This window comes from Camellia sinensis, chromosome 4 (assembly GCF_055761805.1).
Source record: "Camellia sinensis isolate YWXY chromosome 4, ASM5576180v1, whole genome shotgun sequence".
Lineage (NCBI taxonomy): Eukaryota > Viridiplantae > Streptophyta > Magnoliopsida > Ericales > Theaceae > Camellia > Camellia sinensis.
In genome coordinates this window covers 211545335-211617423 of record NC_138964.1, presented here as the reverse complement: position 1 = coordinate 211617423, position 72089 = coordinate 211545335, and the positions used below count along the sequence as shown (strand labels likewise).

Below are 72089 nucleotides of genomic sequence, written 5' to 3'. Positions count from 1 at the left end.
GCTTTGCCCTTCATGATTATTTCCTTCCCAGAATTGTCATCAATCTATTCTCAACATTTTAAACTCAGAGAATTCTCTAGACCAGAAGTTCTCTCGACAGAATTTCTCTAGACCAGAATTTCTCTGGACAGAATTTCTCTAGATCAAATTGAGGGACTTAGACATTATGAAAATATTAGATGTCCTTTATACTATAAAATCTTAATACCAGGGACCCTAAAAAAAAAGAACCTTTATATTTTTGGTATTTAGTAAATTATTTAAATATTTTTTCATAAATATTATACTTTTTAGTGTATTTATGTTAAGTGTATTTAAAATTTTTTTAAAAAATTACTTAAAATATTAAAAAAATTAATAAAAACTAAAAAACATGAAAAATTAAAAAATTCAATTTTTATGAAAAGTGAATATTGAATTATGAAACTAAACAAGCTGATTAGTTCTTTCTGTTTTAATCAATGTAAAGTTAGGGCAGCATAGGAATTTGCTAAGTGAAATCTTTTGGTGATCCTAGGGCATGCTTAGGGGATCCTAGCCTAGGGCATCATTTGGTGATCCAACCTATAATTTAGGTGTTGAGTGATAAGAAAATAACGGAATACCTAATAATTTTCCGATTTGGTTATTGATAGGAATATTGTCATGTGGTGTCCTGAACCACTTAGCCCTCGTTTTGAATTGGCTTTTCTGGCCGGACTCTTTAGTTATTTTAGCATGATTAAAAAAGTTGTGATGAAATGATAATTGACTTTTTTTTTTTAGTTAATTTGATAATTGTAAGAGAAAAAATATAAAAAAAAAATTTGAATATGATATTTTATCTTATTAATTATTTTTACATTTTTTTTTAAATCTTTATTGATTATTTTAGCCAATAAATTTTATTCCATACAAGGCCTTGATAATTTTCTATTTTATGCTAAAACAATTTCTTACAAAATATCTTTTGTAAATTAAAAAGTAATAATAGCATTGGCGAAGGTAATAGTTACATGGCAATAGTGCCGATACTCTCAGATCATTGAATGTGAATTTAAGGACTCATATATTTTTTTAAATATAAAATATGAAGCAAATGCAATTATCATAATATATTTATTTATTTATTTATTTAAGTTTAGGGAAATATTTCTTTTGGTAAGTAATTAAATTTTATTGGAGATCTATAGGGGTCATGTAACCGGTGTGTGGTGAGAATTGAACTAATGGAGCAATAACGAACTTCTTTTACACTTTTTTTTTTTTTTTGTAACTTAACTTTCACATTAAAATCTAATATTCAAACCCCCAACAAAATCAAATTTATTACAAAACAAAATGATTCGTAGGGAAGGTGGACACAAAATCAAGCCCAAATACGAAGCCCTTTTCCTAAGAAGAAACACAAAACTAGTCTAACGAAACTAAAACCAAGGGAGCTAGCCCAAATGCAGCCCAATAGATTACTAATATATATTTTGAGAATGTGGTTAAAAGTTTTTTTTTGATTTTTAATTTTGAATCATATTATCTCTTTATTTTTTTAGATGTTTATTCAAAAAACAAAAAACTAAAAAAGAAACTAGCTTTTAACATACTTCCCAAAACAAGCCACACGTGATGGGTGTACAAGTTAAATAATAAAAATAAAATAAAATAAAATATTTAATATATATTGGTTGCAACTTCAAGTGGTAAGAGTCTTCTTAAAATTTGTACTCTTAAGTGTTCAAGTCTTGTCCCATCCTTTTTCTATTTTTTTTTTTAATAGATAATTGGACACTTAGCATAAGGAGAGACAAAGTTTCAGGATACCAATGTAAGTCCTTACACATATAATAATATATATATATATATATATATATGGTAAATTACATTGACCTTTTTTGAGGTTTAAAGAAAATACAATAAATCTCACAATTTTGACATAATTATATTGATCTTCATTTTAGTAAAGTTAAAGAGATTAACTAATATAGATGATATGAATACATAAAGATACATAAGATAAAATATATTTCAACGTACAAGATATTACAATATAATTTCTTCATTTATACGACTAACAAATTTCTGATGAAAAGAAAGCTAAGTGTTATATGAATTAAAATCTTAGAGAAACCCAGTGTGATGATGCCAAATTTGTAAAATTTACTGTATTTTATCCAAATTTCTTTAAAGATTCGTATAATTTATCCTTCTTTTATTTTTGTGAATATTTCTCTTCAAATTTCATTCAATTTTCATTTTGCCAGGGAAGTCTATCAATGTTCCCATTATCTTCGAAAATTGTTAGATTTTCTCAGAGTATTATATAACATTGTCAAACTACAATACACTCTAAGATTGTATTTGAATCATGAATTTGAGTAGAAATTTAGAAAGAGAAAGAGAAAGAAAAATTGTAAGTAAAATGTAAATGAATTATAATTATATTTCACCTACATTTAACATACATTTTTCCTTTTTCTTTTTAAATCGCTATTCAAATCCCTAATCCAAATGCAATATAATTGATTTATCATCTGTCTTTTAACTATTTATATAATTAGTTTAAATACAACATAAATAATGACATATAAGTTATTTTGGGAAGTGTAAAAAAGTGGTTTTTTTTGCTTATTTTTTAAAAAAAAAATGTGCAAAAAATAGAAATAATATAACTCAAATAAATTGACTTGTTTGACACTTTCCAAAAGAGATAATACTCTGAGAATCAAACAATGCAACATGGGAGGATTGTATCATAAGCTCATTTGTTTCAACAAAAAGCTCATTTGTTTGATTGTATATATAATGGCTTTTCTATTTGTTTGAAATTACTTATATATAACTTTTTCTCTATGGATTTGCAAATAGAAATTAAAACTTTATATTTGAATTGGGTTCTATAGAGCTTATGGATTAGACTAAGCTCAGCAGACACATTAAACCGTAGATAGTTTTTTTGGATAGAATAATTTCTCTAAAGACTAAACAGAAGGAATCTCTAATGAGTTGCACGTGCGAGATATCTTCAAAGCTGTGTGCCACGTATTGTTGCTTTGTGGGAGAATCACAACTGAGATGATCATGTGCATATCATGTGTCCCATGATTATATTTGCACGTGCTCTTATGTGATCATATTCTCAAATCCACATACATATAAATGCCCTAGTAGTGATCGATAGAAGATCAGACCACATGATTTGATATGATACCTAGCCAGCTAATATGCTTCCTTTTATCTGGTAGCTAAATAACTAAAAGTGGTCCTATCCCTAGCTCCATACATATACTTGAGATTTATACACATTGGTGTGTATTCTAGTTGTTTGTTTTTAATTTACAAAAATGCTAGAGGCCCCAAAAATTCTACCAAAAGTTTTACCAAATGTCTCACATGGGTGTGGGACCCACATGGGACCCACATTGTGTGGGTCCCACACCCATATGAGACATTTGGTAAAATTTTTGGTAGAATATTTGGGGTCTCTAGCATTACTCTTTAATTTATAACAATAACATAAATCTATGCTGATCATTTGTCTCGCACAACTAACTGTTTGTCATGTCATTGCTGCGCTGCACTGACACATCAATGCCATATGAATTTAGGACAAGTGTTGGAAATACTATCTTTCAGATAATCTTCAATGCATTCATTGGCCTCCTCCAACTTCACACAAGCTGGGTTAGCCTAGTGGCTGGTTGATTTATTTCTATTAGTTACTTGCACAATCTATATGTGCACGGAACTATCTAACTTTTTTGTTTTTCTGTAATAGAGTAAAAGAAACAAATATTCAGTACAATGGTAGCTCCATGTAGGGCTCACTAATCAATAAAATATTACAAATGAAATTAGGTAGACATTCTCAACTTTACACTCCCTCTTTTATTGTAATGATTCTTTTTTTTTTGAATTTGAAATAATGATTAGTTTATGTGGGGATATATTTTTTAGTACCGACACGTGGCAAGATGACGCCGACGTGTAAGCCGAGGTGCCACGTGTCAGGGTCATGATGCCGAGGTCATCTTGGATAGTCGAGGTTACCTCCGAAGATATCGGAATCTGAGATAAGCGGATGATGGGCAAGAGTCCTAGAATGAGAGAAGATTTCAGTTTGTATTAAGATAAGACTCTTGGAGAATTTATCCTAATCTTACTAGGAGTCCAAGATTAGCAGTAATCCTGAGTCCATAGAAGTTAGGTTTCTATTGGGACTAGGTTTATGTTGGCTATAAAAGAGAGGCACCTCCATAGGTCTAAGGTATGCTTTTGATACTCAAGCTTGTGAGTTTAGCACTTGATTTATCTTTGAGGGATGTACTGACTTGATCGTCGGAGTGCCCCCGGGTGGACGAACCACCGCCGGAATCTTCTCTTTCTGTTGCAGGTCAACCAGGTGCCATCTATTCTGCCGGTGCTCTCCAGCCGGTTACTAAGCGGGCATTGTGGTCAGAAAATCACACACACAATTTGTCGCCGTCTGTGGAAATGAAAGTAGAATAGATGGCCAACAACGGTCAGAAGGAAAAGATTGGGGACGACACTCCTACTGGGAGTGGGAGACCTATTGACCTTGATGGCAAAGGAGAAAGGTCGAACACAGAGACACATGAACAAAATCACAGAGCGAAAGACGTCGGCTAGACTGGCGACGCACCAAAGAAAGCTGATCAAAACAGGCACTACAACGAAGACGACCTCCAGGTTTGGAAGGATAGGTGCCTACGGAGGGACGAAGAGGTAAAAAAGATGACAAACAAATTGGCAAACCTGTAGTCGGTCGTCAATTTCATGATGCAAAATAACGTCATGCAGCCACCATACCCGCTGCACGACACGCCGATTCCAGCGGCCAATACCTAGAAGGGAGGACAGAAAACAATCCCCGTAGCCCCTCAGCACAACGGAGACGAGAGATACTCTCAACGACCTTCTAGGGAGGACGGACGAAGAGAATCAAGAAGAGAAGGATCACGGAGGACGCATCGCACAAAGGAGGCAGACCCCAAAGGACATTGGCATATTCAGGGGCAGGTACTGTGCTTCGACACAACTCATGGAGAAGGATCGAAAAGGGCTCACCACGAGACCGAGAGTAGTATACCGAAAAGACTGAAGTCAAAAGATAGCCGAGCTCTTGGGCGGAGCAAAGAAGATTTAAGAGATTACCTCAAAAGGAAGCAACAGAATGCCTACGCTGAGGTAGCCTCCCCAGATAAGCCGAGGACACCATTCTCGGTGGAATTAGACAGATTTGAGGCACCAAAGCGGTTCAGTATGCCGAGGTTTCAAATATACGATGGTAAGTTAGACCCCAACTTCCACGTTGGACTCTATTTGAACTCAATGGCATTGTATAGTGGGAACGAGCCGTTGCTCTGCAAAGTGTTCCCCTCATCCTTCTGGGAGATTGCATTAGATTGGTTCCACAAACTACCGAAGGGAAGCGTGAAGACTTGGGAAGGCCTAGTCGAGATGTTTGTGGCCAGGTTTGTGACAAACAAGTTGTAGCCATTAAGAGTGGACGCATTGATGGCTCTGAAGATCAGCAAGGATGAAGGCCTTAGGGCCTATGCAAAAGGATACTATGAGGTGTTCAATTGAATACCCGAATGTAATCAAGAGGTGGCAGTCGTGTCTTCAAGAACGGCTTGAAAGACAACTGTCCACTTCGAAAATCTTTGGCAAAGCTATTGCCGAAAAGTATGGAGGAGCTCATGGCAAGAATCGAGAAGTACGCCAGAGCCGAAGAAGACACATTAGAAACTAGGGAGATAAAATAAGAGAAATGAAATGGCTCGCTAAAGCGAGGTCGAGGCAACAATGGAACGAACAGGCAAGAGGCAGAACTGAGGGCCACACAAGCAGTAACAACTGTGTTCCGAATCCCAATTCTTAAAGTCCTGGATCAGATTCGGAACCAGCCCTATTTTAGAACGCTAGAAAGGACTCCAGGAGAGTTCATGGAAAGAAACATTGGCAGGCATTGTGCCTACCACAATGAAGATGGGCATACAACTCAGGGTTGTAGAGCCCTGAAAACATATTTGGAAGATCTGGTGAGACAAGGACATCTGAGAGACCTTGTCGATGAGACCAGGACAAGGGAAAAACGAGCAAGATTGCCTCAGGCACCAGCAGCTCCACCTCCCCCAGCACAACAGCTGCAGGCAGGAGGACCTTGGATTATCAACGTATTCCACTCGAAGGTCAACGAAAACGAAATTCGAGGAGAGACCCAGAAGGTAAAACACCTACAACATGTCTACCAAGTCGGGGACAAAAGACATTGGGTAGAAGAATGCCAAGGACCAATGATAACCTTTACTGAAGCCGACCTAGAGATAGTCCAGCATCCGTATAATGATGCCTTGGTAGTATCCCTCTATGTTGGGGAGTGTCAAGTGAAACTCATCCTGATTGATCAAGACAGCTCTTGCGACATCATGTACGTCCGATGTTACAAGGAGCTCGGCCTTCACCCAGATGATATGGAACAATCCAATGGAACGCCGACATGGCCTTTTGGAACAGTAAGCTTTGAGGTACAGGCTGGCACCAGGAAGATCAAGACAGAATTTACCATCATCGACACACCCTCTCCATACAACATCATCTTGGGAAGGCCATGGTTACATACAATGGGGGCAGTTCCCTCAACATTGTATCAACTATTACGATTCCCAACAGAGCATGGGATAGAGGAAGTCAGAGGCGATCAGCTGCAGGTAAAGAATTGCTCCATGACAGCAATGAGATCTACCTGCAGCGTACGAGAGCCAGAGAAAGCAGAGATTGAAGATGAGGACGTGGAAGTCCTAGAAGACGTCGGCAAAGAGCCAGCCCAGAAGAGCGAAGAGGCACTGAAGAAAATCCTCGTCCAGGATGGGGATGAAGAACGCTTCTTTCTTCTTGGCTCGGGCTTAGCCGAAGAAGAGGAAAATGAGTTGGAAACTTTTTTTAGAGCAAATATTGAGGTGTTCGCTTGGACACCTTACGAAATGCCTGGCATTGACCCCGAGGTCACGTGCCACAAACTGAATGTTGGCAGGTCGACCAAACCTGTAATTCAACGAGCCAGAAGACCGACGTTGATACACGTCGATACAGTAGAAGAAGAAGTAGACAGACTTCGGGAGGCCAGGGCCATTAGAGAAGTACACTACCCAACATGGCTATCCAATATAGTAGTGGTAAAGAAGAAGAACGGTAAATGGAGGGTCTTTCCTCTGCCCAAGATTGACCAGCTAGTAGATGCCACTTCAGGGCATGAAAGAATGAGTTTTCTAGACGCCTACAGGGGGTACCACTAGATCGCCATGTACCCCCCAGACGAAGAAAAAATCGCATTCATCACCCCAAAAGGCCTGTACTATTACAAAGTAATGCCTTTTGGGTTGAAAAATGCAGGAGCAACTTACCAAAGGCTGGTAACCAAAATGTTCAACACCTGATTGGCTGAACAGTAGAAGTCTACATCGACGACATGGTCGTTAAGACCAAGGAGCCTGAGGGTCATCTCGCTAATCTAAAAACAGTCTTTGAAATCCTTAAAACATATCGGCTCCGACTCAATGCATCAAAGTATGCATTTGGAGTTGGATCTGATAAATTTTTAGGATACCTGGTAACTAGAAGGGGCATCGAGGCCAGCCCAGATCAAATCAAGGTCATCCTAGAGTTGAAAAGCCCGACGTCAGCAAAACAAGTACAGATGCTAACTGGAAGGGCCGCAGCCCTAAATAGATTCATCAGCAGAAACTCAGATAAATGCAGACCTTTCTTCAACTTGGTGAAGAAAGCCACAGACTTCTTGTGGACAGAAAAATGCGAAGCCCGTTTGGCCGACCTGAAGAAGTACTTGACCACAGCTGTAGTTCTTTCAAATCCAGAACTTGAGGAGGAGCTGTTCCTGTACTTATCCGTTTCAGAACATGCGATAAGTGCAATACTAATCTGAGAAGAGAAAGGGGAACAAAGGGCTGTTTACTATGTAAGCAAAACCCTAGCCAATGTAGAAACGAGGTATCTGCCCTTAGAGAAGTTGGCACTAGCTTTAGTAATGGCTTTAAAAAAGTTGAACCATTACTTCCAGGCCCATAAAATTGTGGTGCTAACAGAGCACCCCTTGAAGTCTTTACTACAACAAGGAGACCTGACAGGAAGAATAGCCAGATGGGCAGTCACCCTAGGCCAGTATGACTTGGAGTATAGGCCAAGGACAGTAATCAAAGGCCAGGTTCTGGCCGACTTCATGGCTGAGTTCACACCAGAGTCCATCGAACATCGGGCTCCGTTGACCTAGGATGAACGATGTCCAACCAAGCAAGGAGAAGCACAACCAAAGACAAAGGAACAAAGGAAAGAGGACAAACTCAGACCCTGCAGCATTTACATCGGCGACTCCTTTCAACTGTTTGTCGATGGGAGTTTAAACCGACAAGGAGCAGGGGCAGGAGTACTATTGATATCTCCAGATGGGCAGGTACTAGAACAGTCAATTCGTTTGGGATTCAAGGCCTCAAACAATGAAGCAGAATATGAAGCACTCATTGCAGGACTGAAGTTGGCAACAACAGTGCAAGCAGATGAGGTAATAGTTTTTTGTGATTCACAACTAATAGTTAACCAGACAACATGTGAGTTTGTAGCCCGAGATGAATGAATGTCGGCTTACGCAAAGGAAGTCATCAGACTGTCAGCCTTATTTCAGGACGGTCGACTACTTCAAGTAAGCCGAGATGACAACAGCCACGCCGATGCGTTGGCTAACCTAGCTAGTGCAGTACAACCTGGAAAAACAAGGACAATAATGATTGATTACATGTCGGGCCCAAGCATTGAACCAGTAACCGCAGAGCATGGAGCAATGTGCATAGACATGGGACCAAGCTGGATGGACGCAATTGTTGCGTTCCTAAAAGAAGGAAAGCTGCCAAATGACTGCAAGGAGGCACAAAAGATCAGATTGAAGTCGGCAAGATTCAGTTTAACAGTAGAGGGACACCTCTCCAGAAGATCTTTCACTAGACCCCTTTTAAGGTGTGTATACCCTTCGCAGGTTGAAGATTTTTTATACGAAATCCATGAAGGAATTTGTGGAAGCCACGCTGGGGGCAGATCACTAGCTCACAGGGCCATTACCCAGGGGTATTGGTGGCCTTACATGCAGAAAGACGCAGAAGCCTACGTAAAGAAATGTGAATAATGCCAAAGGTTTGCACCTTTGATACACCAGCCAGCTTCTGACCTGAACCCTATATCCAGTCCTTGGCCATTTGCCCAATGGGGCATGGATCTCGTTGGCCAATTACCCCAAGCAACTGGACAAAGAAAATACTTGCTAGTAGCAACAGATTACTTCACAAAATGGATAGAAGCAGAGCCTCTTGCCAAGATCCGAGATGTGGATGTCAAGAACTTCATATGGAGAAACATCATCACCAGATTTGGAATTTCGAGAGCAATTGTTATAGACAATGGAACTCAATTTGATAGCAAGCTAATCAAGAACTTCTGTGCAAAGTTCAAGATCAATAACTACTTTTCAACCCCAAGCTTTCCACAAAGCAATGGACAAGCAGAAGCATCCAACAAAGTAATTTTGGATGGAATAAAGAAGAGGCTGCAGGCAGCAAAAGGCAAGTGGGTAGACGAATTGCCCAATGTACTTTGGGCATATCGGACTACGCCGAGAAGATCAACAGGAGAATTCCCCTTCGCCATGGCTTATGGCGCAGAAGCAGTCATTCCGCTGGAGATCGGCATCCCAGGAATCAGAACCCAAGGAGTTGAAAATGGGACTAATGATGTACTCTTAGCCCGAGATCTGGATCTTTTAGAAGAAAGAAGAGAGAAAGCTGCTATCCAGCTTGCAGCATACCAGCAACAACTTGCAAAAACTTATAACAAGAAAGTCAATCCAAGAGAGTTTCAAGTCGGCGACCTAGTCCTGAGGAAAGTCGTCGGCAATAAGAAGGATCCCAGAGAGGGCAAGCTTGGCCCAAACTGGGAAGGACCCCACAGAATCATCTCGGTACTGGGTAATGGGGCATATCGACTTGAAGATAATGAAGGCAAAGAGTTGCCAAGACCTTGAAACACTTTTAATTTGAAATTTTTCTATCATTAAAATTTCTTTGTTCTTTTGCCATTCGTCGATGCAAATAAATAAAGATTCTGTTTTCTTTTCAAGAAAACTTGACATTGTCTCTAGAATACATGCATAATGAGAACCCAAGTAGAACTCAGGTTCACATTAGGGGGCAGAGAGAAGAAGAATATGCTTAACACTTGTTGAAATTTGTGGACAATTTACAAGTTGAAGTTAAGCCGAAATCATTGTTTAACACTTGTTGAAATTTGTGGACAATTTACAAGTTAAGTTAAACCGAAATTATTGCTTAACACTTGTTGAAATTTGTGGACAATTTACAAGTTGAAGTTAAGCCAAAATCATTGTTTAACACTTGTTGAAATTTGTGGACAATTTACAAGTTAGGTTAAACCGAAATTATTACTTAACACTTGTTGAAATTTGTGGACAATTTACAAGTTGAAGTTAAGCCGAAATCATTGTTTAACACTTATTGAAATTTGTGGACAATTTACAAGTTAAGTTAAACCAAAATTATTGCTTAACATTTGTTGAAATTTGTGGACAATTTACAAGTTGAAGTTAAGACGAAATCATTGTTTAACACTTGTTGAAATTTGTGGACAATTTACAAGTTAAGTTAAACCGAAATTATTGCTTAACACTTGTTGAAATTTGTGGACAATTTACAAGTTAAAGTTAAGCCGAAATCATTGTTTAACACTTATTGAAATTTGTGGACAATTTACAAGTTAAGTTAAACCAAAATTATTGCTTAACACTTGTTGAAATTTGTGGACAATTTACAAGTTGAAGTTAAGCCGAAATCATTGTTTAACACTTGTTGAAATTTGTAGGCAATTTACAAGTTAAGTTAAACCAAAATTATTGCTTAACACTTGTTGAAATTTGTGGACAATTTACAAGTTGAAGTTAAGCCGAGGTCATTGTTTAACACTTGTTGAAATTTGTGGACAATTTACAAGTTGAGTTAAACCAGTATGATGTTCAACACTTGTTAAAAGTTTACAAGTTAAGATTAAAACCAAGACGTTTGTCTATCCAAGGTGTGTCACGCCGAGAAGATTATACAAAGAAGGAAAAGTATGTGCAAGACATGCAGAATATTCTAAGTATAGAATCATGCAGAAGCAATGAAGAGAAGACAAGAGTGCAAGCACTTAGAAAAAGAAAAGTTACATTAGCATTCACCAAGAAAAGGGCACATCGGCCATACAAAAGGCTTACATTGTTCCAAAAGATAAAGAAGAAACAAAATACAAGTAAGCAAAAGAAAAACATGAAGCTAAGACTCCTCTCCACCTGTTGGTTGAATTTGAAGATCAAATGTTTGTTAAGAAGACATCTCAGTAGCCTTATCCGCCGCGACCTCGGTGTCAATTTCTGTAAAAGTATCATCAAGGTTCTTATCAGCCAGGGTGGCATCGGCTGATTCCTTCACATAAGCAGCATCTTTGTTAACCTCATTGCCTTCTTCATCCTGAGTCAAGTCTAGGACTTGCTTATTCTGAAGAGGGGACTTGGCCCCATCAGTATCTTTGGATTTTCTTACCAAAGCCTCATCCTCTTCCTCATTACCATCCTCAGACTCAGATTCGCCGACATTTTGACTTGGAGGTTGAGTTGGAGGGAATGGAAGAGTAATGGCATCAGCTTTCCTCAGTGGTGAGTCCTCTGGGACATTGAGATTCTTTAGAAGGGACATCCAACCAAGGGTGAAACCCTTGTTGCATGCCTCCTTCACCTGTTGTTCATAGGCATCTGTGACGTCGGCCATGCCTTGGGCATACGCCTTCTCGTCGGCATCTTTTATTTCGGCTTCTTTTGTGGCTAGTGCCTCCTGAAGCTCCTTTTCGGCTTGGACCATTTTTTCCTCGGTTTCTCTCTTCTGAGACTCAGCCACTTTCCTGATAGCCTCAGCAGCCTCAGCCTTCTCTTCGGCATTGGTCTGAACTTTGATCACAGCCTCGGCTTGGTCCTCTAATTTTTTCATCTTTGATTGAAGACCTTTGTTGGTCTTTTGAAGAGAATAGACCTCCTTCTTCATCTCGGCCAATTTCTCCTGATTTTTAAAAGACTGAATTGAAAAGGAATGGGCATGCTGAATGGCCTGAAAGTGAACAGAGAGAAAGATTATTAGAAAATTTTCTAAGTATGAAAAAGAAGAAAATTACCATATAGAAGACATTCACCTGAACTGAGTGCTGAAGCATTAGAGCATAGTTCTCGTACTCACTGTACTGGGCGTTTCGCTCCAGATCGCCTGGAAGAAGCAGAACGGTACTGAGTGCAACGCCGACGTTGATATCATCGGTACTATCACTTGCCATGACAGGCTTGTCTTCCAGAGTAATTGTGGGGGCATCAGGCTTTTTTGATCCCGAAGTTGTTGCAGAAGAAGACCTCGACTTTTTTGGTTTTTGGGATTCTAGTGGTTGAGACTCAGAACGCCTCTTCCCAGCGGAAGGCTGAGATTTATCACTCTCAGCCAACTTTGAGATAGGCAAGGTGTCTTTAGATTCAACCTGAGCTACCTTAGCTTTTGGTTGAGCCTTCTTTATTCTTTTCAGCTTCGGTGGAGGAAGGGTTTGTGCTAGTTGATCGTTAACAGATGATAGAATGCTGGCCAGAAGATCTTTTGCAACTGGTTTTGGATGACCCATCTCGGCAGTAGAAATTGTTCGGCGTCGGCGGCGACGCTGTGATATTGGAACCAAGTATGGAGCTGAAGTTGACGGTTGCTCGGCTGGATCAGAGGTTGACCCCTGGTCTGTTCAAGATGTGGATGCGGTCTGTGGCGTTGTGGCAGATGGGGGAGAAAGGCTTTTTTTCTTCCTCCTAGGGACGTCGGGCAAAGTGGACCTGTATGTTGGAATAAAGTTGAGGAGCAGAAGCGCCTTTCATTTGTGAAGTGGCAAGTTCAGAAGTTTTTTCAAATCCTTGCTAGGATAGAAGCATTGGCGAAAATTCTTTGGTGGTTGAGGAAGAACTGCAAAGATAAAAACAGCACAGACATTAGAACAAGAATATTGAAAACTTTATGCAAGAAAATAAAAAGAAACTTATGAAGGGTGGCCCTTACCAGCTCCTTCCCCCAAAATAGTGCGGCTTAAGGGATAAAGATGGAGGTTGTCGTTTGGCTGAAACTCCCAATTGCCCGAGACAATGAAGTAATCATCTCCAGCTCCCTTGTTGGAGTCTGGAAGGTCGGCTACGATTTTATATTCGGTAGATCTCGGCTTAAGGTAATAAACATAGGCCGTGTCTTTTCTAAGACGACACATGGTATAACAATATTGGAAGTCGGCAAGTGTAATCCTGGCATTCTCTTGTTTAACTAAGGCTATGGTACCAGTAATAACTCTGTAAGAATTGATGGCGAGTTGCATTGGGTTTAACTTATAGAAGTGAAGGATTTGACGGAAAAAAGGGTCAAGTGGAAACCGGAGTCCACACTCGATAAAGGCAACCACAGGGAAGGGCATGGAGTTTTTCTGTAGGCATGATGGAGTCATCATCCCCAGCCAACCTCAGATTGACATCGGATGGGATTTCAAACTCTTGCCTAAAAAAGTCTAGCTTAGAAGGGGTGTCTACCCGATGTTTCCACATACCCATGATATCGGGATAACTAAAGGTATTGGATTTCAAAAAGAAGATGTTTCAAGAAGGGTTATTGGGACCTCAGCAAAAAACCTAGGTTTGAACTGGTACAGAAATTTGTAAGGGATGTTTCAGTTTTTCCTAAAATGTGGGTTCTACAGACAAATCCCAAACCTAAAACTACGGAGATGAAGATCAAAGGCACAGATCTGGAAAAGGCACAAAAAACAGAAAACAAAGGTGAAGTTTCGGGTTATTGGGACCTCGGCAAAAAACCTAGGTTTGAACTGGTACAGAAATTTGTAAGGGATGTTTCAGTTTTTCCTAAAATGTGGGTTCTACAGACAAATCCCAAACCTAAAACTATAGAGATGAAGATCAAAGGCACAGATCTGGAAAAGGCACAAAAAACAGAAAACAAAGGTGAAGTTTTAGAATCAAAAACAGAGATGGATTATCAAAAACATGAAGAATACAAAGGGTTGAAGGCCAAGAACAATGGCAAGACGTGCAAGAAAACTATGGACAGTACATGTATTCAAGGCATAAACAAAAAGTAAAATCAACGCATTCAGATGCACGATTCACAAATAAAATGTTTGAGCAAGGCAGTAATAACAAGAAATTCCAAAAAAGATCAAGAACTGGAATAAGAAGAAAACAGTTGCTTACCAGAAAATATGAAGCCGGTGTAAAGATCGCCGAAGTCAGACGATGGTCGTGGAGGTAACGTAATGGTGCAAAACACGCCGGAAGTAGTGAGCGGAATAAGTTTCAGAGCAAGGAAGCTTGAACAATGGCGGACTCGAGAAGAAAAAGTTAGAGAGAGAAAAAGTTTTCCAGAAATAAGAATAAAGTGAAAGGGAAAAATCGAAGAGGTGTTTTGTTGAAAATAAAAACGGCGGCAAAAGGTAATCAATACGCCTGGAAGAACGTATGCGTCAGACGACGCACGTGAAAAAGGGACAGCTTACGGGCGCGTCATAGGTACGAACCAGTAAGAGTGAAACGCGTGGCTAAAAATGGTTGAATTATGTTGTATGACAGCTCATACGCGTGAAAGGGTTCTTGAAATTCTTGTTCTTCAACAAAGACATGTCGGCCAAAATAATGATCTCGGCTGAGATATTGAAAACCGACGTACTGAGAAAACGGAATGATATAGGTTCCATCACCTCAAAATGCAGAGGTAATAGAACCTAGGGGGCAGTTGTAGGGATATATTTTTGAGTACCGACACGTGGCAAGGTGACGCCGGCGTGTAAGCCGAGGTGCCACGTGTCAGTATCATGATGCCGAGGTCATCTCGGATAGCCGAGGTTACCTCTGAAGATATCGGAATCCGAGATAAGCGGATGATGGGCAAGAGTCCCAGAATGAGAGAAGACTTCAGTTTGTATTAAGATAAGACTCTTAGAGAGCTTATCCTAATCTTACTGGGAGTCCAAGATTAGCAGTAATCCTGAGTCCATAGAAGTTAGGCTTCTATTGGGACTAGATTTATGTTAGCTATAAAAGAGAGACACCCCCATAGGTCTAAGGTATGCTTTTGATACTTAAGCTTATGAGTTTAGCACTTGATTTATCTTTGAGAGATATACTGACTTGATCGTCGGAGTGCCCCCGGGTGGACGAACCATCGCCGGAATCTTCTCTTTCTGTTGCAGGTCAGCCAGGTGCCATCTATTCTGCCGGTGCTCTCCAGCTGGTTACTAAGCGGGCATTGTGGTCAAAAAATCACACACACAGTTTACAAAATTATTTTACAACTATTAGATGATGATGCAATATAAGATTTTTATTGTTTGATAATACTGGCAAACCATCGTATCTAATAATCTATGTTGAGGTTATTTGGTACAATTTTTACAAGGTGATTATATCTTATTTTAATTTAGGAGTTTGTATCAGACTGTTTGGTGTAACTTTTGCTCATAGCTTATTATTAGACAAAAATAGTTTAAATAAACTGAAAAAAACCAATTATTTGAAAGTTGGAGAAGAGATGTTTTTAGCTTCTACTTTCTAATCATCAGCTTTTAATTTAAGAAAAACTCCACCAAACAAGGGTTGTTGAAGGGGATAGAGAAATGCATAAATTAATTTCTGTTTTACTACAAACACAAAGATTAAACACAAAATGAAACATAAAATATACATAAATAAACAATAATTTATATTTTTTTAAGAAAAAATTTATCTAAAAATAAAATCTTATTCATTTATATATATTGTGTATCGGATTTCAATATTTATAGGCCCCGTTTGTTTGGGGTTATAGGGAGAGGATTGGATTGATAGTGAGGTGGGACTACTATATGGGGTGTTTGTTTTGAGAGATGGGGAGGGGACTCCTAATCCCTTGGTATTAGTAAAGGTCTTGGAAGGGGATTGGGAAGGAGGAGGTAGAGATGGTATTAGAAAAATAGTGTGGGGATTAGAAATTTTTTTATTTTTTTTATATTGGAAATTTTTTTTAAAATATTAATGTTTAATTTTTTATATTTTTTTATTTGTTTTATTATTTTATATAAAAATAATTTAACAATTCATATACTAACAACTATCATCAAAACAAACACAATTTTACTTAATCCCCCCACTATCAATCCCCTCACTATTAATCCCCTCACTATCAATCCACTCCATTCTACCTCTGAAAACAAATGGGGCCATAGAGTTATTCATTAACAAGTTCAAAAATGCTAGAGATCCTAAAATTTTTACCAAATGTCTCATATGGATATGGGACCTACATGGGACTCACATTGTGTGAGACCTATACCCATATGAGACATTTGGTAAAATTTTTGATAAAATTTTTGGTATCTCTAGTATTACTTGTTGGGATATATCTCCTTATTGGAGTATGGGACCCAATGGTTTATTAAAAGAGTTTATTTTGGTTTGGTATTAATTATAATATATTTTTATATATTATATTTAATTTGTGGAGACTCAATCCAATTTGATAACAATTAGGGTTTGATTACAAATCCTAAGATTTAATAATATATATATATATATATATATATTGTTTATGTTTTGGCCCAGTGGGAGAAAAAAAAAAAAGAAAAAAACGGCAGTAGCAAAGTTTTTCGGCAACAGTGCTTCAATTTGTGTTGTTTGTTATTCTCGAGTTGACTTGGTCAATCAAGAATTGGTGCTTTGATTTGTGAAGCGGATTGGTTCAATTTCGGTTTTTGAAGCTCGATTTGGGGGCATCTTCGGTTAGTGTTGGTTTGTTATTTTGGGTCTTCTTCATCTCTGATTCTGAAGATTTTGGTTCTTCTATTTGGTGAGGTCTTTCCTCTTATTTATTTGTGATTATTTGAAATTCATCTAAGGGTGGTTTGTGAGACCATTCGTGTCCTGTTTGAAAACTTTTTGGTTTATAGTGGAATTGGATTTCGATTCCGTGGACGTACCTTACATTGAGGGAACCACGTAAAAATTCTTGTGTTGCTTTTGATTTAATTTTTCCGCATTAGTTTTTATTCCCATTAATTGATTTACTTGTGGAGAATTATATATTTTCCCTAACAATTGGTATCAGAGCTTACGGTTAATTTGGATTTATTTATTTGTGTAAATCAATGGAGGGGAATGTGGGTCGTATGTCTAGCTTCAATGGAAGCAATTGGGTAACTTGAAAAACTAAAATGGAGGACCTATTATTTTGTAAAGATTTGTATGGACCCATTGAAGGTGATAGTGGCAAACCCCTGGGTATGAAAGATGATGAATGGAATAGGCTTAATTGAAAAACCGTTGGTGTTATCCGTCAATGGATTGATAACAGTGTGTTTCATCATGTTGCTACTGAAACTTTGGCACATGATATATGAAAAAAATTAAAGAGTCTTTATGATAGAAAATCAGCCACAAATAAAGCCTTTCTGTTTCGTAAGTTAGTTAATTTAAAATATAAAGATGGCAGCCCTATTTCAGAACATTTGAATGAAATAAAGAGTATTGTTAACCAACTTGCTTCTATGAAAATTATTTTTGATGATGAGTTGCAGGCTTTGATGCTACTTAGTTCTTTGCCCGAAAGTTGGGAAACTTTGGTTGTGACAGTTAGTAATTCGGCACCCGATGGAGTTGTCACAATGGGCCAAGTCACTAGTAGCCTGTTGAATGAAGAAACTAGAAGAAAATCAGCGGGTTCCTCTCATTCAGAAGCATTTGTTGTGAGAGGCCGAAGCAAAACAAGGGGGAGGAGTAAGATTCCTCATGGTCGTGATCAAAGCCGTGTCAAATCAAAAGATGATTTTTTTTTTTCAAAGAAAGACATTGAGTGCTATTATTGCCATAAGAAAGGGCACATGAAGCGAGAATGCCGAAAGCTCAAGAACAAGGAGAAAAGGCGTGACAAAAGTGTGGATAAGAAGCAAGAAGACACAACAGCAGTTACTACCGATGATCTCATGGTCATTTGTGAAGATGATTGTATCAATGTTGTGGGCCAAGAGAGCAATTGGGTGATTGATTCCGGTGCTTCTTTTCATGTGACTTCTCGAGTTGATTTCTTCACTACCTACACCAAAGGAGATTATGGTTCTGTTCGAATGGGTAATGAAGGTTTGTCCAAGATTATCGGCATGGGTGATGTTTGCTTGGAAACAAATTTGGGCTGCAAGTTGTTGCTTAAAGATATGAGGCATGTTCTCGACATTCGCCTCAATTTGATCTCTACCGAAAAGCTAGATGATGAAAGCTACAATAACAAATTTGGTGATGGAATATGGAAGCTCACAAAGGGTTCTTTGGTGGTGGCTAAGTGTAAGAAGACTCATACACTTTATTCGATGCAAGGAAAAATTTGTAAAGGTATTGTCAATGCACTTGAAGATGATACTTCTACCGAATTGTGGCACAAGCGACTTGGCCACATGAGTGAAAAGGGGCTGTAAGTTTTTTTCAAGAAAGAGCATCTACCCGGTTTGAAAGGTACACATCTTAAAACTTGTGTTCATTGTTTGACGGGTAAACAACATAGATTTTCTTTTCAGAAAAATGTTGCTTCTAAAAAGGAAAATGTTTTGGAGTTGATTCATTCGGATGTTTGTGGTCCTTTAAAAGTTAGAACACATAGTGGTGCACTTTATTTCGTTACTTTCATTGATGATTATTCAAGAAAAGTTTGGGCTTTTTAACTAAAAACTAAAGATCAAGTTCTATAAGTATTTAAGCATTTTCAGGCCATGGTTGAAAGAGAAATAGGGCAAAAATTGAAGTGCATCCGATCTGACAATGGTGGTGAATACATTGAGCCATTTGATGAGTATTGTCGTAGCCAAGGTATTCGGCACCAAAAGACAGTTAAGAAGACTCCAACAAAATGGCGTTGCCGAGAGGATGAACTACACAATTGTGGAAAGAACAAGGTGTTTGCTTTCACAAGCTAAATTGCCAAGATCCTTTTGGGGTGACGCAATGAAGACAGCGGTTGACGTGATTAATTTGTCTCCTTCCTATCCTTTGAATGGTGATGTTCCAGAAAGAGTTTGGATCGGTAAAGATGTGTCTTATGAATACTTGAGAGTATTTGGTTGCCGAGCTTTTGTTCAAATTCCAAAGGATGAGAGGTCCAAGCTTGATAGTAAGTCAAGACAATGTATTTTTCTTCGCTATGGGCGTGATGAATTCGCGTATAGATTGTGGGATCTGGTCGACAAGAAAGTCATTCGAAGCCGTGATGTTGTGTTTCTTGAAAACCAAGCAATTGAAGACTTTGGCAAAGGTGATCAACCGGAGCCAAAAACTAGTGCTCTCATTGACATAGATACATCTCCTTCATCTTCAGTTGATGATGAAAATAGGGGAGATATGCAGCCACCTATTGAAGATGTAGATGATGATGCTAATCCTAATGAAGTTGAGCCAAAAATTGAGGAAGAGCATCCAACTCAAGAACTGCCACCACAACTTGAGTTGAGGAAATCTACAAGGGACCGGCAACCTTCAAGAAAGTATCCTCCCAATGAATTTGTGTTGATTTCCGATCAAGGGGAGCCCGAGAGCTACCAAGAAGCAATTGAGCATGCAAGGAAAGGTGATTGGAAAAAGGCCATGGAAGAGGAGATGAATTCCTTACTTGAAAATCACACTTATGATTTAGTGATGTTGCCTAAGAGGAGGAAAATTTTGAAAAATAAGTGGGTCTTCAAATTGAAGAATGATAGCAAGAATCTGAGGTACAAAGCACGTCTTGTTGTAAAAGGCTTTGGGCAAAAGAAAGGCATTGACTTTGATGAGATTTTCTCGCCGGTTGTGAAGATGTCTTCTATTCAGGTTGTACTTGGCATGACTGCAAGTATGAATCTTGAAGTTGAGCAACTTGATGTGAAGACCGCATTTCTTCATGGTGATCTTGAAGAAGAAATTTATATGGAGCAACCAGAAGATTTTGTGGAAAAAGAAAAAGAAAAATTTGTTTGCAAATTGGAAAAAAGTTTGTATGGCCTCAAGTAAGTCCCGTGGCAATGGTACAAAAAATTTGACTCTTTCATGATGAATAATGGTTTTTCTAAAACCACTTCGAATCATTGTGTGTTTGTGAAAAATTTTCCGGATGGTAAATTTATTATTCTTTTGCTTTATGTTGATGACATGTTAATTGTGGGTCAAGATTCTACCATGATAAACAAGTTGAAGTTAGAGTTGAGTAAATCTTTTGCTATGAAAGATTTGGGACCGGCAAAGCAAATACTTGGAATGAAAATTGTTCATGATCGCAAAGAGGGGCTGATTTGGTTGTCTCAAGAAAGCTACATTGAAAAAGTTCTTGGGAGGTTCAACATGAATAAAGCAAAGCCGGTTGGTTGTCCACTTGTGGGTCGCTTCAAGCTTAATTCGAATCAATATTCTACAAGTGAGAAAGACAAGGAACAGATGTTGAAAATTCCTTATGCTCCAGCAGTTGGTTCTTTGATGTACGCCATGGTTTGTACAAGGCCGGATATTGCTCACGCCGTTGGTGTGGTGAGTCGGTTTCTCTCTAATCCGGGTAAAGAACATTGGGCAGCGGTAAAATGGATTCTAAGATATCCTCGAGGGACTTCGAAGGTATATTTGTGTTTTGGAGATGGTAAGCTGATATTTGATGGGTTCACAGATTCTGACATGGCCGGTGATGTTGATTCTAGGAAATCTACTTTAGGATATTTGATGACTTTTGCAGGGGGAGCTGTGGCATGACAATCTAAATTACAAAAATGGGTTGCTCTCTCAACTACTGAAGCTGAATTTATTGTCATTACGGAAGCTTGCAAAAAAGAGCTATGGTTGAAGAAATTTTTGCAAGAGTTGGGTTTGAAGCAAGAAAAGTATGTGCTTTATTGTGATAGTCAAAGTGCTATTCACTTGAGTAAAAAATATACTTTTCATTCGAGATCAAAACACATTGATGTGAGATACCACTGGATTCGTGATGTGTTAGATTTGAAATTGTTACAACTCGAAAAGGTTCACACATATGATAATATTTCGGATATGTTGACAAAGACTTTGTCGAGGACAAACATTTAAAGTGTCGAACTTTGGCAGGTATGGTTGATATCTCCACCTAAGTCGATAGGGGGAGAATTGTTGGAATATATCTCCTTATTGGAGTATGTGACCCAATGGTTTATTAAAAGAGTTTATTTTGGATTGATATTAATTATAATATATTTTTATATATTATATTTAATTTGTGGAGACTCAATCCAATTTGATAACAATTAGGGTTTGATTACAAATCCTAAGATTCAATAATATATATATATATATATATATATATTGTTTATGTTTTTGCCCGGTGGGAAAAAAAAAAAGAAAAAAACGGCAGTAGCAATGTTTTTCGGCAACAGTGCTTTAAATGGTGTTGTTTGTTATTCTCGAGTTGACTTGGTCAATCAAGAATTGGTGCTTTGATTTGTGAAGCAGATTGGTTCAATTTCGGTTTTTGAAGCTCGGTTTGGGGGCATCTTCGGTTAGTGTTGGTTTGTTATTTTGGATATTCTTCATCTCTGGTTCTGAAGATTTTGATTCTTATATTTGGTGAGGTCTTTCCTCTTGTTTATTTGTGATTATTTGAAATTCACCTAAGGGTGGTTTGTGAGACCATTCGTGTCTTGTTTGTAATCGTTTGAAAACTTTTTGGTTGATAGTGGAATCAGATTTCGATCCCGTGGACATACCCTATATTGAGGGAATCACGTAAAAATTCTTGTATTGCTTTTGATTTAATTTTTCCATATTAGTTTTTATTCTCATTAATTGATTTACTTGTGGAGAATCATATATTTTTCCTAATATTACTCACTACCATAGAAAATATAAAACACTATAAATACATTTTGTTTGTAGACTAAACTATTCTTTTTTTTCTAATTTCTTATATTTTAACATTTTATACTTTTCAAAATAAAGTTTTTTTTAAACATTTTTTTATCATAAAAGAAAATATCCTTTATTTGTAAATAACAATTTATAGTTTTTTTTTATAAAAAAATAAATATTATTTATTTTCAATCATAATTAAAGTATATGGTAAAAAATGAATTTAAAAATTATAACAAATATAAAAAGAAATTTATAAGATCAATCAACAAAGGAATATAAGTTTATTTAAAAAGAAATGCTACACCATTGTCATTCATTAAGGTTCGAATGATTCAAAATAAAGAATATTAAAAATAAAAAAACTACAAAATATTATTTAAAAATACAAGAAATTTAGCTTTATGATAAAAAAAATATTAAAACAAAAAATTCTATTTTGAAAAGTATAGAATGTTAAAATATATGAAATTGAAAAGGAAAAAAAAAAAAGAAGAAGAAAAAGATGGTTTTGTCTACAAGTAAAATAGTGTTTTATATTTTCTATGATAGTAGAGATTGTTGAGTGAATTTAATGTATCATTAACAAGTATCCTAAGAGAATTAAGTCTCGTTTGGAAACAAGTTTTTTAAATTAATTTTTTAGTTAAAATATGATGTAAAAAAATTATTATGTTTAGGATGATTTTTTAATTTTTTAAGAAAAGATGTGTAAAAAGTAAAAAAAAATAAAAATTTTAACTTTTTAATATATGGGCAAATTACATATACACCCCTCGAGGTTTGGCTAAATTACAGATACCCCTGAGGTTTCGGAAATTACATCCCGCCCCCTGAGGTTTGTATTTTCATAACAATTTGCCCCCTGAGGTTTATATTTCATAACAAATAACCCCCTAATTTCTTATGCAAATATAGTATTCAGGAGGGAATTCGTAATTTCTCAAACCTCAGGGGGCATCTGTAATTTGGCCAAACCTCGAGGGGTGTATATGTAATTTGCCCTTAATATAAGTTGTTAACTTTTTAATTTTTAAATTAAAAAATAATATTGTCAAATGAAACCTTAATATGCCAATTAATACGTATAACTTTATTATGTTAATAAAACCCTTGATTAATTATAGGGCTGCGTAGTTGGGAAGTGCACTCAGAGTGAAGGCATGGGCAAGCACTTAAGGAGAAATTTGGCAGCCACTACTTTCCGTCTCCTTGGGCTTTTGGCTTCAAGAAGCAAAAGGTCAGACCATTAAAGAATGACCTCAAAAATTCAGGATCCAATCAGCTCTTATAGGGTTGGTTTGGAAATAATTTTTTGATTTTTTAATTTTTTTTTTACTAATTTAACCAATTTAAATTAGCTTCGTTTAGAGAGAATTTTTTAAATTCTTACAATTTTTTATAATAAAAAAATAAAATAAATATAATTTAAATATAATATTTTATCTTATTGATTCATTTAACTTATTTTATCTTTTTATATTTTTTTAATCCAACTCATTTCCAAACATGTTGCCAAACGGCAGCCTAGTAACTCGATAGCATTTGCGTTGGGACCATGTTTGACAACCCTGCAATATTCTTAAATCATCTACCAACCAAAAAATTAATTAAATTAACATTTAATAAATTTATAAACACATATTGATCACATAATTAATCTCATAAAATATAAGTAATCGAGTGAATTTGTATTTTTTTTATAGGGTAATGTTTAGAATATTAAATTTTTTATCAAATAAATGATCAAATATCTCATATAGGTGTGAGGTCTGTAATTTTATAAACCCCACACTCATATAAGATATTTAGTCATTTATTTGATAAAAAATTTGAGACCTATAACATTTTTTTTAATAAGCTCCACACTACTAGAAATATAGCTTCTTGCGTTAATTTTTTTGCGACGGATGGTATAGCGATCGCAAAAAATCACTTTTTACATTAAAAAAAAATAAAATGGCCCACGTTGTTAACTAAAACTATCCCCCTTTTCACTCTTATTTTCCGAATCTCTCTGTATGAACTCTCTCTCTCTTTCCCTCTCTCAAAATCTCTCTCGCTCGACTCTCTCTTTTGACTCTCCACTCTCTCTCGCTCGAATCTGACTAGCCACAGTCGAAGCTCTTCATATGCATCGCCATTCTCACACTCTTCGGAGCTTCCAAAGCAAATTAATCAACCACAACACATTGTAGCGATCTTCTTCTTCTTCATCTCTCTCTCTATCTTTCTCTCGCTTCAATCGCCAGAGCTTCCATGGCTGCTTATTCCGCTGCCGGATCGGTCTTCGTTGCCTTCAAATCCGCCGAAATTTCTGCTCATTCTAGCAATTTGAAACTCTCTAATTCCGACATTGCTCTCCGATTTCAAGCCGAGTCGGATCTATTTAGCTCCGACATAGCCTTAACTCGCATTGCGGATCCTGAAGCTCCTTTGCTTCGTCTGGTACTCATCACTCTATGTTCTGTTTAATGATATCACTGAATGAATTGAATCGAATCAGTTAATTGCATAGTCACTCATAATTTCTTAGGTTTAATATAAGCTATCACCTCCGCTTCTCTCTCTATTGGACTTAGGAAATCTAGGTTTTCAATTATTTGCAATTCTTTATTTTCTCATCTGAAAAGTTTCTATCTATTTTCAATTCTCCTCACATGTACATGCATATTTATATACACACATCTGAATTTTTCTTTTTGAATCTTATTTTTGAACTTTACTCTCTCTCTCTCTCTCTCTCTCTCTTTCTATAGGTATTCGTTCTCTTTGTTTTGGCAAATCCTCTGATCACTGGTTGAAGCTCTCCTTTGGATCACAAGCTTCGAAGTTTGCAAAAAATGTGAGGGATTCACAGCTTCAGGTGCGTCTCTTTCGTTCTTTTTCTTTACATTATTTAGCTTTTTTGTGATATTATTGTGTTTGGTTGCCGAGAAAATGTTGGAAAACGATCTCTTCTTCACATCCACTGAAGCCAAGTATTTTTCGTGAGGTTCAAATTTTAATTTTCTCGCATTTTATAAAACACAGGACAGCCAGTATGTGATAATAATGTGAGAAGGTTTAGAATATATTGACTTTCTGAGTCTACTTGTTAAAGTCGATGTTTTGGAACAGTTTTAGATGATGTGGTTTGCTGCACTGAGGTTTGCAAATGTGAATCTGACCAAGTTTGTTAATAGATTTTGACAAATGGCTGCTAATAAATGAAGTAATGCATAGTGTAGGTGAAATTTCATGGTTATTTTCACTTTCCATGATTCACTAGTTTGATAGAGCTCATATCAATGAGATGTCTGCTTAATAAAATTCAACTTAGCGAACAAAAAGGAGCAAAATCATATCCTTAAAATCATATCCAAAAAGGAGCAAAATTAAAATACGTTCTTCACCTACTACCGAATCGTTCACAGACCCTGCATGTTATTTAGATAATAATTATTATCAGTTGCATAAAGAAGCAGTAGATCATATAGACAAATATAACTAAAGTTCCAGATGCTAAAATTGATCACAAGACATCTTGATGTTGCATCACCTTCACGAGGATTTATTCAAACATGTCCTAGGCAAATATAGCATGCTAATTTTGGCCTTAGCACAATGGTAAGGCTACTCTGTTGTGACTTGGGTGTCCCAAGTTCAAAACACAGAAATTACCTATCTATACGTAGTGGTAAAGCTGGGTACATCTGACCCTTTCCAGGCCCTGCTATGGTAGGAGTTCATGCATTGGGTTGACCATTTTTGTGGTGGTATCATATTAATGCTCATTGTTTTCTTTTTCTTTTTTAATAATCTTTATGATGCTATTGGATGTTACTATATTAATTTTCAAATTCTCCTTGAAGTAGTTTCATGTAAACAATAACATCAATATTCTTATTTTAATTGTCAGAAATTAGAATTCTCTTACTCTGAAAAAAGGAGGCAATTGCTTAAAACCAGCTTTGCCTTGCTGTCCCTAGATGTTTCATATGGTATTCAGAATTTGTAATTAGTATGGTAACATCTAGTAGCATCATAGTGATAATAGAGTAACTTTATATAGTGATAAAAATGCTACCATATTCTTAACATGGTGAATTAAAAATGCTCCCCTGTTACCACTGGATCAATTTGTTTTTTTCCCATCCCTTTCGCCTTTTCCTATAGAAATTCACTCGATAAATTTTCTATTAAGTTTGTGACGGTGTTTGCTATCACTTCATCTACAGGGATGTTTTAGAGCTAAAGGAGGCTGTTAAAATTAAAGATGGTGATTCGGAGGCTTATATTTCTGAAATTGAGGTCTGATGATTATGTTTAAGTCCTCAAATAACCATGTAATTTTTCTTGTTCACTATGGTGATGTTTTTTGTGCCTTGAATCCTGCCTTTATTTCTTCTCACCATTCTGTTTTTGTTTCTTAAACTTATTTACTGTATAATTAATTTTCCTGTTTAGTTGCGCACGCGTGTATTGTTGACATATGTTGTTAGCTTAGTTGATAATATAGTTTTGGTTCATTTAAACTTGACACGAATTAATTTTAAGTAGGATGTGCTATTAGATGCTTTGAATCTTCAAAAAATTGGGGAAAGAAAAGGAAATAAGCAAAATAGTAAGACACTAGACTTGTTGAATTGGATATTTCTTCATATGCACATAAGAATCAATATAATTATTAATTTATTATTTCCAAAGCACCTCAGATGTAGCTTCATCAAGCACAAAAATGTGTTTCTTGTGCTTTTGTGCATGGGTTGGATGACGTTGATCCACCATCTCCTGAACAAAACTATCATAAGTGTTCACCAAACTAAATATTTTGTGTGTTTGGGGGCTAGAAGGGGATTCTTTATGCAACACGCTATGAATCTGAGGTGCTGCAGAATACAAGCATATAAATATTAATGAATAAGAAATCCATGAAAAATGCCCGAGAGAATGTGTCACTTGGAATATGAAGCTTAGCCCAAGGAGAAGTATTTAGGATGTAGGCCAATACCTTGAATTATCCATTTCTAAAGACTTAAGGCATACATGGAGATCCTTTTCTGTGTGCTTGTTGACCTTCAAGAAGTCAGGTTCTCTCTGGAGTTTATGGGCTGGGAAAATGAATTCTCTTCATGTTCAAGAGTCAGAATGTGGCATGGTCCGACCTTGGAACCATTTCTTGGACAGTAATGATACAGTGACTAGATTTAGATACCAAATTTTGGATATCATTTGATATGCCACCAATGCATTAGTTTAACAGGTCATACCTTTCAAGTCTTGTACGTTATAGCAATCTATTATTGATACATTTGGTAACCAAATTTGGTCACTGTTGCATTCTGTTTCTTAGAACTTCAGAGTATTCAATCAAGATTTTTTAAATCTTAACTAGTGCATTTAATAATTGTTCACATAAATATGTATGCTCTTAATATACATTGTGTGGGGATATATTTTCTGAATACCAACACGTGGCAGAGTGACGCCGACGTGTCAGCCGAGGTGCCACGTGTCCTGGTCGTGACGCCGAGGTGATCTTGGCAAGGTCGAGGTTATCTCCGAAGATATCGGAATCCGAGATAAGAGGATAAAAGATAAGGGACAAGAGTTCTAGAATAAAGAGAAGATTTAGCCAAGATAAGGATAAAGCTCTTAGAGAGTTTATCTTTATCTCTTGAGGAGTCCAAAGTAAGTACTGAATTAGAGTCCATAGAAGTGAGGCTTCTAGTGGGACTAGGATTAAGTAAACTATAAAAGAGAGGCACCCTCGTGGGTTTAAAGTACGCAATTTATGCTTTGAGCAGTGAGTTTAGCACTTGATTATTTTTTAGAGATATACTCACTTGATCGTCGGAGTGCCCCCGGGTGGAAGAGCTACCGCCGGAGCCTTTTCTTTCTGTTACAGGTTAACTGAAGCCATCTATTCTGCCAGTGCTCTCTGACTGATTACTAAACGGGCAGTGTGGTCAGAAAATTACTCACACACATTGTATTTTATTTTATTTATTATTACATTTTCGGGGTTATGTTGTTCATTGACTTTGTTTTTTTTGGTCGCCGTTGTTCATCCTCTGACGTGTTGTCTCCTTTTGCAGTTTTGTATTGGCACCATAAAGGATGATTTCTTGGGTGTGATCAGTGATCCAGGTGTTACTTCTTAATGGAAGTGATATTCAATATATAGCTAGGAGCCTTGCTCTCAGATTGCTTTTAAGAAATGGGAGTGTTTCAAATTGTTAAATTATTTTTGTTATCTACATACTTTTTTGATGTGTCCAGAAATGACTTTTTTGTTCATAGATATTATATAGATCATTGTTACTATTTTAAAGCATTTTTGAGCTCCATTGTTTCCTTGGGTTAATACTTGAGTTACTTTGCTTTCTTTCTCTCTCTCTCTCTCTTTCTCTCTCTCTCTCTTAAAGCAGATGACGAAATCAGAAGATTTTTGTAATCTCAAGAGTTGTTGCTCTTCTTTCGACTCTGTGACAAGACTGTTGGAAATGGTTATAAAATTCTGGGTAAAACTAGAATTTTTTTCTAAGTTTGGTCTATTTTTTAAGTGGGTCCCGTGCGTCGATTTTCACAGGTCAAAGTGGTAACGCGTTCTATGCCGCGTTGTGATTCACGTGATATATTTGGTTGCTCAAAACCATTACCGAGTGAATGGGAAATTGAAGCCAAAGTGTGCTCCATGGAAATAGAGTTTTGGTGGAAATTCCTTAAGGTTGTAAAATGGCTTGTCCCACATTGATTTGGTGGGAAATTTTGAATGGGTTTATAAGGCTTGGGTTTGGTACTTGGGGTGTGCCCCAAGGGGTACCCAGTGTTTTAGAAGGAGAGGTTATGGGTAAAATGGGCTAGACCCATTGGACCCAAAAAATCACCACACACGCGCGTCGGCACCGTCCGTCCGGTCGGGCAGGCTGGGCTGGGCTGGGGTGCGTGGTGTGAGGTTGGGTTGGGCTTGTTCAGCCCAATACTAATTTTTTTAGTCTAGTTTTTAACGTACATCCAAACAGGGCCCTTTCCGTTTTTGTATCTGTTTAAATTATGAACCCAACAGATTCAAATCTGTTTGAATTCAAAACTAACAGGTTTTATACCTGTTCAATTCAAAACCAACAGCCACCTTTACATCTATAAATAGACTATCTTCCCATTTGGATTTTACTCCATTTTTCGTACTCCATCCTCTGCTATAAATCTCTGCATTTTGCTGCATTTAATTTCTAAAAGAAAGAGTGTAAACACTTAGTTTGTTTGTAAGCCAAACAATTTGTAGTGCTGCTATTGTTTGTAGTAGATCATTTCATCCTGGGAGATAGACGTCCAAATTCTGAAAGCACCGTGGAGAGGACGAATCTGTCTTAAGGATACAGTGTCAAACACTGGACTTGATCAAATTATAATTCGAAGAAATTAAATCAAGTAAGTTATTTAATTTATTTTCAGTGTTATTATTGTTTATTTAAATTAGATTTTAATTTTGTTTTTGTAACAAAATAAAATTTATTTTTGTAACAAAATAAAATTTGTTTTTATTTATTTATTTTTATTTCAAATTTGATTTTTATAATCAAACAAATTCTCTCATTTCCTATATTTCTTTATATTCTGGTTGTTGTTCAGTACACAACAGAATTTAATTTATTTAAATACAGTGAAGATTGTCCTACAAAGACTGTGAAGGATTCTTAGAATCAGAACTACTACTGTAATCTCAAATGTTTATTGTAGTTGCAAGAGATGAAAAACCTTTGTAGGATTCTTGAAGGAACTCCTTGTTATTGTTGCACACTTTTTTTTTTTTTTTTTTTTTTTTTTTTTTTAAGAAAGAGAATTTTATTAAGAAAAGAAATGGAAAATAATGCATGAATGTTGAGATTTTTGCAAATGTCTTTACGTGTATTGTATATAATATTTGAATATATATACATATATATCTATATATATATATAGATATAGATATGATTGTAGGTATTTATTTTTGTGTTTTTTGTGACAGTAAAAAGACGGTTGCTAATACATTGTAACCATTTTTTAAACTTTTTTGCGACGGCAAAATATCAGTCGCTATAAGTAGGTTAGGCGGTTGCAAATAATTTGCAACTGTTGTTTTGCGGTCGCAAAAAGTATTTGTCACCCCCACATTTGTGACCCCCATTTGCCGTCGCATGGGCCGTCACAAAGTCTTTTACAACTTTTTTTTTATTATTTGCGACGGCTTATAGCGGTCGCAAAAAGTACTTTTTTTAGTAGTGCCACCATATAATATGAATGGACATGATTACTTTATGTAGATGATTTTGTGATTAATTATGCATCTCTAGTCTCGTTAATTAGCATTTAAAAGCCCAACAAATATACGAAAATCACAAAACCAGCAACATTTTCCCCCCATGCGTTTCATATGATTGGTCGTTGTAAAAATATAACTTCATTCAAATTACTTTCCCAAAGAATTTTATAAAATAGAACAATGAAGTGTAACAAAAAGTGAGTCTCATATGGGAGTCCATACACGTGAACCTTATATTTTTTCGACATTTATGTCTTGTGTAATATCTTCACACTATACATTCATTTCCAAGCCCAACCAAAACAACAAATCAAATTAAACTTCTTTCACTTCAATTTCATTTCCTATTTTTTTTCTTAATAATTTTTTCCCACAAATTCAAAATTTGGACATGAACTAATTTTTAATTATTTTGAGTCCAAAAAAAAAAAAAAAAAAAGAAGAAGAAACAATTTAACAGGAAAAGGCGGCAAATAGTGCACTAAAATTCCCTTCTCACAACTGTTGTTATGTAGTAGAAATTCAAAAATATATAAAATATTTAAAATATATTGTGACTTATATCCTAATAAATTTAAATTTAAGTGAGTTTACTATGAGGGATGAGGAAGGCGTATTTATGACCTCCGTTTTAGTTATGGCCTATGGGGCCAAAAATTGTAGCAGTACCCACCCAATAACGACTGCCTGAAATCCGCATATTAAATATTTGAATTGAAAGTTGACAAAAATGGGAGGCTAATTTGTAGTCAACACCGCCAAACAAAGAAAACCAAATGAAGATGCAATAAGATTTGGATATTCATGAAATGCTGTACAAAAGCTTTCAGAACCAACCAGACATGAGAAATATCTATTTTTTTTCTTGCCAAATGCCCATTTTTGTACTACATCATGTACCAAAAAAACAAAAAACAAGAAACAAAAAAAAAAAAAAAAAAAAAAGAGTCTAAATGGTTCACAATTGAAGTAGTTGGGAGTTTTGGGTAGTTAGCAATATATATTGCAATTGGTAGAAGGAAACAAGATAAGATAAGGACCAATGGCATTGTATAGAAATGAGACTTTAAATTTACAACAATGATAGAGATCACTAATTTTGGAGCTCTAAAAAGACCACTAATGACATGGCACTCAATAAAAAAAGAAAAAAAATACAATACCAATGTCAAACCATCAAATCATTCCTGGTGAGGCCCACTACCACATCATTAGTGATAGCACTAATTAGTGCTCTCACTCATTTTCTTTAAATTTAGGTCTACAAAAGAAGATAGTAATACCTTGTTTGGTGAGTGATGATTTTAGTCAAAAAGTTAAAAAGTCAACAATTTATACCAAAAAGTCAAATATTCTCTTCTTTTTTTTTTTACTTTTTGCACATAGTTTCGTAAAAAATCAAAAAGTCATTCCAAATATACTAGTTTTTTTTACATCATATTTTAGTTAAAAATTCAAAAAGTTACTAAAAAAGTCTGTTTCCAAATGAGGCCTTATATATAATTTTGAGCAGGTCTAAACTTATATTAGAAAAAAAAATGCTCAATTTAGAGGGGCGAGACCAAAACGATAATTTTAAATAGAAAAATGTAATTAAAATTAAGAGCAGAATCCTTATCATAATCTCACTATGTAGTTTTAATTTTTACTATTTAAGAACTCCTATTCGTTGGTGATATCTGCAATATTATCATTATCTAATATTTACTTTAATGGTGAATGGTATCCATCCGCTCCTATGTACTAATGTTAGATGTATCAACGGAGTGGCATTTATAATTGGTCGTTGGCTTTGGAGCACCGTATGATACTTTTGACAATTTTGGTTCGCTTCACCTTACCTCATGCAAATTTCTCAACTTGAATAAAGAAGGTAGTGACAAGTTTTATTTCTTCCGTTTTATTCTAACATGCTCATGTTTTGATATATTTATTAAATCTCGTTATAGGTGTATATTGGCCCTGTTTGGTAGAGCTGTGGGAAAGTGCTTATAGCTTATGCCTAAACAGCTTATAGCTTATAACTTTCAGCTTAAGCTGATTTCCAGCTTATTCTTAAAGCATCTCCTGCCCCACTTAAAGAATAAGCTGTTTTCTGACTTCCACAAAGCTATAAGCTATAAGCTATAAGCTAAACCAAACACATCAAAATAGCTTAAATTAAGCTGAAAGCTGAAATAAGCTGAAATTAAGCTGTACCAAACAGGGCCATTGTATGATTGAAATATCAAAATATTGCCTTTGACATTAAGGCCTTGTTTGGAAAGATAAGTTTTTAGTTAAAAAATAAAAAAGTCACTACAAATTGTTAAATCTTTCTCTACTTACATGTTTTTTCCGTAAAAAAATCACTAGAAAAAAATCAATTCTAAAATATTACTTATTTATTTGTTATTTTAGATCCTTTAATCCTAATTATTTTTCAATCATTTTCTAATAAAAAAATCAATTCTCAAATACCCATAATTTTTACTTATTTATTTGTTATTTTAGATCCTTTAATCCTCATTATTTCTCAATCATTATTCATTAGTATTTCATATTACTTATTTATTTATTATTAATATCATCGTTCTTAAAATTATAAAATTAATCTATTCTTAATATTTTTCTGATTTTGAGTTACTCCAATAAACTACTGAAGCGTCACTCAGTAGTTAATTGAAATGCAAATTATTTTGAACACTCAATTATTAAAAAAATATATATTTATGTGTCCCAGGTTGCGGTCTTACCATGCAGTGGTCAAGTGAATATTATTAACAAACGTGAGCGATTCTCCTAATCACAAATCTCAATTACCGTTAAATTCTAAATTAATTTTTTACTGGAAAAAAGATTAATATATATCCAACAAAAAACGCGAAAGTCTAGGATCATTTGGGCAATTACAGCAAAAAGGGACCGAAGAGGCCCAGCTGACTCTCTTTATTTCATCGATATTTGGTCTCTTTTATGATTTGTGATGATACAGTTACTACACAACGAGTTTCAGGTAAAAAAGGTCGGACTAATCCATACTTCTTCAACCGGTAACTGAGTGTTCAAGCCCATCAGAGAACCTGCACAGGAGTCCAATGGGGAATGGGGAGTCCCCCAGCGAACCCTCCGACGAGCAAGTTAGAGAGAGAGAGAGAAGTGAAATGTAGAGATATGAATTAGAGATAGAAAACTTAACTTTCTTTTTGTCTGCAACGTCTGCTTATATGCTTTGGTAATCATTTCGCCGTCCCTTCCGACCTGCCACCTTGGCCGAAAGTTTATGCTGTAACTTACCTTGTTTAGGGTGAGGGGGTGCTGTTCCGACGGAGAGGTGTTGTCGTAATAAATGCTGTGATGGGCTGCATTAATGGTGATGTGCATGGCAATAACTTTGCAGATTTTTGTCTGCTGATGTGGCTTATGTCTGAATGTCATTGGCTCTTTATGCCATGTTGGATTCCAGCTGTTCTGGACTTCACCAGATGGGTTATGTATTGGGCTCCAAGTGATGGGCTTAGGTTGTTTATAGTGGGCTATGGCCTTTATAGGCTTACCCACGTCAGTAGTTCCCCATTCCCGAGTGCAGCTTTAGTCCAACGAAGGGAATACTAATGAAGAGAATGAGGGTGTTAGAGATTGACAGGATGGAGGTAGACCGACAGGGGTGACCGAGCGAGTGGACCGACCGTGAGGTGGACCGAGTGGAAGGGAGGACCATGAGGTGGACCGACCGCGAATCGTGGCCGAGTGGAAGGGCCGACTACGAGGAGGGCTGACCGCGAAGGTTGGCCGAGTGGAAGGGCTGACCATGAGGAGGGCTGACCGCGAAGGGTAAGGTGGAGAGGCGCGGGGCTCAAGAGGCGACGTGTCGCGTGGTGATTTGAAGTGGAAAAGACAGGGTAAGGGGAGGAGACAGTGGATCGTGATCGTACACGTGGCAACATCTCGTGGGGGGTGATTAGGCGTTGGATCAGAAATGAAACGATAGGTCATTATGGGTGTTAAAAATACAGTTTTGGCAGATGTTTTGAAAAGTTTTCAAATTGGCGCAAATTAATTGCGACCCTTGGAATACGAGCAAGCCTTGGGCTTTTGGCATTATTCGATTTACCTACTTCTTTGCGAAAAATCAAAACATCCCAAGTGTTAACTCCTTTGTTGCTGACGATATACCGTTGCAACATTTTTTTAATTTTATTGCACCTGCATTCGAAGCGATCCACAGACATACCATAGAAATGGCCCAAGAAGAAACTGTGAATGTCAGGGTGGATTCGCTTGGTGATGACGACGCAATGGAGTTAGCAGAGCAGTATAGGACGAAGAGGCAAATGGAGAGGGTGGGGGAACCGGTGGTATAATCTCATGCGTCCACCATGATAGCAGCTCTGAAGCCAATCCGCCAGGTGGAACCAGATCACTGGCACACGAAGGCTGACAAATCAACGGTTACTACGGCAGAGTTGGAGGCTATTCGCGAAAAATACCAGGTGCCTGCTGAAATAGAATTACTATTGCCGACGCCAACGGTAAGGCCATTTGACGTAAGGCCGGAGGAGTTTGCCCTTTACGAGGAAGCATTGAAGGGAGGACTGAGGCTGCCACTGCCGCAAGTGGTGGTAGATGTCCTGAATCGTTTGGAGGTGGCACCGGGCCAACTAATGCCCAACGCGTGGAAGATTGTACTGGACTGTGCAAGCGCGTGGCCGAAGGCGAAAGAAGGGGCGGCCATGACAATAGACGAATTCTTCGCATGCTATAAGGCCTCAGGACAATAAGAGACTTGGGTGACGTTACAGGCGGCGGCAGGGAGGGGTCTGGTGGCGGGGCTGCCGTCATTAATTAAAGGTTGGAGGCCGCGGTGGTTCTATGTGTCTGCGAATGGAGGGGCTGGGGTGCGCACGGTATGGAGAGTGCCCACCAAATCTGTAGAGCCAAAACTGGGAGCAGCGACAGAGGAGAGAATAAAGAAGGTGAAGGCATGGTGAGAGAAGGAGGGGGTCAGGTGGGATGAACTCGTTCAACCCTCAGCCTTGTTTGGAGCGGGGTTGGGTCCTCAGCCGAGCGGTAGAGATCTGGGGCGAGCTGAATTGGAGGCGAGGAGGAAAGCGCAAGAGGCTGAGGATATGGCTATCCTCGCCAAAGCCAGTAAGTTCAAAGAGTCCAGGGAAGACCGACCGCCAAAGCCGATTGCAAGGGAGAGGATTCGACCTCACCCCAAACCCTTAGGGGAGAAAGACTTAGGTGGATTTGTGCCCCGATCGCCCCCAGTAGATCCTTTGAAGGAGAGGGCTTTGAAGGAGATGGAGATAGAGGGTGTGGTAAAGAAGAAAAGGAGAGTGAGGAGGAGTGAAGAGGAGCCTGCTGTGAAGAGGATGAGCGAAGTGATGGCAGAAGAGACCAGCATGGCCAAGGAGGCAGAGAAGGAGGGAATGGAGGAGACCCCAGGAGGGGTGGTCGTCCCAGAAGTGGTGGAGATCTCCTCGGAGAGAGTGGAGGTCGTCCCAATAATGGTGGAGATCATCTCAGAGGTGGCAAGGGTCGCCCCCGAAGTGCAAGTAGAAGGTGGGGCAACTGGTCTTGAGCCAAGGGGAGGAGAACAACCCCAAGGGGGCCCTGCGCCCCAAGGAGGGGGTGTCAGGCTGACGATCGGGATCTACCACGATCGCGCAGTGGCTGGGCGGTTGGAGGGAGAAGAAGACCCAGCTAGGGCAGGTGCAGATCGCCTTGTGGGGATAGTGGATGAGGCAGCCGTGCGCTCAGTAGCCAGATTCAATGAGGCTGAGTTGCTGAGGGGGTTATGCTCTGCTTAAATGGAGGTAACCACCTTAGCAAGAGCTCTGCTGAGAAAGGCGGCGGCTGCAAAGATGAAGGCAGACGAGGCCAAGGCTCAGCTTGCAAGTTTGAAGGCGGAGCGTACAAGCTAGGAGAGTGCCCATGCTGAGCTGCGAGCGGTCAAGTTGGAGCTGGAGATAGAACGCCGCTAGGTTGTGTCGCTCGAGTTCTAACTGGCAGGCGAGCAGAAGAAGCTGGGGGATGCTCAAAAGGACTGCGCGGTCGCCATCGAACGATTTGAAGAGGCTATGACCAGCAATGAAAATCTGCGTGCCCAGCAGATCAAGGAAAAAGAAGACGCAGACCTGGAGATTGCTGGGCTGCGGAAGGAGCTGGAAGATGAACGTGTTAAGGCAATGGAGGGGAGGGAGGGCCTATAGAAGGAGTTGCAGGAAGAGAGGGCCTAGGCAGCTGCTGAAAGGGCGACCCTGCAGAAGGAGTTGAAGGAAGAGAGGGCTAAGGCAGCCTTTGAAAGGGCGACCCTGCAGAAGGAGTTGGAGGAGGAGAGGGCTAAGGCGACCTCTAAAAGGACGGCATACCCCGATCTGTGTGTTGCAGCAGTGGATCAGTTCAAGGGGTCTGCTGAATTTTAGATGGCAGTTGATGCCGCGGTCGCCAACAGCTTGGCAAGGGAGGAGTCTGGGGGGGCGGGCCCGTCGAGGGCTACCGCTGGGGGCAGGACTGAGGCAGAAGTTATTGAGAGCTTCCAGCGGTCCGACTTTTATAAACACGAAATGGCTGAGTTCTGGGACAGTGGTTGGAAGATGTTCAAGCGTAAAGCTGAGGAGTTGTTCCCAGACTTAGACCTGAGTAGTGTAAAAATTGACGACGACGATGTGGCCTAGACCCCCCTAGATGAGGGTATTGAAGAAGAAGACCTCGTGTCCAGTGAGGAGGAGTAATTGAAGAAGAAGAAGAAGACCTTGTACTTAAGAGTTGTTTTTGTGTGTTTGTTTTTGTTTTTGAATTACTGTAATGAACTTATGTACAAATTTGTGAATAAATAAAATTTCAGTTGTGTTTTCATTCGATTGTCTGTGCTTGGGCATCTGAAATGAATGAGAATGGTGGCTTGTGTGCATCTGCAAAGTGGAGGTAAAGTTGTAATAAAAACTAAATTTAAGAACTCCTCAATGTAAAGTGGAAGTGAATCTGTAATAAAAACTCAATGTAGAGTAAAGTTAAAGGCTCCTCAATGCAGAGTGAAATTGAACTTGTAATAAAAACTCAGTGCAGAGTAAAGTTAAAGGCTCCTCAATGCAAAGTAAAATTGAACTTGTAATAAAAAATCAGTGCAGAGTAAAGTTAAAGGCTCTTCAATGTAGAGTGAAATTCAACTTGTAATAAAAACTCAGTGCAGAGTACAGTTAAAGGCTCCTCAATACAGAGTGGAATTTAAAATGTGATAAAATTATGAGTTTATGTTTGCCACACTGCTGAAGTGGATGAGAATAGTTTATTGGAGTTAGGCTTGACTAATAAGTAAAGAGGTTGACTTGTAAAAGTTGACGAAAAAGAAAATAATCTGATTAGTAAAGGAAACATGTAAGAACGTCATTGGAATTTGACTAAGAGAAAAGTGGTGTAAAAACTTGGACTTGGAATTGTGACTAAGTGTGTCTACTAATGCCACAAGTATGCGTACTCAGTTGGGGCTAAGCTGTGATTTACTAACGTTGCAAGTAACTCATTTTGGACCTGGAATTGTGGCGCTCAGTTTGGCTGAGACTTGTTATGCTTGGTCTGGCTGAGGCTTGGTCTGGCCGAGTGCTTCGTGCTCAGTCTGACTGAGGCTTTTGGTGCTCAGTCTGGCCGAGGCTTTTGGTGCTCAGTCTGGCTGAGGCTGTTGGTGCTCGGTCTAGCCGAGGCTTTTGGTGCTCAGTCTGGCTGAGGCTGTTGGCGCTCGATCTGGTCGAGGCTTTTGGTGCTCAGTCTGTCTGAGGCTTTTTGGCATTCGGTCTGGCTGAGGCTCTTGGTGCTCAGTCTGGCTGAGGCTTTTGGCACTCAGTCTGGCCGAGGCTTTTGGTGCTCAGTCTGGCTGAGGCTGTTGGCGCTCGGTTTGGCCGAGGCTTTTGGTGCTCAATCTGGCTGAGGTTGTTGGCGCTCGGTCTGGCCGAGGCTTTTGGTGCTCAGTCTGTCTGAGGCTTTTTGGCGGTCGGTCTGGCCGAGGCTCTTGGTGTTCAGTCTGGCTGAGGCTTCTGGTGCTCAGTCTGGCTGAGGCTTTTAGTGCTCAGTCTGGCTGAGGCATTTTAATAAGTGCTGCAACAAAAATGTTATTGAGACAACACACAGATAGCTGAGATATAAAATTGTTGTCATGGAAAGTGCGATCCAGTTGATCAAAATTTACATTATGCCAGGGGAGAACAAGTATGTTCATGTGTGTAAATTCGTCAAAAAGAAAATACAATAACTGAGCAATAAAAATGTAGGAGTTTATTAAAAGTAGCGCTTCAAGTGTTCAGCGTTCCATGAGTGGGGGAGGTCTCGACCTTCCATGTCCTGAAGTCGGTAAGTGCCCGGACGTGGTCGGGCTTTCACAACATAAGGTCCCTCCCATTTGGCTACCAGTTTACCCTCAATCGGATTTTTGGTGGCAAGAGTTACTTCTCTCAAGACAAGGTCCCCTACAGCGAACTTCCTTGGTCGGACTTTGCGGTTGTAGTGTGTTCTCATTTTCTATTGGTATGAGGCCAATCTGACAGCGGTGGTCTCTCTGAGCTCTTCGATTAGATCTAGGTCTGCCCGACGGAGTTCTTCGGTTAGTTCTGGATCTGGATGTAAAACCCTTGGGGTAGGCAGACCGACTTCCACTGGAATAACTACCTCAGCGCCGTATGTTAAGCGAAAGGGGGTCTCCCCAGTGGGAGTCCGAGCGGTAGTACGGTAAGCCCAGAGTACATTCGGTAATTTCTCAGCCCAAAGTCCTTTAGCAACTTTTAGCTTAGTTTTGATGATCTTCAGAAGAAAACGGTTAGTGACCTCGACTTGGCCATTGGCTTGGGGATGACCTGTGGAGGAGAAACAGGGTTGGATCTGGAGGTCTGCACAGAACTTCCTGTACTTGGTGTTGTCAAATTGTTTTCCGTTGTCGGAGACGATGGCTTGAGGGATGCCAAACTTGCATACGATCGACTGCCAGATGAATTTGGTTGTGTTCCGTTTGGTAATAGTGGCAAGGGGTTCTGGTTTTACCCACTTGGTAAAGTAATCAATGGCGACAATCGCGAACTTAGTCTGGCCTCGACCGGTGAAAAGTGGACCACTAAATCGATCCCCCATTTGATGAACGGATAAGGACTGCAAAGTGTGATCAACTCGGCAGGAGGAGCATGGGAGATGTTGGCGAAGCATTGACATTTATCACATTTGAGCACGAAGTCGGTCGTATCTTGGTTGAGGGTAGGCCAGAAATATCCAGTGCGAAGTATTTTGTGGGCTAGGGACCGGCCGCCTGAATGATTACCGCAGATACCCTCATGGATTTCTCGCATCACATAGGTTGCTTGAGCTGGACTGAGGCATCGCAGATATGGGCGTGAAAAACCACGTTTGTACAAGACACCACTGACGAGGATGTAATTGGATGACCTAGCCTTAACTTTGGCGGCTTGCTGTTGGTCATCTGGAAGCTCCCTCGTTGTCAAAAATAGAAAGATGTCCGACGCCTAAGGGATGGGCTCATTCTGGAGGAACTGCACTTCTTGCTGATCAGGAGAAATGGCAGGGTGGGCTAGGTATTCGAGACGGACACCATGGCAGAGGTCGGACTGGTCTGCAGAAGCCAACTGAGCCATCTCGTCTGCCTTTGAGTTTTCTGCCCGAGGAATGTGCTGGATGTGGAAGGCATTGAAGAGGCGAACGAGGGGAAGGGCAATATCCCTGTAAGCCCGCATTGTGTCCTCCTTTGCATCGAATTCTCCCGTAATTTGTCTGACAATGAGCTGGGAGTCGCTGAACACCCGGATGTGGCTGACACCAATGTCCCTGGCCAGGCGGAGCCCTGCTATCAATGCCTCATATTCGGCCTCATTGTTGCTGGCATCGAACAAGAAACAGAGAGCACATTTGAAATAACTACCCTTAGGGGTCGTGAGGATGAGGCCAGCCCCACTGCTTTCTCTGCGGGATGATCCGTCGACATTGAGAGTCCAAGAATGAGGGTCCTCTGGCTCGGTAGTGGTTGGTGGGGGCAGAGTGGCTGTGGTTGGGGAAGGATTAGTGAACTCCAGGATGAAATCGGCGACAGCCTGCCCTTTAATTGCTGTTCAAGGTCGGTACGAAATGTCAAACTGGCTGAGTTCCACCAACCATTGCATGAGTCTGCCAGAGAGCTCTGGTTACTGCATTACCTTCTTCAAAGGTTGGTCAGTGAGGACTACTATGGAATGGGCTTGGAAGTAAGGATGGAGTCGTTTGGAGGCGATGACCAGGGCCAAGGACAATTTTTCTAACAGTGGGTAATTCTGCTCGGCGCCCCTGAGGGCCCAACTTATGTAGTAGATCGGCCGTTGAATAGAGTCGTCTTCCCTGATAAGAGTTACACTGACTGCGATGCTTGAAACGGCTAAGTAGAGGAAGAGGGGTTCGCCAATGATGGCCTGAGATAGGAAGGGAGGTTGGCCATGCACTGCTTCAACTGTTGAAAGGCCTCTTCGGACTCGGTCGTCCATTCAAAAGTTTGCCGAAGAACTTTGAAGAAGGGGAGGCACTTATCCGTTGCGCGGGAAATGAAGTGGTTAAGGGCGGCAACTCGGCCAGTGAGTCTTTGAACTTCCTTAACCATTCTGGGTGACTGCATTTCAATCAAGGCTTTGATCTTTTCAGGGTTAGCTTCAATGCCCCGTTGACTGACCATGAAACCCAAGAACTTTCCAGATCCTACGCCGAAGGTGCACTTCTCCGGGTTGAGCTTCATTTGGTACTTTCATAGGGTGGCAAAGGTCTCTCGCAGGTCGATCAGATGGTCAGCGGAGAGTTTGCTCTTGACTAGCATATCATCGACATATACTTCCATGTTCCGATCGATCTGATGATGGAAAACGGCGTTGACTAACCGTTAGTAGGTGGCCCCAGCATTTTTCAGTCCAAATGGCATCACTTGGTAATGGTAGGTGCCTCGGTCGGTAATGAAGGAGGTGTGTTCCCGATCAGATGGATGCATCAGAATTTGGTTATACCCAGAGAAGGCATCCATGAAGCTGAGCATTTGATGACCGGTCGTGGCGTCGACCAGCAGATCTATGCGGGGAAGAGGATAACTGTCTTTGGGGCAAGCTCGATTGAGGTCTGAGTAGTCGACACAAAGTCGCCATTTACCATTGTTCTTGCGAACCAGGACCACGTTTGACAACCATCTAGGATAGTCCACGTTCTTGATGAATTGGGCCTCAAGGAACTTGTCAACCTCTGCTGCAATAAGAGTATTGCGCTCAGGATGAAAGATGCGCTGCTTCTGACGGTAGGGTCAGAAATGAGGTTCAATGCTGAGGCGATGGGTTATGAAGGAGGGGTTAATACCCGGCATATCTAAATGGGTCCAAGCAAAGACATCATTGTACTCGGTCAGGAGGGCAGTAAGGTCGGCCTTTGCTTGGGGGGATAGTTGGCTACCGATTTTGGCAGTTTTCGTTGGGTTGATGGGGTCGATGAGAACCTCCACGAGTTTCTCCACAGGTTCTCCTCTGACCAGCTCGTCCTTATCTCGGACGTCAAGTCCTTTAATAATCATAGCTTCCTTCAGCTTAACTTCTTTTAGTGAGGCAACATAGCATTCCCTGGCCACTGTAAGGCCCCGGTGTCCCACATTGGGAATGGAGGGAAAGTTCCTGGGCTATAAAAGTAAAAACCTAGACCCTTATATAGCATCGAGGCCTTTTTCCAAGTGGTGAAATCCCTATTAGAACTCCCCAGTTAAGCGTGCTTAGGCTGGAATAGTTCTAGGATGGGTGACCCACTGGGAAGAACAAATCTGTGCGGGCGTGGCCCAAAGCGGACAATATCGATGACATGTAAAGGGTCGGGGCGTTACAAATGGCATCAGAGCCGACTCTCCGGAGTACCGAGTGTGGGCCCCTAGCGTCTCTCGGTGCATGTGGGCGGGCTTACGAGCTGGCAGGCTACTGCACGGGGACGTGCAGCCTTATAGGGGGTGGATTGTAAGGCCCTGGTGTCCCGCATCAGGAATAGAGGGAGAGTTCCTGGGCTATAAAAGTAAAAACCTAGACCCTTATATAGCATCGAGGCCTTTTTCCAAGTGGTGAAATCCCTATTAGAACTCCCCAGTTAAGCGTGCTTAGACTGGAGTAGTTCTAGGATGGGTGACCCACTAGGAAGAACAAATCCGTGCGGGCGTAGTCCAAAGCAGACAATATCGATGACGTGTAAAGGGTCGGGGCGTTACAGCCACGGTCTGCTCTCTCCTTACAGTCCCGACCCCCAGATCGGTGGAAAACTTAACGGCAAGGTGATGAGTTGATGTGATAGCTTGGAAGGCATTTAAGGCAGTGCAACCAAGGATGATGTTGTAGGCGGATGGACAGTCGACAACAAGGAAGGTGAGCAACTTTGTAGTCTGCCGTGGGTACTCGCCGATTGTGATGGGAAGATCAATGGAGCCGATGGAGGTGACCCGGTCGCCAGTGAAACCGACCAACGGGATTTGGAGAGGAGACAGACTTTCCTCTCCAATTTTGAGCTGGCGAAAGCAGTTGAGAAAGATGATGTCTGAGGAACTACCGTTGTCGATGAGAACTCGTCTGACCTTGTAGTTGGAGAGGAGGACATAAATGACGAGAGGGTCATCATGAGGGTAGAAAATGCCTGTATAGTCGGCGTCTATGAAGGTGATATGCTCGGTCCACTACTTGGGCTGTTTGGAGGGTCGATCGACCGTGGCAACTGCTTTGTCTGAGCCCTGCCTTATCTTTTTGAGTTCTGCCCTCTGAGCCGAGTGGGATGGTCCCTCGCAAGCAAGGCCGCCTGAAATGACTTTGATCTCTTAAACAGGTGGAGGGGGGTTGCCTAGGGGCCGAGGTTGCCGTGGAGGGCGATCATGGCCTTTGTTAGGTTGGGCTGGCTGTCGGGCGGGGTGCGCTGGCGGTTGTTTCTGAGGGGCTCTGTTCTTTGCCTCTGCTGAGGGCGGGTGTTCGTGAACCAGCTAAGACGTCCCTGGTGTATGAGGGTCTCGACCTGATCTTTGAGGTTAATGCACTCATCGGTGTTATGGCCATGGTTCTGGTGGAAGCGGCAATATTTGGACTGGTCTTTCCGATTGGAAGGGGTTCGTGACGGTTGGGGCCATTTAAGGGGGTTGTCCCGCTGGATCTGATTGATGACTTGTTCCATGGGGGAGTTAAGGGGTGTGTACTGCTCGAACCGACCGGGCGATTGGGCTGGTGCCGACCGGTCAGCTCGGGGGGGCCGGTCGGTATAGTGTGGTGTTTGGTTATTATACTGGGTGTTTCTGGGTTCTGAGTCTTTTCTCTTTTCTTTGGGGGGTGGGTTTTTGGTTATGGGATCTTGCTGGGCGGCTAGGGAATCCTCAGCATTCATGTATTTTTTGGGCTTTGGAGAGTAGTGCTGCCATGGAGGTCGGAAGGTTTTTAGAGAGGGAGAACAAGAAGTCGGACGATCACAGACCGGCCATGAAAGCAGTGAGGATGACCTTGTCATCATTTTCCGTTACTTGTAGGGCCTCGTTGTTGAAGCGGGTAACAAAACTGCGTAGGGACTCCCCCTCGGTCTGTCGAATGTTGAGGAGTTGGGTTGCGGGGTGTCGCTGGCGCTGGGCTCTAATAAAATAACTAAGGAAGGAGTCACTGAGATGCTGGAAAGTGGAGACGGAGTCTGCTGGTAACTGGCTAAACCACAGCCGAGCTTACCCCTTCAGTGTCACGGGGAAAGCTCGACACATGATCTCGTCAGGGAATGCATGGAGGATCATGAGGGTTCTGTAGGTCTCCAGATGGTCGACTGAGTCCGTCGTACCGTCAAAAGAGTCGATGGTGGGCATCTTGAAGTTGGGGGGTAGAGGTTTGTCGCGGATGGAGGCAACAAATGGTGAGTTTGCTGTGGTAGAGGGTTTATGCTGGATGTTCTGCATGACCCCTTGGAGTTGGAGCTTTATGGCTCGGAGTTCCGCGTCCCAGAGAGGGATGTGGTCACCTCTGGAGGGCAACGGGGGCTGGACGCTGCTAGCCTCTCCTTCAAGGATTGGTGGCAGGATCGATGGTTGTGAGCCCCAAGGTGGTAGGTTTATACCTGGAGGAAGGGGTTGCAAGCCTTCTCTGTTGGGCGGATTAGGCTGTGGAATAGTATAGCTCGGGGCTTGTTCGTAGTTGGGGGGAATATCGGGAGGTTGTGGAGGGGGCATAGGAAGGTTTCTTTGGAGTAGGGCATTGATCAGGGCTTGGTTTTGCTCGGCCATGCGGTTAATACTGTTGGTAAGCTCGATGAAATACTGTGGTGAGTTGTTTGGATTGGGGGGGTCGGCTTGGTGGTCGGCAGCATTTTGGTGAGAAGCCATGGATCTAGTCGTGACCATACACTTCGATGGGTAGCGAGAAAGGGTTATTGGAACGGAGTCTCCGGCGACAGTGAACACAATTGGCGCAGGGAGCAAAGCTTTTCCACAGACGGCGCCAACTGATGTTACAGTTACTACACAACAGGTCCCAGGCGGAAAGGGTCGAACTAATCCATGCTTCTTCAACCGGTAACTGAGTGTTCAAGCCCACTAGAGAACTTACACAGGAGTCCAATGGGGAACAAGGAGTCCCTCAGCGTACCCTCCGACGAGCAAGTTAGAGAGAGAGAGAGTAGTGAAATGTAGAGATATGAATTAGAGATAGAAAACTTAACCTTCTTCTTGTCTGCAACGTCTGTTTATATCCTTTGGTAATCATTTCGCCGTCCCTTCCGACCTGCCACCTTGGCCGAAAGTCTATGCTGTAGCTTACCTTGTTCAGGGTGAGAGGGTGCTGTTCCGACGGAGAGGTGTTGTCGTAATAAATGCTGTGATGGGCTGCATTAATGGTGATGTGTAGTGGCAATAACTTTGCAGATCTTTGTCTGCTGATGTGGCTTGTCCTTTACCTGTCGTATGTCTGAATGTTATTGGCTCTTTATGCCACGTTGGATTCCAGCTGTTCTGGACTTCACCAACTGGGTTATGTATTGGGCTCCAAGTGATGGGCTTGGGTTGTTCATAGTGAGCTATGGCCTTTATGGGCTTACCCACGTCAATTTGTAATTGAGCTTTACTAATACTGTGTTTAGTTAGAGAATTTATAGAGAGATTTAGAAAGGAAAATAAAAAAAATAAGTGAAATATGAATAAAATATATTTGAGTAAATTACACTGACATTTCCTGAGATTTATGTTTATTACAGTTCCCTCTCACATTTGGAAAATTACACTGACCTCCTTTGTTAGTGTAATTATTTGACGTTGTTAACTTTTAATTTAAAATGACATATTTACCCTTAACCTTTATATATACTTTAAAGGGTAAATTACATTGACACCCCCTGAGGTTTCAATTTAATATGGATTTCCCCCTGACATATAAAATAAAAGAAGCTAATTTAATAAAAATAAATATAAAGAAATATATTTAATTTGTAAAAAATTATTTCTAACCACTCGAAATATAAAAATTATATAAAAATGATAATTATTTTTTATTTTTTATTTCTCAACCAAATTAATTTTTAATTTTTTTAAAAAAATTCTAAAAATCAAACCATACATAGCTTAAGAATCATTTGATAAGTCATTTCTTACGTTAGTAGCTTATTTAATTATTTGTTAATTTTACGATATTTTTACCATATAAGACTTGTTTGGTAACCATTTCGTTTTCAGTTTTCAATTTATATTTACAAAAATTAAAAAAATTGTCATAAAAACTTGTTTGATAATTTTTTGGGTTTATAAATGGTTGTCTCAGTTTGTAAATTTGAGAAAAAAATGTAAATTCAAAAAATGAGTTTACGTTGGTTTTTAAACAAAAATTTAAAAATTTGACTAACAAAATTTTTTTTCAATTAATTTTTTTTTCAAATAATTTTTTTTTCTAATTAATTTTTTTTTTCAATGAATTTTGTTTTTCAACTAATACTAACCGATGAGGCAATTAGTAACGCTACTTTAAACCTTGGGAAGGAGATTTTAATTTTTAAAATATGAGGGGTATCAATGTAATTTACCCAGTGAGGGCAAAATTGGTATTTAAAAAAAATTAAATTGCTGACATCAGCAAAATCTGTTAGTTTACTTAACAGTTAACTAACTGAGGGAGCAATCTATAATGAAACTTTAAACCTCAGAGAGGGAGATGCAATTTCTAAAAGGTGAGGGAAGAACTGTAATAAACATAAACTTTAGGAGGTCTCAATGTAATTTACCAAATATATTTATATTTCATTTAATTTTACAATTTTTTTCGTTTTCTTTTCTAATTTCATTTCTAAATTTACCAACTAAACACAACGTGAACAATGCTAGAGGGCCACAATTTTTGTGGCTACAATGGCTCAAAACTGTTAAAACGACGTCATTTTGACACTTTTTAGTCATTGTAACCACAAAATTGTGGCTCTCAAATATTTCTCGTCTCGATAATGACCCCTTCAATTAAATTAAATTAAATTAAATCTAACCATCACTGGATTATTCCAAAACTAGGCCTCCTTTGATAACAGGTTATTTTAATAATTTTTTGATTTTTTTGTTAAAATATAAAGTAAAAAAATTAATATGTTTGGAATGATTTTTAATTTTTTTGAAAAAATATATAAAAAGTAAAGAGAAAAATGAATCTTTAATTTTTTTTTTGTATAAATTATAAATTATTTAATTTTTGTAATAATTTTTTAATTTTTAAACTAAAATAAATAACTCCCAAACGAGGCCAAAACAGTAGATGTTGTGCATTTTTTTTTTTCTGATCTATACTATATATTAAGCAAAAGGGAATTTTTAACCCATGGCCTGTGAGAACTTCAATATTCCAATCTGAATTTTCTAAATTTTTTATTTTTTACTTAAAAAAAAGCGGTTATTGATTTAGTCAAAATCTCGTGATTAACATTTATTAACATTTTTCAATTCACGTGTCTTTCTACATGTCTGAATTTATTGATTTGATCAAAATTTCCTGATCAACATTTAAAATCTCCTTATACAAATAATTATAGATACAATATTATAGTATCATTTTTAACTTTTCCTATACACTATGACTAGTGATAAGATTATTAAATTATTTTTGTAAAAAATCTTAAAAAATATAAATTATATATTAAAAAAAATTTAAAATAAATATAAATATTTATAATTATTCCACGGTGATAGGCTAGTTAAAATAATATAAAAAAGGCCCATCTATTTTACGCCTAGTCACAACACAACTCTCCTTCATAGGAACCGGCCCTCTCAGTGATCAGCGGAGCAGCCCTCTTCCAATTGCCATTTCTTCACCAACAAAAACCCTCTCTCTCCTCTCACTTCACCTGAAACCTCTCTCTCCTTCTCTCTCTATCTCTGCATGCAACGATTGCAATGGGACTGTGTTTCTCTCGCAAGGCGGTGAAGAACAAGCCCTCCAAGCGTATATCAAACGCAGTTAATGGTGGCAATTCGAGCAATCGGTGGACTCGAGTCCGATCGACGAAGAAGGACAAGTTGGAGGACTCGATCATTCATGAGCGAGCTCTCGCGGCCGCGATTCTGCTTCAGCAGCAGTTGCAGGACGGTGCCGCTGGTGGTTCTGTGCCGTTTGATCGATCCACTTCGCTGCGATATCCGAACGCCAACTCCAAGAAACAGCAGGTTCTGAATCGGAGCTCCAGTTCTAGGGCTCGGTCTCTGGCTGATCCTCTGATTCAGCCTCACCAGCTTGTTAATCAGGTTCGTCTTTTTTTTTTTTGTCTTCGAATTGATCACTGTTGAACTGAATTGCTGATTTTTTTTTAAAGCTGATTTGTATGGTGTTTTGTGTTTGCATTTTGAACTAATGCCGTCGTTAATGTGTTGTTTATTGTTAGTTACGTTTTAGGAGTTTTGCTTAACTTGTAGGTACATTTGCTCGAATATTTGTGTAATTTGGTGAAAATTATACTCAAATTTCAAATTGTACGTTTGACTAGAAATTGGGAATAATTCAAACGCAAAAAAAGAAAAAAAAGAAAAGAAAAAAAAAAAAACCACAATTGAAAAGAAATAATTCAGTCACAATCATCAATGTGAATGATTTTAATGACCAAGTCTCAAATTAAGCGTAATGTCTTCTTCTTCTCCAAAGGGATGTTCATTTGGCTGGATATTCTAACCTTAAGTTTAAATATTCAAACTTGGTTTGAACTTTTGAATTGAGTGTAAGTTGGTGGTTTTAAAGCCGTGCTTAACAAAAGTTTAGGGACAGACCTAGTTTGTGCAAAGTACTTGAATTTAAATTAAATAATTCTGCTAGGCACTTTAAATCTACCCCATACCCTTCAATTTGGAGGCAGACCTAGTTTGTGCAAAGTAAGGCTTTAAAACCACCAACTTACATTTCAATTGAGTGTAACTTTAAATCTACCCACACACTTCACTTTCTTGACAACATGATTTTCTCTTTGAGTTGTTAAAGCAAAGTACTTGCAAGTTGCAATAGGTTTTAAATTGGTAGGTGGTTAGGGCAACAAACTAGTCTTTCAGTTTGTAGAATGCAAATAAGTTGCTATAAGTATAGTTTCATCAAGAAAAATAATTTCTCAAATTACAAAATAAATAAATAAATGCGCCCTTTGAATTCCATCTATTGATTTTGAATTTTGCATAACCCATAAAAGCTACCTAAGTAGCTTTCAAGCAAAGCTTACTACTTGTCCAGTCCTTTGCCCAAGTGCCCTATGAATACTGTTCAAGCAGAGCTCTTGGTTCTACAATTCGATCCTATCGTTCAAATTTTAAATACCAAAAGCTCAAAGGACTATTTCAGAGCCTGATCCCAGCCTTGCCGTGGGCATAGTGGCAAGGGGTTGATGGCCTAGGATTAATGGGCATGAGTCTCGCATCCCCAATAGTCACTAGTGAGACTCAAACCTACGACCTCGTGTCCACTAAACCACCTGGGATTAAGCCCCTGACCACCACCCTCGGTTATTAATTTTCCTTTATATTTCATTAAATACGTGTAATTTTTTCTTAGTTTATCTGTTGTTAACCTACAAATTACGAGATTGCTTGTTACATAGGTAAATTTTCTTACTCCAGATTATGTTCTAGCTACTAATTGGAATAACACAATGAGTCTTGAGCTTATCTACATTTTTTCCGAAGTAAATGGAGCAGTCTACATGTAGCATGTATTCCACAACACCCAATTTTTACCCAATTATTTCAATTTGTAATTGTTGAATTCCGAAGTTGTGAATTAACAATTTAAAGAGACTGTTGATGCAGATGGGGGTCCTCAAATAGGAGGTGTTTGGTGGTAGGTCCTCCTATACAAAGAGATACGAAGACAATTTTGAATGTGGATGATCTTTTGGCTGTACTTATAGAGATCTAGTAAATACTTAGGCTAAGTTTGACATCTTCAAAAAAAGTCAAAAAGTCACTATCGTATTTAAGTCACATCACCTCTCTATCACATCACTTCAAACCCAACTCATATTTTATAAAAAGTCAAAAAGTGCACTTATTTTGAACATTCTAAATAACCCCTAGCTGCCCCAAAAGTCATAATGTTTCCTAGCCGTCAAAAACCCTTTCATTGTCATCTAATAGTATGTCCAAGATTCCAATTTATAAATACAATAATTTATGGATCCAAACTTTTGTGTCAAAATGGAATGGATGAGATCTATGATGCCTTGACTTTATTTCCAAGTATGTGAGCTCTTCATCCCTTTTAGTCATTCTTATATTTTCTAACTAATTTTCTTTTTGACAGAATGTAAAGCCTGATGATCTAGAGACCAACCATTTTGTTCTTGTCCATGGAGGAGGTTTTGGTGCCTGGTGTTGGTATAAAACTATAGCACTTTTAGAAGAATGTGGATACAGAGTTACTGCCATAGATTTAACTGGTTCTGGAATTCATTCATTTGATACAAACAGCATCACAAGTCTTTCGCAATATGTGAAGCCACTTACTGTTTTTCTTGAAAAACTTGCTGACGCGGAGAAGGTACTGTTCTATTTCTACCAGTTTCTTTTCTGTGTTTTCATTTATCACGTTGCACCAGTTTGCATCTATGTCAAAAAGAAAATAAGAGGTGTCTCAAAGTGGAAATCTCCATGAGTTTCTATTAAGGGTTTGTAATTTTAGTGAATTCAGATGTTCTACAACTGGATCATAGAAGTCTTTTTTGTTATACATATAGGTTATTGTATGGCTAACATCTAGGGTATTATCTAAGGTATTCTTAATAAATTCTTCTTGCATGTTGTCATGATATTCTGCTGTAATGTTGGTCCTTATGTTACTTCTGCAAGCAAGGTCTGTTACACTGTCAACACTCGAGCCTTTTTTGGGCTGGAGACTTCATCCAAGTTCTTTACTTCAGTAGTGATGTTCAGAACTAATCTTAGTTTCCATTGCCCATTGTTTGTCCCCGTAAGTCATGTGCAGAGCTAATGTTTGGCATTATTTGCACAAAGCAGCTGCTCTATTAATCAAATTCGAGTTCTCACCCTTTGCAACCCAAGCTTTTACCGTTGCATTAAGGAAACTTGTTGGAAATGTATTACCTAATTTTTTTTCCCCTTTGTCTCGAAAGGAACTTGTTCTTGCATTCCCATTGTTAAGTTAGAAAGTTCTGGAAACTTCTGTTTGTTATTGCTGGAAGATTTTCTTTGCTTTGGTTTAGCTACTTTGTATTTGTTTCCGAAATGGTGCCTGAGCTGGTGTAATTATTATTTAAAGGTGCTAAATGGATGCTTGGAAAAGTCACTTGAAATTCCTAAATTATATTTTGGTTGAAGTCGTTGTGGGAGCTTGAATAGCAGTTTGAAACTTTTACTTATGTTAATTTTTATTATTTTTTCAGGTGATTTTGGTAGGACATGATTTTGGTGGTACCTGTGTATCATATGCAATGGAGCTGTTTCCCAATAAAGTTTCCAAAGCTGTTTTCATTGCTGGAGCAATGTTGACTAGTGAACAAAGTACCCTTGATATGTTCTCCCAACAGGTTTGCAAGTCATTCTAAGTCATTTAACTTAACGGATACTTTATTTGCGTGCAAGTGGACTGATTCTTGAGTTTGAAAATTGGTTCTGATTTATGTGTGAGTATTGTGTTTCAAAATTTCCAGAATGCCATTTGGCTTATGAAGGTTCTTAAATTGTGTCCAAAAATTTCTGACTTCCAACTATTTTGGATGCAATTCACTCTCGCATCTTGCTTATGTCTGGCCTTAGATAATGCTCAGGTTCTTCAGAAAATGCTTCTACCTTTACTGGCTAGTAGTTGTGTGCAAATGTATCTTCTGCCAAAGATGTCAAACTAAGTTGATTTTGATCTTTGAGGCTATACCTTGTGGCATTTTTCCTTAGCCTCAATGTGTAAGCCTCAAAAGCTTTGAAAGAGAATCTAAAATTCAGTTCTGAGGTTCTTGGTAGCCATAAGGCATGTGTCATAACTTATGCCTCATGTGAGTTAAACAGAAAGTGTGAACCTCAATGAAACATGAGACCTTTGAGGCTTTAATCATGAGACATGTTCCTGGAGCTTGAAGGTGTAAGCTTCTTAAGGTGGCGAATTTGATTTACTTTATTGTCAGTAGACAATAAAAATAAGGTTTTTAAATTTATTCAGGTTGATAGATACCTGGAATGTTACGCTAAATAAGTTGGGCATTTTTATTTTATTTTATTTGTGATGAGTTACATTTTGTAATCATTGCAGACAGATTCAAATGATTTGATGCGACAGGCTCAGATATTTATCTATGCAAATGGGAACACTAACCCTCCAACTGCAATTAATCTTGACAAGTCATTGTTAAGGGACTTGTTATTCAACCAGAGTCCTGCCAAGGTATATACTAACTTTGCTCATAATATTTTGTTTTTGGAGATATATGATCAGTACATTTTCATTTTAAATTTAGGAATGACATGATTGTGAAATTATAGCATTATGCCTCTGACTTTAACTGCTTAGAAGAATGCGTGTTTCAACACATGGGTAGGGACATACATTATGAATGCATGCAGGTACACATGCATGTATTATTTTGTGTTGCCAATATTTGAAATAATTACGATGTAGAGTCACAACCATCAAGTTGGTTACCTCTTGGTGATCTCCTCTCGACCAAGAACACTTACTTTTGTGAACTTCAAGTCTAAGCAGCATTTGGCCAACCCCTCCATCCAAAAAAAACAACCAAATAAATAAACAGGCCTACACACCTGATTTTACTTGCTGACACACAATTATTTTGTTCCTTTTGCTTCAAATTTCAATGTCATTCTTAAAGTTTTAATTGTCAATTTGAGCTCCCAAAACTTTATTGAAAAGTCAATTAATCAACCTTGTTAAAAGAAATCAAAATTTAAACGAAGTGTGAAATTCCAAATCTTTTAGATCATCCATACCTTTGCACAAAGTGTTTATCAGTTTTTTGGTGAACCAACAGACATTGGAAGTCAATTTCAAAGCATCATAAAGACAATCTCAGTTGTTTACACTCTTGTTTTGTGTTCAATATTTACCCATATGCATGTCCGTCAATTTGTGCATTTATGCATATATAATTCTGCTAAATTCCATTTTGCCTATTGTCGTCCAGGATGTTGCACTAGCATCTGTTTCAATGAGGCCAATCCCTTTTGCACCAGTTTTGGAGAAGCTTTCTCTTTCTGACAAGAACTATGGCTCTGTCAAGCGGTTTTACATAGAAACTGCAGAAGATAACGCCATACCTATCGCACTTCAGCAAAGCATGATAAACAAAAGCCCCCCGGAACGGGTTTTTCATCTTAAAGGTGCTGATCACTCCCCCTTTTTCTCAAAACCTCAAGCCCTACACAAGCTATTGGTAGAGATCTCAAAGATCCCGTCAACTTAGCATCTGTTTACTGGTTGGCTTCCCCAAGTTACTCCCTCTGGAGGTTTCCTTGACATACAGTCACATGGTAAGCATTATGAATTTTGAGCGACTGAATACATGCATCTTCAATTCAATTATTGTTTTGTACCCACATTAGTGATGTATATGCTGGTGTGAATTCAATTTTGCTGGGTGGTGCAGAACTAGCATGTATGAGATAATTAATCTTAATAAGCAATGTTAGTGTTGGTTTCTTTCTTGGTTTATATTCTGTTGTTTATGTTTGTGGAAAAGGCTGTCTATTAATTAACCCTGTCAGCATGTTGATTGGAATCTCTGGTTATTAATAAACTCCCTTTTAGACTGTATCACGAATTTGGACACCTTTTAAAATCATTATCTAAATTCATGATCCAAACATAGTTTTATGCTGTGTTTGGTTGGGGGATTTGGGGAGGGATTTGAAAAGGGAAAGGGAAAAGGTGTGTGAAATTAGGTGAAATATAGACATGTTTTATTCACATTTCACCTGCTTTTTCTATTTTTCTTTCCAAATTTCTCCCCAAATCCCCCAATCAAACACAGCATTAGAGAATTGTTTAATATTGAGACTTAGACGTCAGATGAAGTGATTGATTCAATTCATTTTTCAGCAACAACTGACAATATAACAACTTTTGTTTTTTAAAAAACAAATTACGATTATTGGGCATGCCGAAAAGGCTAGGGAAGTTTATGTCAATCTGTGATTAAGCACTTGGGATTTACTGGAAAAATCTAATACTTGAATTGTCAAACCAAAAACAATCACATTGCTTGCTTTCGATTTCAATTATTTATTTATTTATTTTTTCCCATAAAAGCTAAAAGCTAGTTTGATGGGCAAAAAATTGAAAAAAAGAAAAATGTTGATTATTTTCATGTGATTTTATTTTTTCCTAGGTGAAAATAGTTTGTGAAATTTTAAAAATATGTTTTTGGTATTTATTTTTTGTCAAGCTAATTTTTTTATATAAATAAAAATTAAAAAAATAAAATCAAACAAGATAAATAAGATTCAACCTATCTTAATGTATAAATTGTTTTTTTATTCAACATGCCTTAATTATAGAAAAATGTTTAAGACTCGCAAAAAAAAAAAAAATTTATCCTCTCTATCCCTCTTCTTGTTTTTTTCCTTCCTCTCCACTATTTGTCTTCCTCCTCCCTGCTTTTCCCTCTACAATGCTCTCTTCAACTTCTCCCTCACCTTTACCGACTCTCATTTAACTCCATCTGCTCATGTCTAGAGGGAGATCACTACGGGAGCGAGGGTGTGCGTGATTGGTATCGCGAGAGAGAGAATTCTAACATAGTGAATAATAATAGTACCATACAAAAGGAGTTTATTTATTTATTTATCATTATTATTATTTTAAATCGTAGGGCTTCTAAATCCATCCTTGCTTACTGCCAAAGTTAAGGAGAGTGCTTAAAGAGAATTTAAAGATGATGGCTTTATTTTGTCATTCTTCAACCTTTGATTCAGTTCTAATCAGATTTTGGATGACAAATTGCAGCATTGCTGAGGCAACATATAGTCAGTTTTGCTAGGAATTTTTGAATTAAAATTTACCATTATTTAAACCATTGTTATAAGAGTTTCTCATGTGGTTCTTCCCAAAAATACCTGAAGGCATAGTTTTTTTTATAACGAAAACGTGTTTGACCTTGAGGTTAGAAGAAATGGGGGTAACAAAATGATTGGCGACTTTGGGATCACTTGGTGAGTGTCATCTCAAGAAAGAAGAAAAAAGTGCCATCTCAAGATATCATTTTTGTACACAGAGATTTGAAGAGAGATTTGGAAAGGGAAATGGAAAAAGTAGGTGAAATGTGAAAAAAACATACTTATATTTCACCTAGTTTCACATATCTTTTCCCTTTCTTTTTCCAAATCCCTTTTCAAATCCCCAACCAAACACAGCGCAAAGTTTGTCATATTACTGTTCCCATGAATTTCAATGTAATTATATAATGAAATAGTGTGGCACATTGATGAAAAAACAAGCATCTGAATACATAAATAGCATCCTAAATAACATCCCATCATTTTGTAACTGCCGTCAAAACAACATAGAATTCATGTAGTGGTTCCAATCACTCTTGGTTGCAACCAAGTGGCACTGAACAGCTCTTTTGCATCACAAAGATCCTCTGTAGAATAATCACTGCCAAGAACTTCAAATCTAGAGTTGTCTAACGAGTAAGCAATGTAGCTGTTGTTGCTACAAGTGAACATAGGAAAATTTATTTTGTTCTTCAGGGCACCTCCCATCCAAGTCACAACTAGCGACGATGTTTGACTAAAAAAGAATGAGTTGCATCCCAAATTTGTCAGTTTAACCCATTCTGTAGAAGAAGAGTTTAGCTGGAAAACATGAACAGATTTTCCCATGGAACCCACAAAGACTGAGAACAAATTTTTCTTCATAGAAACCATAAATCCTCGAGACATGGTTAGAAGAAACTGTGATGGTTGAGGATGAGCATAAGAACCACCTACCATTGTTAATTTAAAGGTACCCAAACTTTCTTCCTCACCCAAACAATAGAAACATTGATCATAGAAAACTGGATTGCAACCTGATGAGATGAATGGTCGTCCATTATCATACCTACTGTTAGTCCAATTCTCATCGCCTGCCTTCATACATGAAATATTTACTACCATGGAAGTTGAATGAGAAATGGCAAAAACAACCCAACCTGAAGAAATTGGCGAGGCTGAGAATGAAATGCCATCAAAACAATTGTCTTCCACCAAGTCAGGAAGCTTAATCTTTGTTTTACTGAAGAATTCAAAGAAAAAAAAACCTCAGACCTTCAGTAACAAGAAGCCAACCATCGTTTGACAATCGAATCTTACATCCAAATAATTCATTGCTATTCATGTAATATGTCAAATTGTTGATTGGATCATAGAAAGATCATAACATTTTTTCCTTGTGAAAGAACATGAGCCAACCGTCACTGGATGTTAAACCAGTCAGATCACTTCTCCAGCGAATTGGAGGAGCAAGTGACATCCACCTTCTACATATATCACGTAAGCTCAAGTAGTCTTTGACATTAGCATTAGCAATAAACTTTGCGAAAAGTTTTTGAAGGTCCATTGGGAGAATTTCTATTTCAAGGTAACTATTGCATGAACAATGGATCTGTTGGGATGGTTCATGTGCTTGTATATATTTTCTTCTCCACCTTTTCTCCTTTTGAGATGATATGTGCATCTTTTTGGTGAGTATCGATCAACCTAAAAGCCAAGAAACATTTTATCATATCAAATTTCATTGACAATGATGGGGGAAAATTGAAAGAACTTTTAGCCGGTGGCAATTGTCGTTGATATCGTTCCTTAAATCTACTTCTAACTTAGTTTCATGTAGTTCGATTTTTGACTTAGATGAATACACTACATTTTATTTGTCAGAAATTGTGATATAGTTTTGAAATTTTAAAAATTTCAATTATGACTATTTTTTTATGTTTTTATACTGCCGAAACTCCACTTTCCTCAAATTTTAGTTTATTATATTTATCTATTTTTTGTTCTTATGGAAATATATTGAAAAAAAAAAAATGGAATCATTTGGATCGCTTAAATTTACCGTTTTGGGCGCGAAGTGTATCACATGTTGGAAAAATTGAAAGAATTTTTGGAGGAGTTTAAAATTTCAAAATTATATCACAATTTCTGATAAAAGAAAATGTTACCTATTCATTTAGGTCAAAAATCAAAATACATGAAATTAAGTTAGAAGCAGGTTTAAGGAATGATATCAACAACAATTGTCACCGGTAATTAAGAATCAAAATCACCCATTGTTAAAAAACAAACAAATAAATAAAGGGTAAATTACAAATACACTCTTAAGATTTGATTAAAATACGAATCGTACCCTGTGATTTTGAAAATTACATTCTACTCCCTGAGATTTTTAATTTCATAACAAATCGTCCCTTTTATTAATAAATTTTCAAGTCAATTAACAATTTTTAATGATGTTAAAAATATGTTTTAATTAATAATTTAGGTAATTTTATTATTGTATAGGTGAGCAATTATGAATTTTCTTTTTTTAGTTAAATTTGTTAAATAAAAAATTCTAATAAGGGGATATTTGTAGTTTTTCAAATCATAGAGGACAATATGTATTTTAAGCAAATCTTGAGGGATGTTTTTGTAATTTACCCATAAATAAAATATAGATAACAAAAAGGAAGTAAATGATAGCAAAAGGACGGGAAATTATTAAATATTCGTGAAATATCACATGTCTGTACTCCTTAATCAATCATCATTCAATGTTCCCTTATGTTTCCCAATCACTCAATATAATATCCCACCTATCACCTTTTCCACTAATCATAATACTATAAAATATTACGTATCGATACTCTGAAATTACTGAATAATTACCCAAAACGACATAAAGAACAAAACCCTAGATCCCAGATTGATTAAATAATGGCAACAAAAGCTATTTTATTTTATTTTATTAGCATAGCCAAAACAAAAATATTCTTACCTTAAGAGATGCATTAAATCGGGTTTGGATTGTCTTCAGTTCAGAGCTGGGACAGTTCAGTCCAGTTTGACCTATTGGGTTCATTTTTGGGTTTTTTTTTGATAATTTGAGCTGTTCATATTTTAAGATTTGTTGAGTATATTATTCTTGTAAAAAATACATCGATCGGATAATGGATACTATATATTCGGATCACTTTTATCTGGGAAAAAAATGACGGTCAAAAAATTAACAGTTCATAAAAAAAATGATCCGAATACATAGTATCCGTTATTTGATCGACGTGATTTTTTACAGGGATAATGTACTCAACAAATTCTAAAATGTGAATTGTTCGGATTATCAAAAAAGGCTTAGGCAAGCCAATGGGCCAGAGTGGACACTGCAGTTTAGGCAAGCCACTGCCCATTAAATCAGGGGCTGCCTTCCCTCTAGTTTGTGATCGGACTAAAGGGTACTGTTAGGCCCATAGGGATTTGCCACGGGTCTCGTTTTGATAATTTGAACCATTCAATATGTAGAAATTGTCGAGTAATATATGCTTGTAAAAAATAACGTTGATCGGATATCGATAGGTATGTGATCAAATCAGTTTTGTATAAAAAAATGGACGGTGAAAAAATAAACGGTTGACAGAAATCTAATTCAATGAGATAGCTATCGATATTCGATCAACATGATTTTTTACAAGTATATAGTACTCAACGAGTTCTACACATTGGACAGTTTGAATCATCGAAACAGAACCTGTGGTGAACTCCCGCGGGTGCAATAGTATCCTCCAATTTAATCACGGACTGAAGGGAAGCCTAAAGATAAATCAATATATAATAAGTAATTATTATTGTGATACCCCTGTCCCGTAATATGTTAATTGGTCCTTAACCAAAGTATGATTATGTGTTTAATATGATTTTGTGTGCCATTATGTGAGAATATGTGGTTTTGAATTTCTATCTGTTCATCGTAGGAATATCTGTTTCACTGCCTGCTTTGAAAATTAAATTGAAGGCCTTATCGTCCACAGAACCCAGAATTGATTACGCCATTGTGATTAGTGTGATTTTTAGAGCCTACGGTGAAATTTAATTGAAAACTAATTTGGACCAAATTAAGTTGATTAAATTATTGAATTAGTGCCAAACTATTTATTATTATTAAATTAAGGTAGTGGGAATTATTGTAAAAGGGGCACCACACCACAATTCTCCTATTTTGTTGCATCTTGGTTGATTTTTGACTCTAAGAGTAGAGAGAGGGTTGGCTAGAGAGGGTAAGAGGAGAAAAGTTGTGTTTGGCTCAAGTTTGTGGAGAATTGGAAGATTAAGCCCAAGATTTTGCTATAGATTGGGAGAATTAAGCTCCTAGGTGAGTATCTCATGGATTCTAGTTTGTAATTTTGTGTGTTCAAGCTAATTGGGTAATCAAGAGTAAGTTTGACATGAAATTGGGTTAGTTTTGTTGAATTAAAGGTCAATGTATGCATGTATGTGTGTAGTTGTCTTGAATTTGCATATTTGGGCTTGAATTACATGACTCATGTTGAATATTGGTTGAAATCCATGTGTTTGACCATCTTTTCATCATATGGGATGAGAATGAGGATCATATGTCACATGCATGTACAATCTATGGGAGTAGAAGCTTTGAATGCAGGAAGTTGCTATGTTAATAATGAATTTGGTGGAGAATGAGCCATGCATGGGTTTGATTTATGAAATTGAGCTTCAAAATGTTATAATCTAGTGTTTGTACCATGTTAGTACACCTATACATGAAGCTTAAGTCAAAATCATGCATTTGGAGCCTTTGAATTTGAAGTTGAAGCTCAAGAACATGCTCTGGGTTTTCTAGAAATTTGAAGTCCGCTCGAGCGGGGAAACCGCCGCTCGAGCGTGAATTTCGTGCTCCCAGTATTTTTGCAGACTTGGATGTCCACTCGAGTGGGGAAAGTACACGCTCAAGCGGGGAGCTATGTAGACCAACCTTCAGCTCGAGCGTCCGAGTTCACACTCGAGCGTAAAAATGATGCATCCAGCACTTTTTGCAGACATGGCGTTCGCTCGAGCGGGGAGCCACGAAGAGAGGCCTTCCGCTCGAGCTCTAGACTTCAAGCTCGAGCGTAATTTTTATGCTCCCAGTACTTTTGCAAGCCTCAAGGGTCCATTCGAACGGGGAAGTCCATGCTTGAGCGGGGACCCTGTTTTCTGAAATTTTGTTTATGCATTCTGAGTTCTGTTTTCTGTTCTCTTTCACTTCTAAGTACTCTTAGGCATGCATTGAGCATTATAATTGAATTGAAGAGATAAGAATACAGACTAAAAAGGAAAATGTGAATTTAAGAACGGATTGAATTGTTGGTGACCCTTTTGTGTTCATGGACTGTGTAGGGTCGAGCTCCAGGGCAAACCAACCAACCGATCACTGTGAGTAACATCGATATTTTGAAGTTTGTCAATTGTCCAATTGCTTATTTCTCTACCAGTTTGCTATTTTGAATTATGGACAACCGACTGACATAAATGATTGGGTCGAAGGTCGTTTTGACATGAATGAATGGGCCGAAGGCCGTTTTGACATGAATGAATGGGCCAAAGGCCGTTTTGACATGAATGGATGGGCCGAAGGCCGTTTTGACATGAATGGATGGGCCAAAGGCCGTTTTGACATGAATGGATGGGCCAAAGGCCGTTTTGATGTGAATGGATGGGCTAGAGGCTGTTTTGACACAAAAGAGTGGGCCAGAGGCCGTTTGACAGGAATAAAAGATAAATGGGCCAAATGCCAGTACGTTTGAAACCACAGTCACTTGACTTAAATTGCGTATATAAATGTTACATAAAAAAGTGAATTGGGCCCAAGGCCGTTCAGAGTATGTTGTTCTACATATTGTTTGTATCTTCTTATTTGATATTATTCACTGGGCTATCGCTCATGCTCATTCATATGTTTGTAGGTGAGCCAAGAGAGGTCCAGACCCAGCCCTAGTGAAGTTTGTGTGGAACAACCGAGTTTTAGAGAGTCAGCCCTAGTGTCTTACGCACGAGACCTGTCTTCGCCTTTCTGCTATGCTATTTTATTTTTGTCATGTTGGCGAGGACTTTGCATATGTCTGTATATAGCTGCCATGGGTTGACTTAGTTTTTGGATGATCCTGTTGTACAGAACTTATGCTACTGCATTTTTGTTGCGAGTTATTAATGTATATGTGTTTGGTCGTATGGATGTGCCATGTAAGCACAGCTCTATGGACAAAGTTTTGAACTGCTTCCGTTTGGCCCCCAATACCTCTGTTAAAAATATATTTGTTTTGGTTTGAGGCCGTAGGTAATCTCATGATTAATGGTCGGTTATGTCCTTAACTCGGGTCGTGACAGAGTGGTATCAAAGCACGAGTTAATAACTCACACACTTGTCCAAAAGAGCAATAAGCATCTAGAAAAGATTTAGGATGCATTCATGTGATAAGTATGAATCTGAAAGCATCAAGAATACGCTTAACTGTTAAATGTGAACAATTATGTGTTATAAGTTTGTGATTTGCTTGCTTTGCAAATTATTCGAATATGTATGCTCTTTAATATATGCATACTTGTAAATCTATTGTATGAAGTATAATGTAAGTTTAATCAGACGGTGAGAACAAGAGGTTATGAGATAGAGGAATCCTCTACTGCCAGATTGGACAGAATGGAAAGACTGATACAGGAAATGGCAGAAACTTTGAGACAGCAACAGGAGTGGTAACAACAGTGGCAGCAACCACATCCGCCACCTCCGCCTCCGGCACCTTTCGTGCCAGATAATCAGAATGATGACCGAATCATAGCTCTCACCAAAGAATTCAAGAAAATGAAACCACCACAGTTTCATGGTGGATTAGATCCGTTGAAAGCCGAAGCATGGGTTCTCGGCATTAAGAAATTGTTTGAAGTGTTCCCCTGCTCGGAGACACAGAAAGTGCTTCTAGCCACTTTTATGCTAGAAGACGAGGTAAGAAGATGGTGGATGTTAATGAGAGAAAATCATAGAGATGTTGATTGGGTGAAATTTCTGGAAATTTTCTATGACAAGTACTTCCCGCAGTGTGTTTGGGATAGGAAAGTAGCTGAGTTCACCGAACTAAAGCAAGGCAGTATGACTGTAGCTGAGTATGAGGCCAAATTCACCGAATTGGCCAGGTTTGCACCACATGTAATTGATACTGACTATAAGACGGAGAGACACTTTGAAGGTGGGCTTCGAAGTGACATCCTAGAAAGAGTGAATGTCTTGAAGCTAGAGACCTACATTGGGGTGCTAGACAGGGCCATCATATCAGAGGCTAACATAGCTAGACAAGCTAAGCCAACAACAGAGTGGAAAGGCCACAAAAGACAAAGCTTCTTTTCAAAGAAGAAGTTTTCAAAGAAGCAAAATACAGGCTCCTCAAATACTTCGAATTCTTCCTGAGACACAGCTCCTATGTACAACATTTGTAGCAGAAAGCACCGTGGAGTTTGTTACTGTGTGTCAGGAGCCTGTTTCAAATGTGAAAAACAAGGGCATATAGCCCGAGATTGTAATCAGAATAGTGGAAAGGTAACTGCTAGTTCCACTGCATCGATCCCAAAGTCGGGAAATACTTTGAGATCTGCTACCACCGGGGATACCGTGAGACAGGGGAGAGTTTTTGTGCTTGTTCCAGGCGATACGCGGAATGCCAACGCAGTTGTCTCAGGTATTATTTCTATATGTAATCAGGATGCTTTTGTATTAATTGATTCCAGATCCACACACTCTTTTGTGACATATGCATTTGCATCTAGACTGAATAGACCTTTAGAATTACTGCCATATCTACTATGTGTGTCGGCTACATCCGGGGAATCTGTGTTGTGTGAATCTATATACCGGTTTTGTGATATGCGTGTTGAGGATGCTATCCTGTATGTAGATTTGCTGCCCTTGAACTTTAGGCATTTTGATGTAATTTTGGGCATGAATTGGTTGACTAAGTATTGTGCCACCATTGATTGTGTGACAAAAGTTGTATTTCAACCGCCAGAACATAAAGAGATTGTGTTTGTGGGTAATGGGGTAGTGCCTCCACCTTATTTGATATCTGCAATGAAAGCATGTAAACTGATCAGGAAAGGGTGTCAGGGTTATTTGTGCTATGTGTTATTTGAACAATCTGTAAATGCTGAATTGAATGATATCCCTATTGTTAGAGAATTTCCAGATGTGTTTCCAAATAAACTACTAGGGGAATTGATGGACAGGGAGATAGAGTTCACTATTGAGATTGTGCCAGGCACCCAGCCCATTTCTAAAACTCCTTACATAATGGCTACTGCCGAAATGAAAGAATTGAAAGAACAGTTGCAAGACCTGCTTGACAAGGGGTTTATTCAACCCAGCACTTCGCCTTGGGGTACACCAGTGTTGTTTGTGAAAAAGAAGGATGGAACCCTACGCCTGTGTATCGATTATCGGGAATTGAACAAGGTAACAATAAAGAACAAATATTCCCTACCCCGTATTGATGACTTATTTGACCAGTTGCAGGGGTCGCAGGTGTTTTCTAAGATTGATTTGAGATCCGGGTATCATCAGCTAAAAGTTAAGGCAGAGGATGTTGAGAAAACCGCATTCAGAACGAGGTATGGACATTTTGAGTTTCTTGTTATGCCATTTGGAGTGACTAATGCTCCGGCAGCATTTATGGACCTAATGAACCGAATTTTCAAAACCTACCTTGACGAATTTGTTGTGGTTTTTATTGACGACATTTTGATATATTCTAAAGATAGACTTGAACATGAACATCATTTGAGAACTGTCTTACAAATACTTCGGGAAAGGAAATTATTTGCTAAACTAAAGAAATGTGAGTTTTGGTTGGATGAAGTTGTTTTCTTAGGGCACGTGATCAACAAGGAAGGAATTTCAGTGGACCCACAGAAAATAGAGACAATTGTGAATTGGCCTACACCGAAAAATGTGACAGAAGTTCGCAGTTTCATGGGCTTAGCTGGTTATTACAGAAGGTTCGTGAAAGACTTTTCAAAATTAGCTGTGCCTCTTACCCAATTGACACGAAAAGGGCAACCGTTTGAATGGAACAACGAAAGAGAAGCTGCCTTTCATGAACTAAAAACAAGATTGACCACTGCACCAATTTTGACACTACTTTCAGGTACGAAGAATTTTGTAATTTTCAGTGATGCGTCTTATAAAGGTTTAGGTTGTGTGTTAATGCAGAACGGAAAGGTTATTGCTTACGCCTCCCGACTGTTGAGGCCACATGAGAAGAATTATCCAACGCATGACCTAGAACTGGCCGCAGTTGTTTTTGCTTTAAAAATTTGGTGGCATTACCTGTATGGAGCAAAGTGTGAAGTCTACACGGATCACAAAAGTCTGAAACACTTCTTCACGCAAAAGGAGTTGAATATGTGACAGAGGAGATGGCTGGAACTGATAAAGGATTATGATTTAGAGATTCAGTATCACCCCGGGAAAGCTAACACAGTTGCCGATGCCTTGAGCAGAAAATTAACGGGGAGTATGGCTTGGTTGCTTACTGAACAGAAAGATATCTTGTAAGATTTTGAGAAGTCTGAAATTGAAGTAGTGATATGTGAACAGGGCGGATTAATAGCCGCTATTACAGTTGAGCTGATAATCATTGATGAAATCAAACAGAAACAGAAAGAGGATGAATTCCTCAAGAAAGTGATTGATGAATATGAGACAAGTCCGAAGACAGAATTTGGCATTGAGAATGAAGTGTTGAGATTCCGGAACAGAATGTGTGTCCCAGATATTCCGGAACTAAAGAAGAGGGTTTTAGATGGAGCCCACAGATCCGTATTTGCCATGTATCCGGGTAATAATAAAATGTATCGGGATTTGAAACAAACCTATTGGTGTCGTAAAATGAAGAAATGGATTGCAGAATATGTGTCCAAGTGTCTTCAATGTCAGCAAGTCAAAGCTGAACATCAGAAACCAGGCGGTCTACTTCAACCTCTCCCTATTCCTGAATGGAAGTGGGAGCATGTGACTATGGATTTCGTTGTTGGCCTGCCTCGGACTTCTCGAGGTATGGATTCTATTTGGGTTATAGTTGATAGACTGACTAAATTTGCATATTTTCTGCCAGTTAGAACTACGTTTAATGCTTATAGACTGGCTACCATATATGTTGATGAGATTGTCCGTTTACACGGAGTTCCGGTATCCATTGTGTTGGATAGAGATCCGAAATTTGTATCTAGATTATGGAAGAGTTTGCAGAAAGCTATGGGGACAGAACTAAGGTTCAGTACTGCATTCCACCCACAGACAAATGGGCAATCAGAACGAGCAATACAGACTTTGGAAGATATGCTTCGGATGTGTGCTTTAGACTTTCAGGGGAGTTGGGAAGACTATTTGCCACTTGCAGAATTTGCTTATAATAACAGCTTCCACTCCAGCATCGGTATGGCACCATACGAGGCTTTGTATGGTAGAAGGTGTAGATCACCTATTTGTTGGACAGAAGTCGGGGATAGAGCTTTACTTGGGCCTGAAATTGTGCAAGACACTTCTGAGAAAATCAAGATCATTCGGCAAAGGCTCAAAACAGCTCAGGACCGACAAAAGAACTATGTAGATGTTCAGAGAAGACCTCTTGAATATGAGGTTGGTGACCATGTGTTCATTCGTGTGTCCCCAATAAAAGGCCAAGTCAGGTTTGGAAAGAAGGGCAAGTTGACGCCCCGTTACATCGGACCGTTTCAGATTTTGGAAAGGCTTGGCCCAGTTGCCTATAGAGTTGCTTTGCCACTGGGATTCGAACAAATCCATAATGTGTTTCATGTGCCGATGTTGAGGGGTTACCTCCGAGACCCACTTCATGTGATTGATTATCACCGGGTAGCTATGGATGAAAATATGGAGTACGCTGAATGGCCGGAACAAGTTGTTGACTGACAAGTGAGGCAATTGAGAAACAAGTCCATCCCAATGGTGAAAGTTGAATGGAAAGAACACTATGGGATGGATGCCACGTGGGAAAAAGAGAAGGAAATGCGACTACGCTATCCACATTTGTTTCCCGACGAAGGTAAATTAAGTTTGGAGGACTAAACTTCCTAAAAGGGAGAAGACTGTGATACCCCTGTCCCGTAATATGTTAATTGGTCCTTAACCTAAGTGTGATTAAGGTTGATCGGATATCGATAGGTATGTGATCAAATCAGTTTTGTATAAAAAAATAGACGGTGAAAAAATAAACGGTTGACAGAAATCTAATTCAATGAGATAGTTATCGATATCCGATCAACATGATATTTTACAAGCATATAGTACTCAACGAGTTCTACACATTGAACAGTTTGAATCATCGAAACAGAACCTGTGGTGAACTCCCACGGGTGCAATAGTATCCTCCAATCTAATCACGGACTGAAGGGAAGACCAAAGATAAATCAGTATATAATAAGTAATTATTATTGTGATACCCCTGTCCCGTAATATGTTAATTGGTCCTTAACCAAAGTATGATTATGTGTTTAATATGATTTTGTGTGCCATTATGTGAGAATATGTGGTTTTGAATTTCTATCTGTTCATCGTAGGAATATCTGTTTCACTGCCTGCTTTGAAAATTAAATTGAAGGCCTTATCGTCCACAGAACCCAGAATTGATTACGCCATTGTGATTAGCGTGATTTTTAGAGCCTACGGTGAAATTTAATTGAAAACTGATTTGGACCAAATTAAGTTGATTAAATTATTGAATTAGTGCCAAACTATTTATTATTATTAAATTAAGTTAGTGGGAATTATTGTAAAAGGGGCACCACACCTCAATTCTCCTATTTTGTTGCATCTTGGTTGATTTTTGACTCTAAGAGTAGAGAGAGGGTCGGCTAGAGAGGGTAAGAGGAGAAAAGTTGTGTTTGGCTCAAGTTTGTGGAGAATTGGAAGATTAAGCCCAAGATTTTGCTATAGATTGGGAGAATTAAGCTCCTAGGTGAGTATCTCATGGATTCTAGTTTGTAATTTTGTGTGTTCAAGCTAATTGGGTAATCAAGAGTAAGTTTGACATGAAATTGGGTTAGTTTTGTTGAATTGAAGGTCAATGTATGCATGCATGTGTGTAGTTGTCTTGAATTTGCATATTTGGGCTTGAATTACATGACTCATGTTGAATATTGGTTGAAATCCATGTGTTTGACCATCTTTTCATCATATGGGATGAGAATGAGGGTCATATGTCACATGCATGTACAATCTATGGGAGTAGAAGCTTTGAATGCAGGAAGTTGCTATGTTAATAATGAATTTGGTGGAGAATGAGCCATGCATGGGTTTGATTTATGAAATTGAGCTTCAAAATGTTGTAATCTAGTGTTTGTACCATGTTAGTACACATATACACGAAGTTTGAGTCAAAATCATGCATTTGGAGCCTTTGAATTTGAAGCTCAAGAACATGCTCTGGGTTTTCCAGAAATTTGAAGTGCACTCGAGCGGGGAAACCGCCGCTCGAGCGTGAATTTCGTGCTCCCAGTATTTTTGCAGACTTGGATGTCCACTCGAGCGGGGAAAGTACACGCTCGAGCGGGGAGCTATGTAGACAGACCTTCAGCTCGAGCGTCCGAGTTCACGCTTGAGCGTAAAAATGATGCATCCAGCACTTTTTGTAGACATGGCGTCCGCTCAAGCGGGGAGCCACGAAGAGAGGCCTTTCGCTCGAGCGTAATTTTGATGCTCCTAGTACTTTTGCAGGCCTCAAGGGTCCGCTCGAGCGGGGAAGTCCCCGCTCGAGCGGGGACCCTGTTTTCTGAAATTTTGTTCATGCATTCTGAGTTCTGTTTTCTGTTCTCTTTCACTTCTAAGTACTCTTAGGCATGCATTGAGCATTGTAATTGAATTAAAGAGATAAGAATAAAGTCTAAAGAGGAAAATGTGAATTTAAGAATGAATTGAATTGTTGGTGACCCTTTTGTGTTCATGGACTGTGCAGGGTCGAGCTCCAGGGCAAACCAACCAACCGATCACTGTGAGTAACATCGATATTTTGAAGTTTGTCAATTGTCCAATTGCTTATTTCTCTACTAGTTTGCTAGTTTGAATTATGGACAACCGATTGACATAAATGATTGGGTTGAAGGCCGTTTTGACATGAATGGATGGGCCGAAGGCCGTTTTGACATGAATGGATGGGCCAAAGGCCATTTTGACATGAATGGATGGGCCAAAGGCCGGTTTGACGTGAATGGATGGGCCAGAGGCCGTTTTGACACAAAAGAGTAGGCCAGAGGCCGTTTGACAGCAATGAAAGATAAATGGACCAAAGGCCAGTACGTTTGAAACCACAGTCACTTGACTTAAATTGCGTATATAAATGTTACATAAAAATGTGAATTGGGCCCAAGGCCGTTCAGAGTATATTGTTTTACATATTGTTTGTATCTTCTTATTTGATATTATTCACTGGGCTATCGCTCACGCTCATTTATGTGTTTGTAGGTGAGCCAAGAGAGGTCCAGACCCGGCCCCAATGAAGTCTGTGTGGAACAACCGAGTTTTGGAGAGTCAGCCCTAGTGTCTCACGCACGAGACCTGTCTTCGCCTTTCTGCTATGCTATTTTATTTTTGTCATGTTGGCGAGGACTTTGCATATGTCTGTATATAGTTGTCATGGTTGACTTAGTTTTTGGATGATCCTGTTTGTACAGAACTTATGCTACTGTATTTTTGTTGTGAGTTATTAATGTATATGTGTTTGGTTGTATGGATGTGCCATGTAAGCACAACTCTATGGACAAAGTTTTGAACTGCTTCCGTTTGGCCCCTAATATTTCTGTTAAAAATACATTTGTTTTGGTTTGAGGCCGTAGGTAATCTCATGATTACTGGCCGGTTATGTCCTTAGCCCACGGGGGCGGGTTCGTGTCATGACAATTATTATTGTCACCCTACTTATCATCATGATGATCATCATCGTCATCAATGAAATAGACACAATTTCCTTGGATACTCCATTCCAATCTAGAAAAAACCGTAGAATACTTGTGAGACAAGAAAATTGCAAGGTCCCCAAAATCCCAGACCTTCTCCCATATTATCATCTCTTTCACCTCCTCCCTGGGAAATCTTATCTTCCAAACCTCCAAATCCAATAGCGATCGCTGTTGAACAACAAAAACATCGTCATCATAAACCATAGTTGTTGCTTATTATAAAGAATCGATTTTCTAAGAATTCCAAGTTCCAAAACTTAAAAAATCCTTAATGGCCAGTTTAAACCGATTTCAAAGACAACTCCATTAGAACCAGTAGCATATACATATCCAAATGTTGGTGCAGCAACAACATTGTAAACAGATGTTATGTAATTGAAGTAGTTGTGGATCAGCCACTGACCGCAGCAAACAACAGGAGAACATATAAAAGAAGGATGTTTGTCCGACAAGAAGAACACCATAAGCAAGAGATACTGTCTTGGCGTTGAAGAGATTGTGATAATGCACTTGAAGAAAAATGAGGTTGGATTGTTGTGGTTGTAGTAGTGATGATGGCAGTCGAGAGTGGGTTTTGCTATTCCAGACACAACATCTCTAATGAGAGGGATGGCAGCTGCCTTGGCAACGAGGTTCCAATATCACCCACCAGCTAAGAAGGACGGGTGTGAGTGCAGATATGATACGAGTACGTCGATACTATAAATTAAAAAAAAAAAAAGTATGGGTACGGCTGGAGTACGCCAATTTTTATTTCTTAATTTTTTAAATTTATAGCTAAAGATCCAACATACAAATAAAAATTTAATAACATAATTAAAAGGATAAATTACCAAAAAAAAAATATATTCAATTTTCAACAATACCAATACTAAAGTAAATTCACGAGCTATTTTAATGTCATTAAAAAAAAAATAGAAAAGAGAATTTTATGCTAAAAACAAACTAACAATTTTCTGATTGTGTGTACTACAGTCTACAACAATAAGAAAAGAGCAAAGTTAAATAACAGAGTGGGTCATTCTAGACTTGCAAGTTGCTGATATTCCGGTGGTTGTGGGAAAAAAAATGTACAAAAAAAAAATATGTACATATATCAGGGGGGGGAAATGAAAAAGAGTTGAAGAAAGAGAAAGAAGAATCGAATCAAAGAAAGAGAAAATCAAACAGGAGAATTGAATCAAAAAAACGAAGGGGGAAAAAAAAAAGGAGGATAGATTTGTTTGCGAAGTAAGAAAAAAAAATTTGAAAAAAATGAAAGAAAGAGGGAAAAGAATCAAAGAAAAATGAACCAAAAAAAAAAAAAAACAGAGGATCGATTGTTCGTTTCCTACGAAGAAAGACAAAAAAGATCTGGAAAAAAAAATGAAAGAAAGAGAGAAAAGAAGGAAGGATCGAAAAGAAACTCACTGGATTGTGTTATTTGAAGGTGAGAATCAGCACCTTCGAAAGAGTTTCAAAGTCGCCAATCATTTTCTCACTTCTTAGAGCCGACTGTATTTCTTTGAAGGAGAAGGTAACCTTAATTTCATTTGTTTCATGATTTAGTTATTACAAAAGAACCCCAAATTTTTAATTCTTTTAAATGGACCAAAAAAATTGCTTCTACATCCTTAAAATTGCAGAAAATTTTGTTTTTTACCTCGGCGTACCTAAAAACGTACCCATCGCCTACCGGGATTATACCGACCGTATAAAATGTACCCGGTGCATTTTTGCTGCACCTGGTATACGTGCAGCCATATCGGTACGCGTATCCACATCCGGTAAGTACTCAGTACTTGTACGATAATATTTTTGGAATACCCGTGCTTCATAGCCCACCAGTCTCTGCTTCTGGCAGTGCAAAACGCTCCACCAGCAGAATCTTCGTAACAAATCCTACTCTTCGAATCAATTCCATTCCTCCTCCTCTTAACCCGACCCATTGTAATTCTAGTAGAAGCTTTCTGGAATTTTTTTTATTCCCCTTCAAAACACAAGCACTCCAGTACTATTACTGGTTTTTCTCAACACACAAAACAAAACAAAAGCATTGCCATATTGATATTGATATTGATACTGATTTTGATTTTGATTTTTCTTTGGAATAAGATAGATGATCACCCACCCATCTAGTTCTATTTATTTATATTTAAGAGGAAAAACCAAACGGGTTTAGGATTTGGACTCAAAACCCCAATCCTTCTTACCAACGGGAAAGGAACCGTCGTAGTAATATGGCATGATAAATCTCCTCTTTTTACAACATTTTTGGAATACACTATTTTAATAAAAAAAAATTATTTTTTTTACCAAAATATAAAGTAAAAAAAATTAAGTTAATGTTTAGTTTAATTTTTAAAACATGATTTAGATAAAAAATCAATAAATAAATAAAAAAGTTTGTTTGATTAACAAATTTTTAAAATACAACTTAAAATTCAATTTTTTCTCTCCTCTCTCTTTTTTATTTTTTATTATTAATAAATCAATCAATCACTTTTTCGCTCTCCTCTCTTTTCTTCCCTCTCTCATATCAATCAATCAATCATATTTTTGAGAAATCTAGGAAACCCATGACTCGTGCCAAAGGCAATGAGTCATGGGTTTCCTAGATTTTCCAAAAATATTTAGGTGGCGACTCTGTATCTGACAAAGCAGTTCATTTTTGGCAATTTGATTCAAAATCAATTTTTCAAAAAATTTGCCGGATTGGGACTCTTTGGTGTTTATCTATTTCACATTGCACTTGTGGAATCAGATTCAGAACCGTGGGAGTCTGATACTGTAGGGCTTATTCGTTTTCCGAAAAGGAGCGCGAAAAAGTTGAGCTATAGTTTCTGACGACTCCACTTGAGAATTTAGAGAACTTGACTTGAAATTCATGATGTGCAATTTTATCTACACTTATATGTTTCTTTGTATTGCATTTGCATTGGTGTGCTTAAGTCACTGTGTTTGCCATCTGCTATTCCCAAACGGTGTGCTGGAGGCTTGACCAAAAGGCTTGCCAAAAGGCTGACCGGTCATGGGCTCTGCCATGTTGGGAACATAACCCTTGGATCTAGACTGTCGCTGTACCGTTTGATCCTCCTTTCACTTCTCGGTGTTAGGTGTGAGAGGCATATTAGGTAGTCTTACTGAGGTACCCCTTTTGACCAATCGGCCTAACTGCATATAGTAAAGCCATAGTGACTGTTCCAACTTAGGACATGATACTCTCCCATATGCAGAATGATGTGATACCGCTTGTTGGAGTAGTAAAGCTGTAGATCACTCCAAAGCTAGGACTGGGAAACCCTAAACCTCTCATAGGGGTGTTTTGAATGCTTTTGTGTAAATTG

The 72089-nt window shown here is 38.5% G+C and overlaps 2 protein-coding genes across 2 annotated transcripts; one reads left to right on the top strand and one right to left on the bottom strand.

Annotated features, from left to right (window-relative positions):
* Positions 1 to 47500: 47500 nt before the first annotated feature.
* LOC114291216 (putative methylesterase 11, chloroplastic) lies at positions 47501 to 53452 on the top strand. The gene is made up of 5 exons (XM_028235263.2): positions 47501 to 48045; positions 50078 to 50314; positions 51177 to 51320; positions 52037 to 52168; positions 52926 to 53452. Exons 1-5 carry the CDS (start codon positions 47698 to 47700, stop codon positions 53202 to 53204), a joined length of 1140 nt encoding a protein of 379 aa, XP_028091064.1. The 5' UTR covers positions 47501 to 47697; the 3' UTR covers positions 53205 to 53452.
* Positions 53453 to 55308: 1856 nt separating this feature from the next.
* Positions 55309 to 56341, bottom strand: LOC145824424 (F-box protein At4g00893-like). Its single transcript, XM_082924078.1, has 2 exons — positions 56184 to 56341; positions 55309 to 56017 (listed from the first exon to the last, which is right to left on the bottom strand). Exons 1-2 carry the CDS (start codon positions 56339 to 56341, stop codon positions 55309 to 55311), a joined length of 867 nt encoding a protein of 288 aa, XP_082780204.1.
* Positions 56342 to 72089: the final 15748 nt, after the last annotated feature.

Coding starts and splice junctions, on each gene's coding strand:
- LOC145824424 (XM_082924078.1), bottom strand. CDS start 56,341: ATGGACCTTCAAAAACTTTTCGCAAAGTTTATTGCTAATGCTAATGTC. Junction 56,018..56,183: donor TCCAGTGACGGTTGGCTCAT/GTTCTTTCACAA, acceptor TGAATTCTTCAG/TAAAACAAAGATTAAGCTTC.
- LOC114291216 (XM_028235263.2), top strand. CDS start 47,698: ATGGGACTGTGTTTCTCTCGCAAGGCGGTGAAGAACAAGCCCTCCAAG. Junction 50,315..51,176: donor AACTTGCTGACGCGGAGAAG/GTACTGTTCTAT, acceptor TTATTTTTTCAG/GTGATTTTGGTAGGACATGA. Junction 51,321..52,036: donor TTGATATGTTCTCCCAACAG/GTTTGCAAGTCA, acceptor TAATCATTGCAG/ACAGATTCAAATGATTTGAT.